General features: G+C 42.6%; 1 protein-coding gene across 2 annotated transcripts; it reads right to left on the bottom strand.

Annotated features, from left to right (window-relative positions):
• Positions 1 to 11,977: 11,977 nt before the first annotated feature.
• LOC120395732 (ADP-ribosylation factor-like protein 8B) lies at positions 11,978 to 57,352 on the bottom strand. 2 transcript variants are annotated; one of them, XM_039520406.1, is made up of 7 exons: positions 56,919 to 57,352; positions 47,387 to 47,467; positions 23,661 to 23,734; positions 19,837 to 19,930; positions 17,313 to 17,380; positions 15,081 to 15,151; positions 11,978 to 13,926 (listed from the first exon to the last, which is right to left on the bottom strand). In XM_039520406.1, the coding sequence occupies exons 1-7, from the start codon at positions 57,039 to 57,041 to the stop codon at positions 13,877 to 13,879; spliced, it is 561 nt and encodes a 186-aa protein (XP_039376340.1). In that variant the 5' UTR covers positions 57,042 to 57,352; the 3' UTR covers positions 11,978 to 13,876. The 2 variants fall into 2 exon arrangements, with proteins under 2 accessions (XP_039376340.1, XP_039376341.1); XM_039520407.1 differs by lacking the exon at positions 15,081 to 15,151 and having other exon boundaries at positions 56,919 to 57,248.
• Positions 57,353 to 72,089: the final 14,737 nt, after the last annotated feature.

Here is a 72,089-nt window from a genome sequence, read left to right as displayed (position 1 = left end):
TAATTAGAGCAAGAGAATTTCCTTTGATGCTCTTTGGCTGGCTGTAAATGACCCGAAAGCTAGAGCAAAACTATTTATAAGGTTCTGACTCAGCAATATCCAGTTCCCCAGTTTAATAAACATTGCCCGGTCCAAACCTCTCCAATTGCCAGCAAAACCCAGTGTATTCAATTGAGTCAAGCAGAGCTCTCTTGTCTATCAATTGCAATGTTTACATACAGCAAAAGGAGCATTGGTTGTTGACAAGTCAAGTGGATAATATCAAGTATATGAAATTGCCTGATGGGAACCAAACATTTATAAAAATGGTTTGATATTGTTTGATGAAACCTATAAAAATATCCTTTCAGTAACAGATAACATGGTTACACTACATGGCGAAAAAGGCATGTGCAATACAAACTCATGTTTTGGTTTTCTATTTTAGAGCTATAACTTGGAAACTTTAATGGGACTACTTACGAGTAAGATCTACAGGATCAAGCCCTTTTAAAAAAATCATCTGGCCCCATGCAAATAATAATTAATAATACATAGCACTTGTATAGCACTTTTTATCTGTAGATCTCAAAGCACTTTACAAAAGAGATCAATATCATGTACCCCTATTTTACAGATGGAGAAACTGAGGCACAGAGAAGTACAGTGATGTGCCCTGGGTCTTTCAGCAGCAGTGAATTGAACCCAGGTATCCTGAGTCCCACTCTAATGCCCTACGCATTAGTGCTTCCCTAATGGATATTATTTCCATTCTTAGGGAAAATCATACGGCAGGTTTGGATAGTCAGATGCTTAAGGCCTCTTGGCTGTGGATCACTAGGCATTTTCAGGACTGCTCAGCTTTTATCAAAGCAATGTGTGTACTGAGCTGTGGCATGGCTTGTAGGTTCTTATCCTAGACTGAACAAAACATTCATATTGAACCTACTCAAACTGAACTTCAATGCCCACTTGAGCAGTGGGATGAAAGTTTGCACAGTGGAGGATCTCACAAACCCTGTTGAACATTCTCCCTTCATCTGATTAGATAGCCTCTTGCATTTTCCTCAGTTAGGGTCCCTCTTCCCCCCACCATCACCCTTTGTGCCCAAACAAACCCTTACTATTGCTTTCTTCAGAGATGCCTGGTTTCCCCCTCTCACTTTCCTATGGGTCTTTGGAGTGGGGTGCCAGTTGCTGATGGCCCATTATGCTCAGGAAGCACCAGACACTGTTCAATTGTTGCCAAATCTTGTAGTATTATTTCAAGTCTTGTGATATTGGTGGGGGGGGAGGGGTTTAAGCCTCAGCTTCCATAGTCAAAGGATTGTGTGATAACCTCAGTTTTCTTTCTTTTCTTTTTTAATGTAAGCTTCTAGCTCTCTTGGTTGAGGAGAGAGGCTTAAAAATGTGGCTCCCAAAGGCTCAAATGAAAAGAACCCCAAAGGTACTATTTTTAAAGTTCCCCTGATTTTTAAGCCAATCTCCGGATCTTTGGTGGTAGTGGGAGATAACTCATGATGTTTGAATACTTGGGTTGGCAATACTATGGTTCCCTCAATACCAATGGTCTTGGGGGGAACTGTGAGAAAGAAGGGATCTGATCCGAGCTCTCTCAGGGCAGCAGGACGGAGAAGCACTGCACTGCACTGTGTGTTGCTTCTGGTCCCTGACTGGATGACTCTAAAAGCCACGTAGTTTTCAGAAACAAGTATGCGTGACATGTCCTGTAAGAGTATAGGACCACATTAGACCTGGGTGAACTATAGTTTTAAACTGAGTTTGGATCTTAGCATGAGTGATAGGCCCAAAGCATTTGATCAAAAAGAATGAACTCACAAGAAAGGATTGTTTGTGCTAAAACTTGTGGTGAGCCTGGAAACACCAGCGTTATCTTATTTAAGGTTTGAATTGAGCAATAGAAATAAAGAAAACATAGCTAACTGGGCAGCAGGTGCAGTAAATAATTTGGTTAGAAATACTTAGTCCAGTAGTGAGGCAAAAATACGACAAAGTGAAATAAGGAGAAAAAACTTGGAGAGCAAAGTGCAACCCTAAACTTCTTCAGCTGACTTTACCTAAGGTCCAATAACCTGCAATGACATTGTTTGTATGTTATTGTGTATAAAAAACAAAAGGCTTTCTAGGGATTCTTTGTCAGAGCTTTTCCTTGCCCCTCTGGACTCATGCCATGATGGGAAGGTGTCTTCCAGGCCTGAGCCAGCTGTGAGTGTTTGGCCAATGCTTCTAGCCATAGTGTTGCTAGGATATAGAATATTGGGGTGTATATGCGTATGTTGCAATTTTGGATGTAATAATACCAAATGGCCTTTGAACTAATAAAGGAATGCTTGTTTAGAAACTAAGTCATAGTAAGCCTTAATAAACTCATTAAGAAAATTGTTTCCAATATGTCCTCTTTCCTGTGTACTTGCTGTCACAAATGTTAGTAAAAGCCAATAAAAGGGGTCACAAAAACCTGCTGAAACAAAGTCTCAGCATCTGTTTCAATAACATTTTGCAAATCCTTTCCCAGTATTTCCCCAAGTCTCCTCTGCATAGTTTTCTATAGGATGCACACTGATGCCACAAAACCTTCCTTGAATATGTGTCAATAGAGGCAAAAAGATTTTTATCAGGAATAATTCTTCTAAAATTAAAAGCAGAAACCCATATGTGCTGGATGCTATTTATTACTTCTCAGCATCCAAACAAATGCTAAAGCTTTATGCTACAAATAAGAAGACAGGGGCCCTTGTTCGAAAGAACTTGCAATCTTATTTCAGCTATGATGGAATGAAGAAAGTATCAAGATAGCAGGAAGGGATTGTGGGAGGATGGACAGAAGAGACTGCAAAGAGATTGCATGGTTACTCAACAAAGCGTGGAGTGTAATATGGTTGAACAGACATTTTTGTTTTCCTTTGCTTTTGTTTAAATAAATGCCTTTACTGAGTTATTTCTTAAAGCATCGATGTAGAAGTGGATCTTTAAAGAGGGTTTCAAGGCCTGCTCCAATTTTCATTACAGTTAATGTGAATCTTGCCACTGACTTCAATGGGCTTTGGATCGAGTCCTAACTGAGAGATTAGGGCCACTGTGGACTAGCTCAGGTAGAGCGTTCCATGGGTAGTGAACGCCATGGAAGGAAATGCAGACCACTGCAGGAGAAGCAGACAAATGTGGCATTGAGGCTGGCATCATTGGTAGAACAGCTAGTGTAGAGGTCAGATAGGAAAGGAGCAGTCACATAAATCTTCATTTCACTCATTTCTGTTTGTTTTTTTTTAATTTGCATGGTTATTTTTACACAAAGACTTTCCAAGGAGTGTTTGGTCACTCTTCATTAGCCATTTGAGTGGTAAATCTGAGCCATTATAGCTGACCTTTAACTCACCTCCCTCCAAGACTGCCATTCAGATGTTTTAGGATTTGTGTAGTTCTATATACTCCTATTTTTACATTATCAAAAAGATAATACTGGACACTCTTGATGCAAAACGTAGGGCCTGATCTAGCCCAAAATCTTTTCTGCATTATGTATGGCAATTCTTTAAATCTCCTCAAGAAAAGTCTTCCGCTGTAATACTCTAAGTACAACTCCTAAATATAATTAAAACTAAGCAAAATAAATATCAATACACTGCTTTGTGCAGTGAGAAAATTACTCCTGCTGAGCACTAATCTTTAATCCATTGTATAAAGAAATTGATTTGTTAATTTACTGTTTCAGTGAAACTGATGTTCCAGGGAAAGCCCTGAGCTCAGTCTTTCATTAGATCTGGTTTCTGACTCTTTGTTTCTTAACAAAATGTACTTTGAGTCTTTCTTTTACAGTAGCATTAATTGGAAATCCTTTTCTAAAAGTTCCAGTATTATTTTATTAGTGCTTCCCTCTTTTATATTAAATTTAAGATGAACTGAACTGCACTTTTAAACTTTATTTTTGATCCAGTTAGGCCAGTGTAACAATTTCGGATTTGGCCATCTATGAAAACCTAATAATATATATCAGTAAGAAAAGCCTTAGGCAAACAAAGCTCTTTTGAATTATAATTCCCCAGGAAGAAAGGACTCCTAATTCTCAGAATTATTCATCTTTTCTCTGAATTTTCAGAGATGTGTGACCCCACTTGGCATACATTTTCTGATGATTATACACACACACACATATATTTTTTTTGCTGGAAAAAGTTATTACAAGGAGCAGTGTAACAGCAAATAAAAGGTAAATGGGGATTAGATTAACTCTTGGATTTCTTTAGAGATGTCTCGATAGTGCAGTAAAAGGCACAAGCATGTTGCAACTTATTTTGCCATTAGTGTGCCAACAGGTCCTCAAAAGAATGGATTTGGTTCCAATACCAGATACTCTGCTGTCTACTGTTGGTTAAGCGCTGCTTTCTTGCAACATTAAGAATACTATTCTGCCTGCATTTATGAGCCACTCATCTCTAATTTTTGCATAATTGATACAAATGAGGCATGCACTGTGGCTTTATCAAGTGTGTGAAAAATGGCTGTATATTACGTGTGACTTGGAGACCTTTCCAGTTGCATGGAACTGGAACAGGTCACATAATTTCATTCTTCCATAATGTGAACACACTGAAGACGAGCATATTAACTTTCATCTATTTGATCATAGGGTCATTTTATAAACAGTAGATAGACATCAACTACTAGCAACTGCACAGGTGTTATAGAAGGTGACATTTATACACTGGTATTTGCTTGTAGGGAACACAATGAAGACTCCTGAATTGTAGCTTAAAAATTCCACCTGCTCCATATTAACTGAAAAGTATCATTCCGTGCCCAAATATGGATGTTTGCGTAAACGGTGGCTCCATTTATTCTTTCCTGCATTCAGAGTACACCTCAGAACTAAACCCCACAGTCAAAGCTTGTGATTTCTGAGGCTTCAGAAATCCAAACGCTCTGGGCCATAAACACTAAGGAAGCCTTGGCATATAGGGAAAATCAAATGTTTTCTTATTATTTGTATTCTCATAGAGCCCTGTATATGGGCAAGGACCCCGTTGTGCTAGACACAATACAAACACAGACACTACCTGCCCCCAAACAGCTTACAAGCTACCACAGATGGATACATAAAGACAGAAGAGTACAAAGAAACAGTGAGATAATACTGGTCAGCATGATAGGCTATGGTCTTAGCGTACATTGTCAAGTGTGCTAACATTGTCTAGCCACTGTCGAGTTTTCTGTAGGCGTCATAGCAAAGGAAAATTTTAAGGATGGATTTGAAGTAGGATAATGAGTTAGTTTTGCATGTGTTTACAGGGAACTTTTCCCCAAGTGTGAGGGGCGCCGGAGGAGAAAGCTTGAAAATTTTAACAAGAGGACACTGGAGGCTGACATCCTGGGCAGATCACATAGGCGGCTCAACCCACAGGAGGGAGGGATAGCTCAGTGGTTTGAGCATTGGCCACCTAAACCTGGGATTGTGAGTTCAATCCTTGAGGGGGCCACCCAGAGATCTAAAGCAAAACCAGTATTTAATACTGCCTAGTGAAGGCTGGACTCAGTGACCTTCTCAAGGTCCCTTCCAGTTCTATGATATTTTTTTCTATATTGAATGAGAGATGAAAAGTAGGGTGGGGATAGGTTGTGAAAGGCTTTGAAAGTGATGCTAGAGAAGAGCGAGCCAGTGGAGGGACTCAACGAGATAGGCAAAATAGTCAAAGAAACAGGTACGGGTATGAGCAGGGCAAGATTGCATTTGTGAAGACCAGAAAAAAAAAAAGATGCTGCAGTAATTGGGATGCAAGGTGATGAGATCTTGGACAAGAGCTTCAGCTGTATAAATGGATAGGAAAGATTGTATCTTAGAGAGGTATGCTTGGATGTGAAGACCTAGAGGAAAGTCCAAGTCAAAGATGACCCCCAGTTTACAGGCCTGAGTGACAGATAGAAGGGTGAGAAAGAAGTACAATAAAGATTATTAGTAATAAAATAAAACACTAAAAGGGTTGTAAAAAAAAAAGGGGGGGGGGAAGCTACAGGGGCCCATTGCCTACATATTACTGTTGATGTCTGACCTCTGCTGCAAAAAAAATCTTACGAGGATGTTAGTATCTGCTAGTAATTATTAACCCTTTTAGTCCTTCGCTTTCTGTATATTTGATTCATTTATATATTAACTATTCTTAGAATCTTTAGGCAATTAACAAAGAATATGTTGAATTCTAAGGCCTATAAGTTACCCTATTCAGGAATTCTATGTTAGACTGTATTTAATAATCCTGGATGCCTCTATGTTCATAGAACTACAGATAGTCTGGGAAACCAGTTATCTTCTGTTGGGGAATCAAGAGGCAAGAATAAATATGGGGTAAGAAAGACCCACTGAAATACATTACCTTGTTAGTCCTCTCAGCTGTAAATAATCATGCCTTCACACAAATCAGGTAAATTGAGAATCAGAACATATGTTTCTTTTGGCAAAAAGGTTTTATTTGAAAACCCTATATAATGACACTGGAACTTAGTTGGAGAATGAATCTGCTGTGTCACTCCAGTTACAGTGAAGAAGAGACAGAGCCAGCTCTTTATCATATTGTCATATAAAGGGGGTAACGTGTCTATTCTTTCTGTATTCTGCATAGTGCTGCATTAATCTCTGATCATCTTTGATTAAATAATTGCAATTTAGTCTGTTATTTGACCATCTTGAGTTGTCATTAACTCAGACACAGAACAAGGGAGACAGGACATTTATCCCCCAAACCAAGAAAGGAAGCAGGTCTCCCATTCATTCATTCTTCGTCACCAAGGCAACCCTGCACTGGGGTGTCTATGTACAGTGTAACGCACTATTACCAATCCTTAAAGGTAGTTTGGTGGGGATGGGCAAAGCCATTTCCTGTTTTGGCCAAGCCATTTCCCCATTCCTTAAGCAGAACTGCAGGATCTTGGGGCTTGTCTGTAAATGCTGTGTGAGACATGCTATACTCCCACTTTTCTGCTGTGACATGGCTCCCAGTCTGTCTCTTGGTTGTAATAGCTTGTTGTATAGCACAGACTAGGAAACACTTCACAGCTGAAGAGCAGGTGTAGGCTAGTCCTCTCTTTTCCCTGACATACTGCTGGATCTGAGATCATGTCAAGAACCACCAGCATAGTATTGTTCGAGGTGGCAGAGTCTGGATTGATTAGCCACCTTTGCCACCACCTTTGTTCACAAGCATTTGGGAGGGGACAGAGGAGTGGTTTTTGTGGTGGCGTTTGAAGGTTAAAGAAGAGAGATTTTGTACAGAGATGGAGTACGGTGAAGGCAATAAAATGTCAGTCGTGTAGGGGCAATTTAGTTGATCTATTGGATTTTGTGGCCTTGTGCATACTATGGTAAATGCACCCAGAGAATCTGGATGGTGCTTATTTTCATGGATTGATTATAAATTAAAATAAATACTTGTAGTAGCAAATAGTTTACCTAGCATTGTAAATCTGCATTAATTTTTACAGAGAAGACATGCTGGGTTCTTCTGCACATGGGACCGTATTTCCAAAAAGGTGGCCTCAGGCCTACCTTTAAATAGCTTAAATAGCTATTTAATGCCCATCCTATTTAAATAGCTAGTCAGGTGCCCAACTATCTATTCACATTTGTTATTACTGTATTTGTACCCTTAGTCACAGTAACCACACATGCAATTAAGGATGCACTTTTGTATGTGGACCCAAGCCTCTAACTTGGGTCCATAGTATTGAAAATAAATGTAAAGGATAAATTATCAAAACCCCGCTTCCTTGTCCCAGATGGCTGAAATTGCCAGCTGAACATTAATCTGTATCTCTGTTTATTCGTGACCTTAAGAACAAATTAACAAACCCATCTCTCATATCTTATTCATGCTAAGAGGTGTTTAGTTTATCAGTTTGTCCTTAAGAGTTAAGTCTTAGTGTAACCCACACACCTCCTGAGTGGTGTTCTGTCCCATCTAGTGGCACCAAGACCACTTAGAGAGAGATTAATGAGTCTGCTACAGCCTTAGCTAAAGGCTATGTGGCATTTAGTTCATGCAGTAGAGGCTCGTACACTACGCTTCAAAGATTCCAGGTTTGATACCACCTGTTGATGACCAGAGTCTGTCAGTGTTATAAGTATCATTAATCTCTCTCTAAGTGGTCTTTGTGCCACTAGATGGGATAGAGCACCACACCCAAGAGGTGTATGGGTTACATTAGTATTGCAAGCCAATACGTTAACAGGTATACATTTGACATATACCCCTTCATTTCCCTAGTTGCTCCATGTCTGAGGAGGCAATTGAGCATCAAAGGGGCAAATTATTTCCCTTTTATCCTTCCACAAGGAAGTCCTCCATACACCAAAGAGGAATTCCATCACAATCACAGCACCATGTCCCCCCACAATTTCTTTGTGCCGAGGGTACATGTGGAGTGGAAGGAGAGTAGGTGCATCAAGGGAATGTATGTCACTCCCCATCCAAGTCCAACCCTAGAGATGTTACCCAGAATGAAAGTACAGGCCCAGAGTGCTGCTGCTATCAGAATGAGTCCCTTTTAGAATGACTACATTGGAGTGGCACTATCAGGAAGCTAGGGGAGGAGGAAAGGCGGGGGCAGAGGAACAGGACCACTGCATCCCTGGTCCTACTTCCTTGGGATTGGTACTAGCCCTTTTTTCAGAGGGGGACAAACCTCTCTCAACTGTACAAGGAGGAAGACGCTCAATTAGGGATTGAGGCTCCTGACTTTTAACCTGGGAGGGAGCAACCTGACCCAATGGATGGAATATCGTTTGTGCTTGGACTTCCGTGCATAGCCAGTCCCTTGGCCCAACACAGCTCTGATATTCAGTCAGCACAAAGCCAATGAAGTGCTGCCAATATTGGCAAAAGGAGGTTCCCACAATTCCCATCCTTTAACCAATGGCTGAACCCTGCATACCAGAATTGCATGTCTGCACACAGAATGGATGAGGAATTGATGAAATTTATTAACATGTTTTCCACTTAAACAAAAACACTCTCCACTTCATCTGCATGTAACAATAACCAAGGAGTGAGACGACAACAGCTTGGCCAACACACTTATAAGTGCACTTCACTGTAAATGTTTATATTTTGCTCCTGAAAAGTATACTGAGTGTATTGCTAGCATCGCATCGTGCTCAGCGTGTACAACTGAAAGGGAAATGAGTTATGTTCTTCTGGGGCCATATTTGGAAGTTACTAACATTTGGTACAATCTGGTCCATTCCAGTGGCCAACAAACGTGTTCCAAATGTGTTTGTACGAGCCCCAGGGATCAACTGTCTCTGCAAGGGCTGATTAAGCAGTATTGAGAGAAATGGGTGAATTCCCCTCAGAGACAGGGAAATCACTTCACTCTCGTCAGTTCACTGGTGGAATTTCATTTTCACTGGTGGACTCTCACCAGCTCACTCCAGCACATCATGGCAAAAGCCTCATTTGGAACATGGAATCGTCTAGAGCAGAAGTTCTCAAACAGTGGTCTGAGAACCTCTGGTGTCCACAGAAATATGGCTGGTCACACAGACTTGGCTCTCTTTCTCATGAATGCATGTATGCATCTCATCAACACAATTCTCACTGCATTAAAAGACATACCTGTATGCTGAAAACTCTCTAATATTACTGTACAATATAAGAAATTGTTGTAATTATCACAGGCATACTATGTGATCGCAAAGGAGAGAAGAGGTGAAAAAGTTTGAAAAGCTCTGAACCAGGGGAACAGTATTTCCACATTGCAGCTAAAATAAGCCTTATTTGCTGCTGTTTATTGGATAGCTACCCCCGGGCATCACTGGAAAGACTTACTCCTTACTATATTGTTTTAGGAGTTAGTTAATTTATTTGGCCACTTACACATGAACCCAGTACTTGTCCTACAGACTTGCTGTGAAGACCAGTAGGACACACTGTACTAGAGTATATAACAAAGCTATTCAGTTTATTATTCTGCCTAGGTGACTGAAGTACCAGCATTTTACAAAATGACTTGTTCAGAAACAAATTATTTATGCGTCACTGCTCTCTGCCACAATTGTTCAGGGTTGTTTTGTGTGCCTGGTAACTTGAGTTTCCTTTGATTCTGCCCCCCCCACCATTTAACTACAATTTTATGTTCTAAGTTTACAGAGCTGTTTTATACAATATATACAAACAATATGGAAAAGAAATATAGAGGATACTTTTCAATAAGCAAAAACTAGGTACTAAATGAAAAACAGATGTTGACAACTAGCAGCTCTGCTTGGGCCCTAGCTCTCACTCACTCAGTTTCAAAACTTGGAGCAGAAATGGAGGTGCGGCAAATGTGTCCAAGTCATTTTTGTGTGCCCTGCATGCTGGGCTGTTTAGGGCCCTGCCCAGCCCCTGGTATAAGTTAGAGCAGCTCAGGGGTTACTCTAAGTCAGTAAGCTTCCCACTGTGAGCTCAAGGAAGCAGTGAGTAGCCATAGAGCTCTGCATTGCAGCCTGTCCCGGAAACACTAATACGGCTCTCACACCAAGGGCTGGGGCTGCAGGCCTGTACAGCACTAACACAAGCTCGGTGCTAGTTGGGGTGGCCCCCTGCACAAAGGGTACTCTCAGGAAGCTGTTTGAAACCCCTTTTAAATTTTATTCTGCACCCTTATGTCTTATTATCTAGTCTCTGTGATCCTGGGTTTGTGTATGGCCTCAAAAACAGAATGATGCCAATCTCTACAGTCAGATGCACTCTATCTCCCTAGCCCTGCTATTGTGTAACATCAAAAGCCCATCTACAGTTAAAGGTAACTTTTCAAAGTGGGCTTAAGGAAGCAAAAAGGACAGGATATTTTGAACGAGGACAGCAAGGCCAGTGTCTGCACTGTGCTGGCTGGGGCTCAGAAATTGGTTCACGCAGTAGGGGGGGGAAGGGAAGGAATTCAGTATATGCTGTATAATGAGACATTCTTAATAATCAAATCCCTCATTCACAGCGCCTGCTCTCTGGGATTCATTCAGCTGGCTCCAAACACGAGCCTGTTCCCTCTAAAGGGCCTTGACTCCAGCTTGTGAAGGGGGATGTGTGCGCCACATAATAAGCATGATACTTAGTTTCTCTGAGTAAAGAAATGAGAACCAACCACAAGGGGAAGGTGGAAAGAAGGTGGAAGCGGCGCAGGCCGAGGGACGTACTGGCCGCCGCTTCCAGCAACTCCCATTGGCCCGGAGCAGCGATCCGCGGCCAGTGGGAGCCGCGATCGGCCGGACCTGCGGACAGGGCAGGTAAATACACTGCCTCTCCTTACCCGTTACCTAAATTAGGCTGCAGCTGCTGCTGCCATCAAGTGTCAAGCAAGCAAGGAATCCAGTGGGGGAACCACACCCAAGCCTCCTGCACTGAAGTGGTTGAAATGTCCCAAAGCTATGAGTGGAACAATGGGGATTGATAGACACCCCTGGAACTCCCCATGCAGAAGCAGTAGCATAGTGCGTTCTCAGGCAGCTATCCCCTAGTGCAAGGTTTCTGAAACAGGGGTAGCCGCTTCTGTAGGGAAAGCCCCTGGTGGGCCGGGCCGGTGTGTTTACCTTCCCGTCCGCAGGTCCGGCCAATCGCGGCTCCCACTGGTCACGGATCGCTGCTCTGGGCCAATGGGAGTTGCTGGAAGCGGTGGCCAGTACGTCCCTCGGCCTGCGCCGCTTCCAGCAGCTCCCATTGGCCCGGAGCTGCGATCCGCGACCACTGGGAGCCGCGATCGGCTGGACCTGCAGACGGGGCAGGTAAACACACCAGCCCGCCAGGGGCTTTCCCTACAGAAGCAGCTACCCCTGTTTCAGAAACCTCGTCCTAGTGACAAGCAGCATAGTCTTGGTAGTGATGGAGATCTTTGGCGTGGATGCGGCTCGCTTTGTGGTATGCACAACCTGGCTCTGGGATGTGCTGAGGTTCTGCCTCCAGGGCTGGCAGCAGCCCCACCCCTTAAAAAGACAAAAACTGAGCATGGCTGGTAATCACTGTTCAAGATTTATTAGTTTGGTCATTACTGCTCGTTTTCAAAATACCACAGGCAATTAGACTACTAAACTATGGTTACTTGTCCAAGTTTGGAATCATGGTTGTTTATAAGAAAACAAAAATACCCCCAGACCAAGACACTTGCATTTATTTTTTGTTTTTCCTGTTCAAAGTTGTAGGGTGGCCACATTGTTTTCTTTTAACTGCTAGACAAAATGGTTTCCAGGCTGTGACTGTGCATGCAAATACCAGCATGCTGCAAACATTTACAAACAAGCTATATGCCCCTGAAAATAGGGGGTTTGATAGAAGTGCCAATCTTGATTGCAGTGGCACTGGTCTGACACTAAAATAAGATTCCATCAGCTTTGTTTAGCATGGCACTAGGAGTGACTCACTAAAGCTACATCCAAAAAGCATCTTCAAACTGAAGCTGCATTAAAATTATTACCATTTGTATCGTTTATACATATGTTTAAGTAGTGCTTAAATATATAACAACTTTATGTTGACTGCTGTAGCCATCTGTCCACATGCCATCTTTAGACCAGTAAACCCCAATAGCTTTTCTCCCTGCTGCACCTGCAAACATCTAAAGGACAGATTTAGCCCTTGGTCAGCTTTCTTGGTTACCTCTGACGGTCTACTCACTATTTGCGCCTTAAAGTTCCATTAATAGAATCATATTGATGTGTGTATATATAGGGAACAGGTCCCATAAGAATGCATTTCAGGGCAGGGGGATGTCACTAATGTATGGGATTAAAGAATAATAAGGAACATACAGTAATATAAAAAGAATTAACTGCTTCTTTACCTTGTTGGCAATGGAGCAAATCCTAATCCCAGGTCAAAGCCCAAGTAATGAGGCTGTGTGCTGGGGAGTTCTGCAAGGGCCAGGGAGGGAAAGAATATTCCACTTATAGGCCACACAGCAGCACTGGAACCACTTGGAGTGCTACTTCAGCCTCAGGAAGGAAATGGCCAATAGATCCCAGGGTGTTGAGGGTAGAATGGCTAGTCAATCTGTGCAGTCATAGATTCATGCACTCTAGCCTACTCCTCTACATGCTGGTGCTGAGGGGCCGCTGTTATGGGGATCTAATATATCTACCTCCCTGCATGAAGCCCTGGCATTCTGTTCCACCCATGAGGTGGGACGGCATCACTTTCACTGCAGTCACACTCTCAATGTCTGCTACTAGAGTGTGGAGTGGGATTTGCCACAACGTGGAGAAAGTGGTGTTTTGGGGGGGGTTGGGTTGTTTTTTTAATAAAACAGACAAATGAATGAGTCATGTATACTTGTGATGAGACTATGGTACCAGATTATAAATGTTCAAATTCTTAAACCACTCTTTTCCACATCTGGCCATTTAAACAACATTTTGACTGATGCTTTTTTTTTTTTTTTTTTTTTTAAAAGATTTGAAAATTCAAGAATAAGTAACTCAGTGTTGGCAACTGAAAATAGAAATTAATAGCAACATAACCATAAATACTGTGTGCATATGTTTATACATCATCTCTGCAATACGCCTTACAATAAGACACACCAGTTTCTATTGTGCAGTTTATTCAGCTTCATATTTAAAAAAATTACTAAACAGTTGACAATTCACATGCATAAACTCAAAACATTCCAGCTCAGAAAAAGTACTGATTTTTTTTCCAGTTTTATATTAAGGCTTTTAGGACAGACAGACAGACATTCTGGATGTATGTATGTTTGTTTTCTAAAGGCCGTAATGGACTGAAATTTTCTATTTGTTAACAAATCTACTGAAAGTGAGTCCTGGTAGTATTTAGTTTCATTCCTTTTCTTTTCAGTAGTGTATAGTAGATGGGGGCCCATGTGATTTGGAAGGAAAAGTTATCTTCAGCAAAAGTTTTCTTCAACAATGCCTTGATTTGGAGTGCTGAATAAGCCACTGTAATGTTATGTCTGCAGGGACAGATACAAAAACAAATACTCTATGAAGGGACATGAGAATGCTAGCAGATCATTACAATAAAAAAACAGAAGTCTCACATTTGACTTTATATCTATTTCAAAAGTGGCAGGAGTGGGGAGAGAAGAAAATTGCTGCAGTCTGCCTCAATCTGAGAAGAGATATGCATGGCTGATTTCACTGTCATGCCCCCATTGTCATCAAGCTTTTGGGGTGGTGTTCAGGTATGTTTCGAGGCCAAGACCTTCACAGGTAGCTTACACTCTTGGGCACTTTACATGTGCCCCATCCCCAGCTGTGATATGCTCAAGATGGGAGTTCCAACAGTTTCCCCTACTTGTTTATCAGGCTCCAGGGGATTGGGGGGGGGGGGGAAGGAGGAGAGGGGGTACTGGGTTAGTGCATGGTAATGATTGCTATTGCTCTGCCGAGGACAAGGGATTACTTCTCCTTGCCCTGCTCTTCTCCAGCTTTGTATAGGATAGAAGAGTCAAGCAGATCCTTAGCTGGTGTAAATTGATATAATTCCATTGGAGTCAATGGGGCTCCACTGATTTACACCAGCTGAGGATCTGGAACTATTTTGCTAAAGGATGGAAAAACATCCAATATTGAAATAACTAATCTGGAGAAGTAGGCTGGGAAATAGCGAACTACTTAGGGCTTAGTTGGGATGTATTTGAATTCAAGGACATTCCAGTACAGAGGACTTAAAGCTTAAAAGTCTGCAACAGCCCCTAGGGGTAACATCTACTTGACAGCTGCCTACAAGACCAGTAACCGTCAGAAGTTTATTAAAATAGATAACATACTGGTATCTTTCTATCCAGGAAATAATATTCTGAAAGTATCACAAGTTGTATAATATAGTTAATGTTTAAAATGCATCTTAAAGGGTTCAGTTAAACTAATATAATGATTTTCTGCAGAACTAAATGTCTTTCTAACTGACTAGTCTATTTGCTTCCTAAAATGTCCAGACTTTTGAAGGGTTGCTTTAATAGCAAGCTTGGGTCAAAATGTCTCCAACTATAAAGGTAAACAGATTTTCAAAGCTGCCTAAGGGAGTTGTATGCTCACCCCCCATTAAAATCTCAATCATAATGTAAGTAGTGTACAGAAAGCATTGTCAAAATAACATGCTTACCTATGTTATCCTTTTCTTTACAGGAAATAGAGTAGCAGCAGATTTCTCGGTCTTGAATAGCTGAAAGGTTTCTATAGAAAGTAAATTCCATTAAGTAGTTTTATTACTCCACAAAACCAGACCCAAGCATTTTCCACACAATCCACTAAATTACATGTTTGCAAATTTGTATTCAAAGGGCCAAACTCTAACCTCTGACATGCAACTTTAAAACTCCACTATTGCTTACAATAAATGCATTTTTTAAAGTGATAAATGTTTTAAGGGCTTCAAATCCTTTCTGATTAAGCCAGGTTTAATAGAGAAAGATAGAAAAGAGTAGGCATCCATATGTCTGAGATAATATTTCTTAGTAGTAACTAGGAAACAGTGCCTTGTCTTAAAAGCTTAACTTTCACCCTTTTGTATCAGAAACCAAAGATTTTATGAGTTTCCTACATTTTGCAACAATAGTATTCAGAGGAGCTCAACAATAATCTTTGGGAGGTTCACAACACCATACAAAGTTTACTAGGTTAAGAACTAAGGCAGGGATCGGCAACCTTTGGCACGCAGCCCTCCAGGGACATCCCTCGGCCCCGCGCTGCTTCCCGCAGCCCCCATTGGCCTGGGACGGCGAACCGTGGCCAGTGGGATCTGCGATCGGCTAAACCTGAGGACACGGCAGGTAAACAAACCAGCCTGGTCCGCTAGGGTGCTTACCCTGGTAGGCTGTGTGCCAAAGATGGCCGATCCCTGAACTAAGGTATCTAAGATTCCTGTATAAATGTGGATGCTGCCTGTGGGGAAAAAAAATCTGTATTTTAAATAATATTTTTAGTTTTTTTTAGGTACTTATATGGTCCCCACTATTTAGTGTCTGAGTGTCTCACAGTCTATAATATATTTATCCTCACAACACCCCTGTGAAGTGAGGAACTGCCATTATCCCCATTTTACAGATGTGGAACTAAGGCACAGAGAGGTTAAGTGACTTGCTCAAGTTCACACAGGAAATCTTTGATAGAGCAGTGAATTGAACTCTGGGCTCCCGAGTCCCATCTTAGTGCCCTAACCACTGGACCATCCTTCCTCTCTGAATTCTTTTTCAACAGGATTGCATCCCACAAATGAAAAATGTGGTTTGATTCACAGCAACTTATTTAAGCAAAATTACTGCTGTATTGGCAGGGCCCTACCAAATTCAGGGTCCATTTTGGTAAATTTCATAGTCATTGGATTTTAAAATTTGTCAGTTTCACAGTTTCAGATGTTTACATCTGAAATTTCATAGTGTTGTAACCACGGCGATCCTGACCCAAAAGGGGCTTACAGGATTGCCACCCTCGCTTCTCTGCTGTCAGTTGGGCTCAGAAGGTAGGTTTCTGGAGGTGGGTCTGATCTCCCCCATGTTGCTGTGAGCGTCCCAGGCAGGGGCTCCTAGCTGCTAGTCCTGGTGGGGCTGGGGAGGGATGGGATTTCCTCTTCCCTTGCATGGCTGCTCTCAGGGGGAGATCAGACCCACCTTGCTGTGGAGTTTCCTGCAACAGGGGGAGGTACCTAGAGATGGGTCTGATCTCCCCCTGGAAGCGGCCCCTGCAGGGGAAGAGGAAGTCCTGTCCCTCCCCAGCCCCGTTGGGATTAGCAGCTGGAGCCCGATGCATGCTACGTGCCCCGAGCCCTGCCCCCTCCTCCTTCCTTCCAATAGCTAGATTTTACTGGGGAGATCTGATTTCATGGTCCGTGACACATTTTTCATGGCCATGAATTTGTTTAGATCCCTATGTATTGGACGTCTTTGTATAAAAGTAGATTTCCCTTACCCACTGTATTAATTTAAGCAAGTTTCAGTAATCAAAATCTTTGTGCTTTGGTTGCATGCCAAAAATACTGAGTTGCTTAAATTTACGGACAATAGTTTCAAATGACTCTCTTCTAATGACAGTCAAGCATAAAACTGCCATTACAATGCACCCTGGATAGCGTAAGAAGGAACATTATTCTTTACATTAGTTGCATCTTCAGTGATGAGAAAAAAGGATATCTGAAACTATCAGAAGGAAAGATTCAATATTGGTTTCCTCAGTCATCAACCATTGCTATTTTAGATGCCAGTGCAGCTAAAAGTAGAACATCTGAGAATGTAAAATAGAATCTGTAACTGCTGGTCACTGCAGCACACTTCCAATGATTTTGCCTTTACACAACAGCTTTTCAGAATGCCACAACTATTTAGATAGGCCAGCTACTTACAATTTCTCAATTAGCTGTTTTTCATCCAGTGCACCAGGAAGGTCTCTTTTATTTCCAAGGACTAACACCTGTCAAATAATTAACATTCAAAATTAATGTAAATAATTTCATGTAAACTTAATAAATAGTAAATAAAATAAAACTATCACAATTTAATTCTATTAGTTTTAACACCTAAATATTTAAGACAGGATGGGCTACATTCTCAAAAGTGACTAGTGATTTTTGGGTGCCAGACTGGAACACCCCTTAAAATGGCCTGATTTTCACAAAGGGTTGAGCACTCACATGCTGAAAATTACACCCCTTTAAGGTGCTTCAAGCTAGGCACACAAAAAGCAGCCAGTGCCACATTCTCTCCCCCCAACCCCCACCCCAATCCCTTCCATGCAGAAGCAATCATAGGAGCCTCCATTTAGAACTAGGTATGAGAAGTAAGAAAAAAAAATAGATGCTTGTGCTCATAGAACTACATAAAGAATACAAAGTGCGCCACGTATAAAACTTAACACTGGATAAACATCCTGCATATTTTATGGAAGACAAAATAAGAGATTGAGGGGTTTTAAAATCATGGTCATATTACTGTTTTAATGTATGTCACAACTACAAGTAAAAATCCAGATTAAAATTAAACACATTAAAATTCACTCATTGTCATCTTTGGGTTAATAACACCATCTTACTATTATGCCAAGGAATAACTACAGTAAATAAAGAATAGTTCAATAGTAGTTACTTACAACAAACTAATAAGTAAAAACAACATACTACTGCAACCTGAAAATTTAGGTGGACCCACAGACTGTGATATAACAGCACACAAAAGGAAAAGAACTTCATTATGCACGGCTAAAAATCTCAGATCTATTTCAACCTACCTCATGCTCAGTAGACAAGGGGCAACAGAATGGGGAAATTTGATGAAAAACTGAAATAGGAGCTCCCTACTTTTTTGTCCCTGTCCTCTTATAAATCCTGGCTGCAGTTCTACTTTCTCTTCCCTATTTGACTGCTCCAATAATATGCAGGGAGGTTACAGAGGGGGTCTCAAATCTTTCTGCTGCAATAGTGGGTGGGATCAGAAATTCTGCCTGAATTCATTCTGCAAATCTCAGTTTACTGCAATGATTTGGATGTCAGTCACCTGTCTACTCCTTCTCACCCAGCTCTCTTTTAGCTAGCATTTTCCTAGGTCAATGACTGGACAGAACTGAAAGTTGCTGCCCAAAGAAAATATGCAGGGGCCAAGCAATAGCCCTATATTCCTAATACTCTTTGCCCTGGGTCAGAGAACAATCTATTTTCCTTCCCAAAACAGCATCTCTGTGGATGGGCCCCATGTCCTCTTTTGCTGATATCTGTATCCAGACAGAAAAATGATATAAGGCTGAGGATAACCTATTCTAAAATTGCAAATTATATTTAACAACACATTCAGTTCCACCTCCTCAATTACTTAATGGTGCTTCAAGCTCACATTATTCATTGCCAAAAGTCAAGATCTTGCTTGAGGACAGATTAATTTTTGCATTCCTTTTTCTATTTACATTTTTACTTTGCAGCCAAGGTCTTCCTTGACTTGTAGAAGCAGAGGACTATTTCATGCTTGAGTTCTGCTAACCAACCTCTACAAAGACAAGTCTCATACATCTTAAGATATTGCTACTAATACCTCTGGGTTACCAGTTCAAATCTGACCCATACTGGTACTGACTGAAAAGTATTACCAACTGATAATGCCCTATGTGCAATTAATTTGATAGGCTCAATCCACCTCCAAATTTGTATTGACCTTTACACTGGAAGATGTACAAACACACACTGTAGCAGTGATACCAGGTGATAATAACCAGGGCTCTGTGAAAAACTGTCACAAATTCTCACAAAAGCAAAACTGGGTGAGAACTGGATTTTATGTTTTGTGGGAAATTCTGTGATTTTGAATTTTTTTCCATTCAGAAAAGGAATAAAGCCAAAACATTTCTAAATGTATTAGAAAACAAAAAATAGTTCAGGTCAATCAAAGAATTTCATTCAGATTTTGACCTTTTAAAAAAAATTAATATAAAAAAACTATTTTGTTTCAAAAAGTAATTTTGAAACAAAAAAAATCAAAATAGTTCATTCTGAAAATATCAAAACACTACTTTTCAACTTTACTGAAAAGCTTCATTTCTGTTTTTTCTAAACAATTCTATTGAAATGGATGTATTTTATTTAATGTTTCAATTTTAACAAAAATGAAAAAACCACTTCCATGAAAAAAATGTCCAACCAGTTCTAGTGTTGTGTAGCCAACTTGCATCACATTTGGGCTGGGATTTTCAATGGCTTCAGAGAATGGGAGTTCAATGGGAGTTGGGCGCCCTTAGGTTTCTTTGAAAGTAGCAGCCTCAGGCTATAAAGTCTAAATTCACACGTGAACAATTAAGTAAGTAAATAAATCAATTTATTCATGTCTGAATATCAGTGACACCATAGCAGAACAATTACATAAATACAAAAACTCACAAACACTTACTGGAATTCCATGCAACTGTGGCTTGTCTATTAAGCTGTGTAGTTCATTTTTGGAAGCTTCTACTTTTTCTAAATCTGCTGCATCCACCATGTAACTAAAATGGGGAAATTGTCACTTGTATACTTTTATCCAATACAGATAGAAAACATTATTAAAAATATCTGAAATCTGTCAAACGTACCCACTACTCCCCCACTGAGCAGATGATTTTAAAAATATCAATTTTCCCTATTTCATTGGGAACAAAGAAAAAAAGAAGAATTAAATACAGGTTGTGGGAAGACAGAAATTTCTGGAAAATGTAATTGATTGCATAGAAAGGATGCTGGATGTGCAAAATATACTATATACATGTGCCAGGTCTTTTTACTGAATGACTTGTCAGATCCAAACATAGTTTTAAAAAAAGATTTTTTGGAGTAACCTTCTCAGTTGGCAGGAGATGGGCAGTATTACACTCCAAGCATAAGGAAACACCACCTATTAAACAATATTAGGCAAACGGGTGTGAAGCATATGCAACAGGCAAATACGTATGTGAGAGTCAAAATCTCCAGGAATAATCTTGCACAAGCTAGGGAACTGACTGGATAATTTAATAGATCTTCTTCATCTAGGGTCTGATTTTTGGGCCTGGCCTTTTCACTAACATCAGTGGGATTTGGATCAGGCTCTTAAATTCTACAAGTGTATTTCCTTCTAGTGCTTCAATGTTATTTCCAATAGACCCTTTGAGAGAAATTTCCTCCCAACCTCCAAAATCTGGCCATCAGTTTAACTTACTGCATATGACCAAGAATAACTGGGTTAAGAAAATGATCCCACTTTTACACAAAAGGTACTGTTAGTGACCAAGTAATTTTTTCTTGTTGAAATTTAGTATGATTACGGATACGATTATGTCGCAGTAAAATTAGGCAAAATTCACAGAACAATTATGGTAAAAATGTATAAAATCAGGGTATGGTTACGGCAACAAAAATTGCGTAAGAATTTAAAGTATTACACTGTAACATTTACACAAAACAAACAACGTTAATGCAATAGTTTTCATTTCCTTCTCAAAGTAAACTACTTGGAAATTATATATGCATATTGTGCAACCATTTTTCAAACAAAAATAATGAAAAGCTATATAACAAAAATAACTGATTCTTTTTAGTAAAGTCCCTTGTACAAACTGTTGCAATTTTGGTATAAGAAGTTATTTTTTATGTGGTATCTATTGACGCCAAGCACATTTTTAATAAGATAATGTTGATGCCAAATGCTCCTTGTTGACTGGTACTGCTAAGTATCACAGGGCAGCTACTGACTGAGCTGGGAATCTGGCCATCATGCTTCTTTAGAACTGGAAAACATCCTCTTTCCTCAATTCTCAAAGTGCTCCACAGTAAGCCCAATAATCTAAGTGCTGCAATTTTGTCTTCAAACAATGGTATATTTTCAAATACTGTGCTTTCACAAATATCAAGGTGTTTTGCTTGACTTGGCTCAAATATACGGCATGCACAAAGGAAGTGGCAGCAGACTGGTGAAGGTGAGAGGTTGAGTCAGTGTCCAAGTCTGACTTTATTTTTTGAGCTTTCTAAGAGTGCTGTTTTTGCTGCTGGGTGTTGGCAAGATTCAGAGCTGCTCTCTGCCCACAATGCGGGGTCACACAATTTTTGACTTCATGAGCATGAACTGTGAGTTCTGCATAAGCTGTAAGCATGTTCATGATTTGGGGTGCAAACTCTTTTAGAGCCTGGAGTTCTTCAATAAATGCTGTGGATTGGCAAAGATAATCTCTTGAAAACTTGAACTACTGCTACAACCATTCTCTTCTGTAAAAAAGATGAAACATAATTCTCAGTGTGCTCAATGTGATAAAGAGATGCACTGAACCAGCTGTTCCATGTGGTTATTATGGGGATTGGTAAGATGGAAGGACTTTTCGCTATTTCCATTAGAAACATGTTGAACCGGGCTTTTCTGGCAGGGCAGGCAGTGAAAGCATGTTTCAAAGCCACAATTAATTCATTTACTTTCAAAAGTATCTTCCTCCTCAGATTGCCCATAAGGTTAAGTAAAGGTGCCATGCATGTAAGATATACAGCCTTTAAAAACAAAGGTTTCAAACTCAATCCCAAGCTTTCCCCATGTAGGTGGCATTATCAGTCACAAACTCAGTGATGGAATCAAATGGTATTGTGGATTTTTCAACAATTTCCTGTATTGCTTTGCTGACTGTTTTTAAATCAACTGCTTCCAAAACTTCACACTGTAACAAAAGAACATCCAGCTTGTGTTCACCTGCTTGTGAAGTGCCTGCATTATCACTGCTTGTGGGAAAGGGATGGCAAGAATGTTAAGTACATACCTGTCTTCAGCATTGGAAGTTTCATCTGCCACAATGCTAATTCCTTCACAGGACTGCAACTTTTCCTTTAAATTCTTCAATGTCAGTCAAACATTTTGAGGAGGTAAAATTTTCTAAGTTGATCTGCACTTGGTATAACACCTACCTTGCTCTCTAAAAACCTTCTCAAAGTTTTGGATTGTCAAGGGTATTCAGGGGTATACTTGCTGCAGAGAAGGCTTCTGTTAATTTGAACACTACATTTTTCCTGTAAAGCTGCTTTTTGGTCTTAGTATTAAACAGCTTTCTGCTTTTTTAAAATTTCTATCTTCATCCATTTTTAATGCCTCTCATTTGCACTTATGAGTTGCACTTTCAATATACTTATAATAGGCAGCCTTTCTCGTAAAATCAACGGGTACATTGCATGACGTACAAAACAACTTTCCTCCACTTTCACAGAATGTTTTAGAGTACTGCTCTGGTTGCTGCTTAGCGCTTAATTTTGCAACGTTGCTAATTTTTTTTGTTTGCTGCTGTTCTGCTAGTCTAATTTCAGATTAATTGCTTTAACCCAGGGGTAGGCAACCTATGGCACGCGTGCCGAAGGCGGCACACAAGCTGATTTTCAGTGGCACTCACATTGCCCGGGTCCTGGTCACCGGTCCTGGGGGGCTCTGCATTTTAAATTAATTTTAAATGAAGCTTCTTAAACATTTTAAAAACTTTATTTTCTTTACATACAATAGTTTAGATATATATTATAGACTTATAGAAAGAGACCTTCTAAAAATGTTAAAATGTATTACTGGCATGCAAAACCTTAAATTAGAGTGAATAAATGAAGACTCAGTACACCACTTCTGAAAGGTTGCCGACCCCTGCTGTAACCCCTTCTTTTACAAGATGCATGACTCTTACTTGTGAAATAAGTGAAGGCCACATGATGTTACATTCTTAGTTACTGTTGCAGGAAGATTGCATTCACCAGTGCTCACTTTGTTTACAGTAAAACAAATGTTAGTGAGTTTATTTAGTTTGTTTTTCTTTTTCTTTTTTTTTCTAACATATCCTTCTAGTTCTTACAAATAAAAAAATTAAAAAATGGTTTTACAGGGATGGAATGGTGCATTTTAAGGCATTCTCACAATGTCAAACTGAAACAAATGGCAAAATTCACAGATTCTATTTACTGTAACATAATTGTATCCACAAGTATGGTTAATTCTTCTATTTTTGGGGGCAGAGACTAAATGTTGAAAAAAAGCTACTCCTTGTTTTAAAGCTTTTTTTGTTTTAAGGTTTAAAACACTGTCTACCAAGTTAAATTAAACATATAACCATGATGGAAAGTAGGCAGTCGTACAAAAGAGGTAAATGATTGAGCAATATCTGTAGGTGGAGGGGACTGAAAGTAGAAGTTGGCAATATTACAAAAGATATTTAAATAATTGATTGTAAAGATATACATAAAGATGCTTACACAACTGCATTGACTCCTCTGCAATAGCGCTCCCACATGCTTCGAAACCTTGGCTGTCCCCCAATGTCCCATACCTGGAGAAAAAAAAAAAGGCTTCCTATGTTATTCTGAATATACCGTTAGTATGAACAGAGATTTAGAAATTAAAACAGAAATCTTAAGTTAAATTGTAATGCCTATAAAGATGAAGTCATTTAATCACATTAACAATGTTAAGTTGTGTGTGGGGGGTAAGGAGACCAGAAGAAAGAATGCATTAGTCCTCCAATGACATGAAGGACAGACAGTAAAATGTTGGGTGGGGAAGAGAATGAGCGAGTGTAATGATAGACTAATCTGGCTAACTCTATTATCTCAATAGCTTTCACATTTGATCATTGAAGATGCTTTTAAAGATATGAGGTCAAGATAATCAGAACAAGAAAGAAAACGGTAGTCAATTGCAAAGTTGGAAAACCACTCAGTGATGAGACATATGACTAATTAGTTCACTGCATGAAAAGAAAAGATGAAATATACATACATTCTACTTAAAGAGTTTAATAGGTTGAAAATAATAATCCGGGGCCCAATCCTGCAAACACTTATGCACACGCTTAACCGTAAGAATGTGAGTAGCCCCACTGACTTCAATGGAAGCAGAGGCTACTGGAATTCTTTGAGATGTTCTTTCAGATGGTGTCACCTCTTCCTCAACTGTCAGTACTTGCTCCTCAAAGGAGTACCCTTGGGGAGGGGATAATAGGGCATGGTCTTGGGATACCAGTGGCTATCCCTCACTGATGGATCCTCTTGTATGTGTGGGCCCTGTAGTACTGATCTCCATACAAGGCAAGGATTCTAAAAGGCCCATTGAGGTGAGGCATAGGTAAAAGGTGGAGGAACATAAGGGTGTTCCTGCCAAGGAGGTTGTTGAGTGATTCGTTGATTAGTTTCTGGGAGCTCTTCCTCAAGATACATCCCAAGTGAGGGGGTCTCAACGAGAATCTAGTGGTACTTCTGAGTCCAAAGAAGTAACCTTCTCTGTTTCTAGTTGGGGGAGGGAGGCCAATCATGTTGGTACTAGCACACATGCCGGCATCAGAATGTGCAACAGCACTAGTATTAGATTCCTTTTGGTATCTGTCAGGAGAGGGGAGTCAGAGGTCCATAGCTGTGGAGAAAAGACCTATTACAGGTCTGCTAAAGTTTGAAACCTGGAGTTTGGGGCACATGCTGTTAAAAAAAAAAAAGAGAGAGAGAGAGAGAGAGAAGAGAAGGCCTCAGACAAAGGGAGAGAGGTTGAGGGTGGGGCAGATAAGACGTGTGTGTGGGGGGGGGGGGGGGGAACGTCCTGACTGCAGGAAGAAATAAGAGGGAGGGGGCAAAATGCACACCAGGTGTGATGGGGAAATAAAATAAACACAATAAGAAATAATGAATAAAAGACAAAGCAGATTAGCTAAACTTGAAAGGCTAACTAATGGACACCACAGAGCTCCATCTCAGGCCACAGGCAGCTGAGAAGGAACTGGAGAGTTGGTGGGTCTGCTCTCCCCTATATGCCCTCAGATAAGAGCACGTGGGTATGCAAGGTGCAAGTGTGGACCATGTGGACACTGCTACAAAAAAAAATTGTCTGATCAGACACACAGGCCTGCACCTGAAGTGCAGAACCCACAGGGACAACTACTCAAAAAAAACAATGAATTATTCATGAATTTGTAGAACTGAGATTTTAATTTCTTGCCTAAAACCCATTTATTCTGGTTTTGTTTATATAGTGACGAATTTCACCCATGAGAATAGACCCAAATGTTCATAATCGTTAGCTAAAATTGCATCTAAGATAAAGTATCACTGTACAGATCTAAAATGCATGGTCACATGTAGGGAAGTTGTACCTATGTTGAAGTAGATGTTATGTTACAAGACACCCATCTATTAAAATACTGATGACTACTGAAAAATAAAACCAAAGGAATGTATTTTTTCTCAAGCCAGGCACAGAGAGGGGTGATTATTTCTTAAACATATTTAGTTATCAAAATAAGATCTGAATCAGACCTAGGAGGAATGTGTGTTACAGCTCAGTTTGGATTTATAAACAACATATAGAGCAGAAAAGGTTTACGCCTTTTAAATTTTCTCAATTTTTTTCAAGTTTATTCTCTTTCCCAAATCTACCTATGTTGGAGGCTGCTAAGGCACTGCAGACTCACATGGAAGAGTTAGACTTAAATAGATCCAAGGAACTAAGACTTTTCCAACTGGCACGAACCTTACTTTTTATTCCATAGTCCATAAATCATATTCATGTATTGATCTCTGTATCGTTTCCAACACTTTAGGCTCATATTTTAGATAAAATATTCCCAATTTCCAATTAAATAATTCCTGGATTGAGATCTTACTACTCCCTCCGGCAACACATTAATATATCACACGAATGTAGACTGTTTTTGATCCCCAACCAAGAATGTACACTTTAAGGATAGCAAAACGACCATTTGTATGCCACCTGGGTATCAATTATGACTCTCCCTGACCTTTTGGGGGATGTTTCAGAAAGACTTAATAAAAATCAATCATTTATTTATAAAGCATAAAAAGGGATGAATACATAGTGCAATATTGCAACCCTCACACCAACGCCAGTATCACACTAGGTGACGAGGACCTTGAAAAATCAGTTATCATATGGTGCACATCTGTCTGAGTGGGGAGAAAAAACAAGTTATTTTCCCGATAGATCAGAAGAAAAAGGAGGAAGGAGGAGACAGAGTGTTAAGAAAAGACTTCAGAAAACTACAATGATTCATTACTCTTGGAAACAGAAAGGTCTACAGGATGGTGTAGCTTGGAGTTAAATTGAGAATCTGAGATACAAAGATACTATATCTGTCCAGTGATATAGTATACCTGATCTATGCGATATTTCTTCAGATATATGAACATTAGTCTAATCAGCAGAATCATCCTGAAACACTGGACAGACAAGTTATCTCCAACTGATTATGAATCAGTTCTCTCAATAAACCTGTTGGCAATCCATTGGAGAATGGCATACTGGATGCAAAATAGTATGACTGTATTTGATAGGATTTGGAAACCACTTACTCTATAACTGGAGACACTGAAGTTATCTTTAACAGGGAAAGAAAACAGACAAAACTGATTAACTAGAAAAATGGGTAGTGTATGAACGGCCATCTGTACCTCTTTACCCATCCAAATAAAAATGATTAGGTAACTACTGTTCATACTAGTACCATCCTTCTTATGCTTATTCATCCTTTTACAGAGCCCACAACTGTGGTAGGTACTCAGTAGAAAACACAGGCCTCTGCCCCAAACAGCTCACAACCCAAATGACAGAAGTGACAGACAAATGAGGATATAACATACACCAGGAAGAGGAAAGGAGAGAAAAGACATGGGTTAAAGATACATGCTTAGATGGTGACTCATTTAAGACATACATTTGACTTGGTCATAGAAATGTATTCTTGTGCATGCCCTGTATGCGGAGTACATAACTCATTTTTGCATCACAGTATTCCGTATATAGGGGAGTGGTCCCCAATTTTTTTCTGTCACGCCTCTCCTTACCTATAATGGACTCTGTCCCTGTCTCTCCCTCCCCACCACCATAGCTGCAGTTGGGAGTGGGGCTGGAGTTGTGGTCAGGAGCTGGGGCCACATTTGGGAGCGTGGCCACCGTTGGAGGCTAGGGCCCAGGAGCCAAGGCTGGGACTGGGGCCTGAGCTGCGGCTGGAGCAGACCTGGTGACAATGAAGGGCTGAGTGGTGCTCCTGCAAGGCCCTTTCCCTGAATGTTCCTCCGTGCCCCCCTAGGGAGACGTACCCCACAGTTTGGGGACCACTGATATAGGGAAACATATATATTGGGGGGAAGCTATGACTGAATAGCACAAGATACAACTCTGTATAAAAATCAAGATGTCTAGATCAGGGATTCTCAAACTTTTTTTTTTCCTGAGTCTCCCCTCCCCCCCGCCAACATGCTATAAAAACTGTGCCACAATAACTGGTTTTCTGCATATAAAATCCAGGGCCGGTGTTAGGGGTAGCAAGCAGGGCAACAGCCTGGGGCCCCGTGCTATAAGGGCCCCCCATGAAGCTACATTGCTCAGGTTTCAGCCCTAGGCGGTGGGGCTTCAGCTTTCTGCCCTGGGCCCCAGTGAGTCTAATGGTGGTCCTGCTCGGATGCTCCACCATTAACCTGCTCGAGGCCCCCTAGGGGGCCCCAGACCCCTGGTTGAGAACCACTGGTCTAGGTGATATTAAATGTAGACTAGACTTTAAATGGTTACTGCAGTCTTCTTTGGTCCCTCATGATTAGAATGGCTACATTTTATAGGCAATTTTATCCCAAGTTGACCAGCACATCTGAAGAACTGGAAAATGCCCTGGATATGCCCAAAATGAATAATACTCCTGGGGGAATTCTGCACCAAAAAATTAAAAATTCTGTGCACAATATTTTCAAATTCTGCATATTTTATTTGTCAAAATAACACAATATAATCACACTACTTTCAATTATTTTTAGTCATTTGTTTCAAAATACCTGTCCGCAAGTATGTCTGTAACAATGCAGATATCAAGAGATTCAGAAAATGATTTTTGAAAAATAGATTCCTTACTAGGCATATTAATACAAAACTCTGAGTAATGATTCGTTTAAACTACAATAGAGAACCATATTTCCCACATCCCCCAGAAGCAGTGCAAAGGTTGGGGAGAGTCAGGGTAACAGAAGAGCTGAGGAAGAGGGAAATAATTGCTGGGAAGGAGCCTAGGTGTTAACTTGGAGGGTTGTTGGGTATGGGTGGGAAAAGTATGGAACAAGTTTTTTTGTGGGGTGGAGAGGGACTGTTAGGGAGCTTCCCCCATGCAGACTCTGGCCGACCCCTAGCCTCTCCCATTCAGTCAGGGACATGTGTCTCTCCACCCTCATTCAGACACCCATTCCCCCATCCCCATGTGGCCCTACACCCCCTCCCAATGTGGCCCTGTGCCTCCACTCCCATTCAGCCCCTGCCGCAGTCTATCCTCCCCACTAGCCCTTATGAGCCCGTCTGATTTCCCAGCAGCCCGACGCTGTCTAGAGGCGCTGTGAAGAAGGTTCTGCAGTCTCTCTCCTCCCTAGCAGGCTGGGAACACCTGCTGTTGTCTATTGCCACAGTGTCCTCTCATGGACAAAATGTGGAACTGCAGCTATTTTTCAGCAGATGCTTTTTTCTGCGCAAAACTTAAAAATATGCGTGGCTCATTAATTATGCACAGATGCAGGGCACAGAATCCCCCCAGGAGTACAATAAGGAAGAAGATTCTTTGCTAGGTGGATGAATTGCTGAAGAGGATATTTAAATCTCATTAAGCAGATGTTATTCAGACTAAATCACAGCGGCAGATCATATTCCCACAGAATTTTATAAATAAAATGATTTATTCATTCCTGTTTGTTTCTGTGGAGTAATAATTCTTAGCATATAAGAAGTGTTTCATATTCTCAGAGGGCTGTCCTGTACAAACACTAGTTAATGTTTTAATTAGCAAGTTAGGGTAATCAATATGCTTTAGATTCACCATTCCTTTTAGTGTTCTTACACTGATCTGTTAAATCAAATTCTTCAAAAACAGGAATCCCTCTTGTCCAATTTCCATACTTTATCTGGGCATAAAACTCTTTCTTAAAATTGCAGCCATCAGATTGTGTAACAGGTTTAAGGGGCAAATCTGTCCCTTTTGTGCACAGGAAAGTTTTAGCAAGGGAGCAGGGCTGCAGTTGGAGGCATGCTTAAGAGTTTGGAAAGCTGTAGGTGGATTAGGGACTCAATGGTTGGTTTCGATAAGTGTTTATTGTGGAAAGATTTGACAGGTAATGGAAAGTTGCAGGAGGGGAAAGGATAGTTTTGTCTTATGCTGTTCTTTCAATGTCTGCCTCCATGCAAACACCACATTTATTTCTACTCAGAAGGTTATCTTTGCAACCAGACAGGATTTAAAAAAAAAAAATGTTTTCAGAAGAAAAAACTTTAAATCTTGTAGAAATAGAGATGGGAACCAAACTCACAGGAAGAGACTAAATCCTTGCACAATGCAGAGATTACACAGAGATTTCTATGGTGCTGCTCACAGGGCAACATACATCAGCAATTTCTGACAACATTATACTATACACTGACAAGTAGGGAGGAATAAAGTGCTTCTACAGAGGTCCTAGGCATACCGATAATATTTAATGCCAATTCTCAAAGTCACAATATAAAGGCAGTAATTATCAGTAACTGTTCATCTAGCATAGTGAGGAAATAGCACATCAGGAAATACTCAATTTCACTGACAAGGAAATGGGAGCAATGGAAATTTCCTTCAAATCATCTCTATGGATAGATATATAGGGTATCTAACAAAAGATGCCTTCTTTTAGTACTAGCTAAATTAGCTGCTGTGGAAGATACACTCCCCTGCTCGATGCAAATGATGAGCTAGATGTACGTCTTAATGGTCTATCATCTCACCTTTTGTAGTGTAGACTCTTGTTATGACTAGCTCTGTATACACTGAAAAAATATTTCACATGACTATATTTCCACCAGGCAATACATCAGAGAACACTATGTTCTTTGAAATAATTCCTGGCCCTTTGAAGAACCCTGCTGTCAGTTTCTGTAGGTGGATGAAGCCCTACTTGTATGACATTTTTCCAGTAACAAGATAAGCAATATTGCGTTACCTCTGAGAGGAACAAGAGTAATTTTCCCAGACACACACTTTATGCAGTATATTTTTAAATTTAATCATGATACTCTTCTCTAATGATCAAATGGAAACATATTTAGGGCCTGAGCCTCAAAATGGCTGAGCACACAAAGCTCCTGAAAGAAAGGCCAGGAGTAACCTAACAGAAAGGGGTATTACTCAGTGGCAATGCGGCTATAGGTGCATTATCACTGACATGTTTGGTGGCCAGAAAAAGGGCATGATGCCAGAATTTTCAAAAACTGGACTTCTCAGAAGGGACAAAAGGAAACTATTCCCATTGAACAAAATTGACATTAATGGTTCCTCAACCCACACTGATTTGGGGTGACAACGCATACCCACTTTTGCCATGGCTCATGAAACTGATCCTAGATCATACAAACCCAGTGAGAGGCTGATTCAGTTAATAAAATAAAAATTTCAGAAGTGCCAAAAGTTCATTTAAAAAAAAAATCTAAACCATTTCAAAATGTAATTTTGAATTAACATTTTATTTAGAAGTGTTGATTTGGACATTTAAAACATTTCATTTCAACCCGAACAAAAATTTGCGGCATTTTCATTTCGGGAAAGAAAAAAAAAATCAGTTTCAGCTTAAAAGGAATCTATCCATCCACGCCTCTAAGTTTGGCCACCAAACCAAAAAATCTGTTATTCGCTCAGCTTTATTTGGGAGGCTGAAAGCAGGAAAGGAAGGGCTGTTGGCCTAGAGAGATGGGTCAGTAATCAATGTAGTAATTATTAATTTGTCTGATGATCTTTGAATAATGTATATTAAAGCAAAGATGAGGTTTTTATTATTAAACAACAGTGAAAAGGCAGCAGGACTCACAGTACTATATACTCCATGGGAACAAGAAATTGTTGCAGCAGCAGTAAAGAGTTAGAGAAGGAGAGCTGGCAATGCCAGCTTGAGCTCTCCTGGGCAGTTCACAACTAGAGCCCTGCACGGATACAAATTTATATCCATGGATGTGGATATAAATTGGTTTCCACGGATATATATAAAGCCCTGCGTGGATAGAAATTTATACCCATGGATGCGGATATCCTTGGATATAAATCGGTATCCACGGAACTGCAGGGCTCTCCCAGGAACCACAGCGGCGAAAGGAGCAGAACATGAGGCTGCTGCTCCCAGGAGCGAGCGCCCCATGCCAGCAGCTCCTCTGACGCGGCTGTACTGCCTCTAGCCCCATCCCTGCCCCTTCCATGCAGCTGATGAGGGCATGGGATCCGCTTGAACACAAGAACATGACCGGGGACATCTGCCAGTGAGCCTGATGCCTGCCCCATAGAGCAGGGCTGGAGGCGGTACAGCCGTGCTGGTGGAGCTGCCAACACTGGCTGCTGGCTCCTGGGAGCAGCAGCCCCCCACGTTCTGCTCCTTTCACCGCTGCAGTTCCCGGGAAAGCCCTGCGGTTCCGTGGTTACCGATTTATATCCAAGGATATCCGCATCCATGGGTATAAATTTCTATCCATGCAGGGCTTTATTCACAACTTTTTCAACATGCCCATAGTTGCTCTCCCCATTCAGGGCTGGGGTCTACAGAGTAGTTCTCCTGCTCTTGCCTCTGGGGCTGAAGCCAGGATTCACTCACGCTCTGTCACCTCCATCCATACCCTAGTTCAGCAGGGCAAAGAGGCTTGAGACAGTTGAAACTGAACCTTCACCCAATTAGTCTCTGAAATTCATCCGTTGTGTGCCTCCCTCTCTAATAGTTCAATTCTCAGTCCAGTGGTTCTCAACCAGGGATACATGTATGTCTGAGGGTACAGAGAAGTCTTTTAGAGGTACATCAACTCATCCAGATATTTGCCTAGTTTTACAACAAGCTATATAAAAAGCACTAGCAAAGTTAGTACAAACTAAAATTTCATGCAATGACTTGTTTATACTGCTCTATATACTATACGCTCAAATGTAAGTACAATATTTATAGTCTAATTGATTTATTTTATAATTATATGGTAAAACTGAGAAAGTCAGCAATTTTTCAGTAATAGTGTGCTGTGGCACTTTTGTATTTTTATGTCTGATTTTGTACGCAAGTAGTTTTTAAGTGAGGTGACACTTGGAGGTACACAAGACAAATCAGACTCCTGCCGGGGGTACAGTAGTCTAGAAAGGTTGAGAGCCACTGCTTTAGTCTATTTTGTGCCCCCAGCTTCATCAATTACATTTTCTCCCTAAATCCCATATTTCTTTGTCCCATCCCCCCAAGACCAAACACTACATTCTGATGGCCCAAGTCCTAGCTGTTCATCCACAAAATTCCTCATTACCTAGGACAGGAATCAGGAAGAGGCAGGGGGCTTCTGGTCATCCTGTCTCTCCTTCTCAAATTCCTCCTTTTCTTTGTCCCCCTTTAGTCCATCCACCCACCTCTATCTAGGTCACTGACTACCCTGAGCTGAAAAATCATGAGATTACAAAACAAATAATTTTTGAGCTACACTCCCACTGCCTTTTGGTCAGTTTTCTGAACTCTTGGAGGAGGGGAGGAGATGTGTGCGCACATTTCACATTTGGGAGGACCTACTCTCTTTTACTCCTAGCTGATAGGTGGGACACTTCAACACCTTCCCCTGATTCCCTCCGAATGCACTGTTCTGTGGTTCTTCACCCATGCCCTGCTCCCTGCAGGCCCCTCCATCCAGTGGGCATTATTCTGTCTCATGCTCTCCACTTCTGCTGGGCACAGCCGCAGCCTTGCACCTCCCCCATTGCCAGATGTTGGCCTTGTCACAGCACCTTCTCTCCCCTCAACCCCTGGCACACACTGCTCAGTTCCCCCTCCCAAAACATTTTCCATGCCCAGCTCCCTCCCCACTCCCCATTACTGCTGCTGCCCGGCCCATACTGAAGCTCAGCTGCAACAAAAGAACTGGCTCCCCATGGGATGTAAAGGTGGGAAGCACACACACCTGGGATCACTTACTTCTCCCACCATTCTGTTCCAGCCAGGGCCGGATTATGACATGCTGAGGCCCTAAAGTAGGTCAATTGTAAGAGGCCCCACCCCATAAAAAAAATGGAATTTATTATTTTCACAGAAAGGACATTGAATATATAAACATGAAAGCTTTATATTTGCATATATACAAAGGCTGATTTGTAAAAATAGAATAATAATTTTCATTTTCAGCAGCCCTCTCTGTAACGATGACATCATGACAAATACATTTTAGACAAATTCTTTGAACCAAAAGCATATGTAAGTAAAGTTAGAAGTAAATACTACAATATACAAAAATACAAAATAATACTGTAAATAATACAATTTACTAGATGAGTTCTCAAGAAATTTTTCTTCTCTATTGGAAGAAGAATTGTGGAATTCCTTGTCTGAATATGCAATGAGACTCAGAGGATATAAGATGGCAATAGAGGATACAAGAGGCAATAAAGGATATAGGATGCGGATAACCCACTATCTTAAAGCTCAACTATTTGTTATATTGATATGAATTACACCCAAGTAATAAGCAAACCATCAGAAAATTGTATGTGGGTTGTATTTTTCCAATACATTGATTTGTTTTGTTTTTATAGAAGGTTATGCTGAATTACCTAAGATTGCTACTAATTTTAGTAGCAGTAAGTTTTTACTGAAACAAGTAAAAACTTTAATTTTATATTATAAATATTGAGATTTATATATCTATACCAACAACAAATAATATGTTGTTAATATATATTATATATGCCAAAAACCTGTGTTAGTTTACCAGGATATTTCTGTGAAAGTTACTGCTATTTTGTCTATGTTCTCACAGGAAAACAAGAGAGGATTTTTTTTTAACACCATGAATAAGGAAAATTATCCTTCTTTTCATATGAATAAATGAAAAAATTATTAATTCTGTTAGGGAAATACAAAGTTTATCCAGACTATACATAAAACACAGTTACAAATGTTTATTCCGATTTAATTTTCGCTACGAAACAATGAATTGTTGGGATTTTTTTTTTTGCCATACTATAAAGATACAATTAATTATGCATATGATATATGATTTATAGAATCATAGGACTGGAAGGGACATTGAGAGGTCATCTAGTCCAGTCCCTTGCCTCATGGCAGGACTAAGTAAAAATATCCAATGATGGAGATTCCACAACTTCCCTAGGCAATTTATTCCAGTGCTTAACCATCCTGAAAGTTAGGAAGTTTTTCCTAACGTCCAACCTAAACCTCCCTTGCTGAAATTTCAGCCCATTGCTTCTTGTCCTATCCTTAGAGGTTAAGGATAACAATTCTTCTCCTTCCTCCTTGTAACAACTTTTTACATATTGAAAACTGTTATCATGTCCCCCTTCAGTCTTCTCTTTTCCAGACTAAACAAACCCAATGTTTTCAATCTTCTCTCATAAGTCATGTTCTCTAGAACTTTAATCATTTTTGTTGCTCTTCTCTGGACTTTCTCCAATTTGTCCACATCCTTCCTGAAATGTGGCGCCCAGAACTGGACACAATACTCCAGTCTATACAAGTATCTTATATAAGTCTATATAAGAATTTTTTTACATAATATTTTATTATAGGTAGTATGCTATCTTGTGCCCTCCAAACCCGGCGAGCAGAAAATCCCAGCCTTTTTTTGAGGCAGACATCTCTCTTTGCGTTTGCTTCTCCGTCCTCTGTCTCCCCAGGACCACTAATTAATCTCGAGTAAACACCTCGGACACACAGAGTGACAACAAGCTATATGTGCGAAAGAGAAAAAGAATTTACCAGAAAAAGACTGATAATGTCTAGACAGGCATTGAGAAAATGAGAAAAAACTAGCCTATATTCAAGCAAATATAACGACTATTATAGGTTTTAATAGCCTATAAATCATATATGCACATAGTGAGCATATTATTTCACACTAAGTATTCAGAATATTTTGATATATATGTCTATCTTCCTTCACTTCTCTCAAATCCCTCTATTTATCCTTTCATCAGCACTCTCCAAAATTTATTGTGAAGTTCCCGAAACTGACGGAGGGAAGCCAACACAAATCTATCCTCCTCAAGATCCACTCGATCCAAGTCCATAAGACAATCATCTGCAAACTCAATCATGTGAAGCTCAGATAGAGCATGAAGCAGAAAGTGGCTGGTGCATTAAAATACACAATTGTACAAATGTACAGATCAAAATAAGAAAGAACACGGTAACATACGAGCATGAGCTTGGCAGGATTGCTTCACGATACTGCTATCTCTGACCTCACATTTTTCCCCGATTTTATCGGCAGTGAGATTTACTTAAGTTATGAAGGCACGGTCAGAATTTTACCAATAGCAACTCGCCAACAAAATACTGCCTTAGACCGATGGCAGACTCACTCATAGAAACACTCATTTTACAAGGGCAATTATTGTTTTTTTCTCAGCCCCGGCCTCCCGCCTGTCAGTAACGAACAATTAGTGAAGGGTACGAGTAGAGTAAGGGTATTTGTGTAGCCAGATGTGTATATTTGTCATATTTGAACAAAAATGTCTATATTTAGAGAGAATCTCTTTTGTCCCTTATCTCATTTATCAACCAATTTTGATAAAATTTGAAATGGAGTCAGTTTTTTCTTTTTTTTCCTTTCTTTTTTTTTTTTTTTAGAGGCCCCTCATATTCCGAGGCCTTAAACTGTAGCTTAGTTATCTTATACCTTAATCTGGCACTGGTTCCAGCACAGCACTAAATGGGAGTGAGAAGGGCTGCTATCCCTGAGCTGCCTTCCCATGGGCTTCCACGCACTGCATAGGCAGCAGCTCAACTGAGGGAGCAGATTCCACAGCAAGTGGAGGGGCGGCCTCTGCTGGCAACAGCTAGAACTGCAGCTCAACCTGCCAGTGCCTGCCTCTGGTGGTTCCAGCCAGAACTGCAGCATCAGTTACAGCTCAGACAAAAATGCTGAGTTGCCAGGATCTTCCCATGAGATTGCAATAGACCAGTATTCATGCTGCAAAGTTGCTGGACTCACCATGGCAACACAGATGCCACTCCACCATCCTAGCTACACATCTCCTCTCCAGTTCCCTCTAATCCACTTCTGTGGGTCTCCCTCAATTTCCCGCTACCCCCCCCATAAACATTTCCCCACTCTGGGCCCCCTCACCCCAATACCTCTGCCTGCCACTCCCAGGCTCCTCTATTCCTCCACATTTTTCCATGTTCCCACCAACCTCAGGGTTCACTCACTCGCTACAGTACCCTTCCCTGTGATTACTTTCCGCTTAAGCACTCAAGTAATAATTTGATTTCACTATCAAAATATTTAGCCATCTTCAAGTTATAGATACAACCAATTTTGGTAAACTTCTTATAACTGGGGTATATAGCCAAATGAATTGCCACCTCCTTGGATTCCTTCTTAGAATTTAGATTGTTTGTTGTATTAATCTTACAACTAATTAATTTGATTATTTAATTTCAATCCAGTATTGAAGCTAACTTGTTGAGTAAACCGTTATTTGTTTTTTATTTGAAAGTTGTATTGTTTTAGTCTTAGTATTATTGAGTATTATTAACAGTATCTTAGCCTTGGGGATGTATTTGTGATTTTATTAAAACAATTAATCAAAAATAAAATGTATAAATATAACACAGTCACATTACTTTCAATGAGCAAACAAGGGTCTAGAAACTTTGAGGACCTGGGTGGACATCAGCTGGTCAACCTAAAATCCTGACCAGTTCCCCCTAATTAGCCTTTGTTTCTCACAATGCCTGAGAATACTTCATGTATTTAAATAGAAAAAGTGAACTGTGATTGCTAATAAGGTGCAATGGCCTGACACATGCAATGCAAATATTTTAGCTATAGTGACTGATATGAAGAATTAAAAAAAAAAAAACCTCCTATCTGTACATTTTTTATAATGCAGTTTCTATTCAAAAATAAAATATTTTCCCCCTGTTCTTGTCCTCCATTTTGAGTCTTGACACATGACATGGCACAGCAACCACTGGGCATGTTCATCTGGGCACTTCCAAGCTAACTGGGGATGGCAAGCTCATGGAGCCAAAGGCTGGGTTTTACCAAAGGGGATGCTGATTGTGGGGCAGTAGAACCAGGTGGGACAAACAGGGACTTGGCAGGTGCTGCTTGTGCTGTAGACATGAGGAAGGGGTGGGCAAGGTAAGGAGGAACGGTTTAAGCTGAGGGGAGTAATGACTGGAAGTGCTGCATGAGAGGTAGTGACACTGATGTGAAGTTATGGCTAGCCTTTAATTTATACTAATGGTAGCATCCATAACCCCCCTGAAAACAACAAAAATACACAAGTTGGGGGGGAGGGCGGAGGAGATGGGACACAAACTCAGCCTCCATGGTACATACTTAGAATAAAAAGCAGCATACCTGTTGTATACAGATGAGAGTCCCTCAGCCACTATTTCCTCTTCCCAGTTCAGTTGCCATGTCCTCTGCTATGTCTGGATCCTGGGTCCCCCCCAAATAGTTTCTGGTAGTGTTTTATGCACCCCTCAGTTGGATTTAGTGTTTTCTTTCTGATCCTCTTTGTCCCTTACCATTGCCATGAAAGGAACCTTGGTACTACCATATAGCACTTTGGGCTGGTTGGAGGGATGAGTTCTGAGGATTTGGTCCAATTCACCGTAGACCAGATATATTTTCCAGGCTTATTACTATTGTCACAGGCCTTGTCATATAGGAGCTTAAGCTCCTCTATCTTTTCTGAGCACTGCTTGCTGCTCTAGGTAATGCTAGTCTTGACTAGCTGCTCAGACAGCCCCACACCAAACCTACTAAGTTTACCTGACAATCAATCACATCTGCACAAATTGCCACCAGTTCTCAAATGTTTGCCTCAGAGCAGTTGGCAGCACACTGATAGGAAGGCCTGCTCTGAGTCATGCTATTGATAGAAGCAGAATGAAGTCCAGTACAATGTTGCTGAAAAAGTTGGCACCTGAGAAAATAGCGTATAAGAGAACACCATGACATGTGCCTGTGTGTAAAAGTAAATGGCTCATCCAGTCGCTAGCCCAACTCCGGGGAAGCTATGAAATTTAGGAGAACTGGACAGCAGAAATATTCTTCATGGGCTTCTCCCAATATCTATGGGAGCATTCCCACACCATTCCCCAATATAGAGTAGGATCATCCCCTGCTTTACAACTTGGGGAAGTTTGTTCTATAGCTCACCCAACATTTACCCTTCTTTCTAGAATATGGAAAAAAAAGAGGCATTTTATTTCAAAATACAGTATTTTGTATTTCTGAAACATTTTGAAATAGCACACGCGCCCTTGTGATTATGGCAGAATGTGGTTGTTGCTCAAGACATTAAACAAGGAAGGGGAGTAAATCAATTAAGATTTGTCATATCTTCAGAGGGAACTTTTTTGTTTCAAAGAGATTTGGCTAGTTTGGATTATATTCTGCAATTGTGTTCATGTAAAATACGTGGTATTATATACCCAAAAAAACCCACCCCTATGTTGAAATAATGTTATTTAGGTTGCAAACTCAAACACTTGCTATTTAGAAAATACCAGATTCCCCTTGCCCCTTGTTCATCCATCCTCTGCACTAAGAAAGACATGGATCCTACAGAAAAAATAGTTTGTGGTCATGTACTTAAAGGCTGTAGTATAAAGTTTATGCACAAGATAGCAGATTTAAGGTTTCACAGGAAACTGCAAAGCTCACATTTCCTAACTTTGAGTGCTGCTGTGCTTTGGTGTGGGCCCTGCCTTAGAACGTTCATGTTTATTCATACCTCTACCCTGATATAACATTGCCCGATATAACACGAATTCAGATATAACGCGGTAAAGCAGCACTCCAGGGGTGCCAGACTGCACATGCCAGCGGATCAAAGCATGTTCGATATAACGTGGTTTCACCTATAACGTAGTAAGATTTTTTGGCTCCCAAGGACAGCGTCCTATCAGGGTAGAGGTGTATTTGACATGCTGTCAAAATTTTCCCCACAAATGCAAACCACAGCAGGAAGATTGTGATATTTAAGTTCATATCTGAACCAAAATTTAACAGAATTTCATGGACCATTTCGGGGAGAGGGAAGCACATTTCTATAGTTTGAGGGCTTTCATTCTGCCTAATTTCAAAGGCCTTCTGCAAACAATTGAGATGTTAGATCTTCTAAAAAAAAAAAAAATGTTGGCAAGACTCTTTTATAATGCAATTGTTTAGGTAACCTAAATATATTGGTACCCAACAGCTCACCCTATGATTATTCTACAAGCTAGTAACATTAAAAATGAATGCAAAAGATTAAAACATTGAAATGAATGGTTTACGGTCTTATTTCCTATTTGTATAGCTTTAATACTTAAGAGTCCTAGTCGTGGACCAGGAACCCATTGTACTAGGTGCTGTACAAACACAGAGCTTGTCTATATGGGAAAGTTTTGACAGTTATACTGATAAAGCTATTCCAGTATAGCCCACTAGTGTGGACACTCCTATTCCAGTAGAAAAGTGGCTTTTTTGGTTTAGATTAAACCCACCAAGAGAGAGAAAACTAAACCAAAAAAAAAAAAAAAAAAAAGAAGAGGTTCTCATCCCGGAATAAGAGTGTCCAGACAGGTCTGGGCAGTTTAACAACAGTTTAAACTAATATCTTAGACTATATAAAAAAAAAAAAACCCTCACAAACTTTCTTGAGTAGGCAAGGCCTTCAACCAGGTGCAGGAAGCCCACAATTCCAGAGGGAAGAGAGACAATTTCCAAGAAATGGAGGAGAAAGAAGCAACGGGAACAGAAGAGACAGATCCAGGAAAAAAGGAGAAGTAGTAGATAACTCTTTATATATGAGACAGCACAGTAATTTGAATATATGCAATACTGCTCTAATTTAGATCAGTTAGAGCCAAAAGAAATTCCCTCAGCCCATCCTATAATTTTTGAACTTCTTCCATTTGAAGAAGTGTGGAGGGAAAGCTTTGGCCTTGCAGGGACTTTCCAGTGACAAATTAAATGAATGCAATAATAACACAAATAAAATAAGAATGTATTTACTGGAAAAAAAGATGACATATTTTGACCTGAAACATCTAAAAAATAACATCGTCAGCTTAGACACTTACTCATAGACTTAAGGTCAGAAGGGACCACTATGATCATCTAGGCTGACCTCCTGCACAATGCAGGCCACAGAATCTCACCCACCCACTCCTGGAACAAACCCCTAACCTATGTCTGAGTTACTGAAGTCCTCAAATCGTGGTTTAAAGACCTCAAGGTGCAGAGAATCCTCCAGCAAGTGACCCATGCCTCACACTGCAGAGGAAGGCGAAAAACTTCCAGGGCCTCTGACAATCTTCCCTGGAGGAAAATTCCTTCCCGACCCCAAATATGGCAATCAGTTAAACCCTGAGCATGTGGGCAAGACTCACCAGCAAGCACCCAGGAAAGAATTCTCTGTAGTAACTCAGATCCATTAATATTAGGGATCTATTATTGACCACCTGACCAGGACAGTAATAGTGATGATGAAATGCTAAGGGAAATTAGAGAGGCTATCAAAATTAAGAACCCAATAATAGTGGGGGATTTCAATTATCCCCATATTGACTGGGAACATTTCACTTCAGGACGAAATGCAGAGATAAAATTTCTCGATACTTTAAATGACTGCTTCATGGAGCAGCTGGTATGGGAACCCACAAGGGGAGAGGCAACTCTAGATTTAATCCTGAGTGGAGCACAGGAGCTGGTCCAAGAGGTAACTATAGCAGGACCGCTTGGAAATAGTGACCATAATACAATAGCATTCAACATCCTTGTGGTGGGAAGAACATCTCAACAGCCCAACACTGTGGCATTTAATTTCAAAAGGGGGAACTATGCAAAAATGAGGGGGTTAGTTAAACAAAAGTTAAAAGGTACAGTGACTAAAGTGAAATCCCTGCAAGCTGCATGGGTGCTTTTTAAAAACACCATTATAGAGGCCCAACTTCAATGTATACCCCAAATTAAGAAACACAGTAAAAGAACTAAAAAAGACCCACCGTGGCTTAACAACCATGTAAAGGAAGCAGTGAGAGATAAAAAGACTTTCTTTAAAAAGTGGAAGTCAAATCCTAGTGAGGCAAATAGAAAGGAGCACAAACACTGCCAAATTAAGTGCAAGAGTATAATAAGAAAAGCCAAAGAGGAGTTTGAAGAACTGCTAGCCAAAAACTCCAAAGGTAATAACAAAATGTTTTTTTAAGTACATCAGAAGCAGGAAGCCTGCTAAACAACCAGTGGGGCCCCTCGATGATAGAGATAGGAAAGGAGCGCTTAAAGATGATATAGTAATTGCAGAGAAACTAAATGGATTCTTTGCTTCAGTCTTCACGGCTAAGGATGTTAGGGAGATTCCCAAACCTGAGCTGGCTTTTGTAGGTGACAAATCTTAAGAACTGTCACAGATTAAAGTGTCACTAGAGGAGGTCTTGGAATTAACTGATAAACTCAACATTAACAAGTCACCAGGACCAGATGGCATTCACCTAAGAGTTCTGAAAGAACTCAAATGTGAAGTTGCGGAATTATTAACTAAGATTTGTAACCTGTCCTTTAAATCGGCTTTGGTACCCAATGACTGGAAGTTAGCTAATGTAACGCCATATTTAAAAAGGGCTCTAGAGGTGATCCCGGCAATTACAGACCGGTAAGTCTAACGTCGGTACTAGGCAAATTAGTCGAAACAATAGTTAAGAATAGAATTGTCAGACACATAGAAAAACAAACTGTTGAGTAATAGTCAACATGGTTTCTGTAAAGGGAAATCGTGTCTTACTAATCTATTAGAGTTCTTTGAAGGGGTCAACAAACATGTGGACAAGGGGGATCCAGTGGACATAGTATACTTAGATTTCCAGAAAGCCTTTGACAAGGTCCCTCACCAAAGGCTGTTACGTAAATTAAGCTGTCATGGGATAAAAGGGAAGGTCCTTTCATGGATTGAGAACTGGTTAAAAGACAGGGAACAAAGGGTAGAAATTAATGGTAAATTCTCAGAATGGAGAGGAGTAACTAGTGGTGTTCCCCAAGGGTCAGTCCTAGGACCCTATTCGATTTATTCATAAATGATCTGGAGAAACGGGTAAAAAGTGAGGTGGCAAAGTTTGAAGATGGTACTAAACTGCTCAAGATAGTTAAGACCAAAGCAGACTGTGAAGAACTTCAAAAAGGTCTCAGAAAACTAAGTGATTGGGCAACAAAAGGGCAAATGAAATTTAATGTGGATAAATGTAAAGTAATGCACATTGGAAAATAACCCCAACTATACATACAACATGATGAGGGCTAATTTAGCTACAACGAGTCAGGAGTCATCATGGACAGTTCTCTGAAGATGTCCACGCAGTGTGCAGAGGCGGTCAAAAAAGCAAACAGGATGTTAGGAATCATTAAAAAGGGGATAGAGAATAAGACTGAGAATATATTATTGCCCTTATATAAATCCATGGTACGCCCACATCTCGAATACTGTGTACAGATGTGGTCTCCTCACCTCAAAAAAGATATACTGGCACTAGAAAAGGTTCAGAAAAGGGCAACAAAAATGATTAGGGGTTTGGAACGGGTTCCATATGAGGAGAGATTAAAGAGGCTAGGACTCTTCAGCTTGGAAAAGAGGAGACTAAGGGGGGATATGACAGAGGTATATAAAATCATGAGTGGTGTGGAGAAAGTGGATAAGGAAAAGTTATTCACTTAATCCCATAATACAAGAACTAGGGGTCATCAAATGAAATTAATAGGCAGCAGGTTTAAAACAAATAAAAGGAAGTGCTTCTTCACGCAGCGCACAGTCAACTTGCGGAACTCCTTACCTGAGGAGGTTGTGAAGGCTAGGACTATAACAGCATTTAAAAGAGAACTGGATAAATTCATGATGGTTAAGTCCATAAATGGCTATTAGCCAGGATGGGTAAGGAATGGTGTCCCTAGCCTCTGTTTGTCAGGCCTGGTCTACACTACGCATTTAAACCGAATTTAGCAGCGTTAAACCGATTTAACCCTGCACCCGTCCACACAATGAGGCCCTTTAGATCGATATAAAGGGCTCTTTAAACTGATTTCTGTACTCCTCCCCGACGAGAGGAGTAGTGCTGAAATTGGTATTGCCATGTCGGATTAGGGTTAGTGTGGCTGCAAATCGACGGTATTGGCCTCTGGGCAGTATCCCACAGTGCACCATTGTGACCGCTCTGGAAAGCGATCTGAAGTCAGATGCACTGGCCAGGTCGACAGGAAAAGCCCCGCGAACTTTTGAATTTCATTTCCTGTTTGCCCAGCGTGGAGCTCTGATCAGCACGGGTGGTGATGCAGTCCCAAATCCAAAAAGAGCTCCAGCATGGACCGTAAGGAAGATATTGGACCTGATCGCTGTATGGGGAGACAAATCTGTTCTATCAGAGCTCCGTTACAGAAGACAAAATGACAAAGCATTTGAAAAAATCTCCAGGCTATGATAGACAGAGGCCACAGCAGGGACTCAGCACAGTGCTGCGTGACAAGCGTAATGGAAAGCCAAAGAATCAAATGGACGCTCATGGAGGGAGGGAGGGGGTACTGAGGACTCCAGCTATCCCACAGTCCCCGCAGTCTCCAAAAAGCATTTGCATTCTTGGCTGAGCTCCAAATGCCGGAAGGGTCAAAAACATTTTCCCGGGTGTTTCAGGGTATATGTCGTCAATTTACACCCTCCCTCCACCCCCAAAGAAAAGGGAAAAAAATCATTTCTCGCCTTTTTTCAATGTCACCCTATGTCTACTGCATGCTGCTGGTAGACGGGGTGCTGCAGCGCTGAACACCAGCATCCCCTTCCCGGTGGCAGACGGTACAATATGACTGCTATCCATCATTGTCATCAGCCCATGAGTGCTCCTGGCTGGCCTTGGTGAGGTCGGCCGGGGGCGCCTGGGTAAAAATAGGAATGACTCCCGGTCATTCCCGGCAGATGGTACAAAAGGATTGGTAACCGTCCTCCATCAGCCCCACCCCCGTCATGTCTAAAGAAAAGATTCTGTACTGCCTGGACTATCATAGCAGCGGGAGGCTGGGCTCCTCTCCCCCCCCTACCCTTTAATGTCCTGCCTGGACTATCATAGCAACTGGAGGCTGCCTCCTCCTCATTTTATCTCACTAAAAAGTCAGTGTTTCTTATTCCTGCATTCTTTATTACTTCATCACACAAATGGGGGGACACTGCCACGGTAGCCCAGGAGGGTTGTGGGAGAAGGGAAGCAACAGGTGGGGTTGTTGCAGGGGCACCCCCTAGAATGGCATGCAGCTCATCATTTCTGCGGGATCTCTGGGGCTCTGACATGGAGCGGCTGTGCTCTCTTGTTCTCTAGTACACTTGTCCCATATTCTAGGCAGGACTGACTCTATTTTTAGACAAAACATAAAGAAGGGAATGACCCAGGGAGTCATTCCCATTTTTGTCCATGCGCCCCCGGCCGACCACAGCGAGGCCAGCCAGGAGCACTCATGACAGCAGCAGACAGTACAAAAGGATTGATAACCGTCATTGCCAATTTCCAAATACAAACGGTGCAAAATGACTGATAACCATCATCTCATCGCCAATTTACAATGGCAGATGGTGTAATAGGGATGGTAATCGTCTCTGCTACCTTGCAAAGGCAAATGAATGCTGCTGTGTAGCACTGCAGTACCACCTCTGTCAGCAGCATTCAGAACACATACGGTGACAGGGACAAAAGGCAAAACAGGCTCCATGGTTGCCATGCTATGGCATCTGCCAGGGAAATCCAGGTGAAAAAGGGAGCGATATGATTGTCTGCCGTTGCTTTCACGGAGGAAGGATTGAGTGACGACATTTACCCAGAATCACCCGCGACACTGTTTTTGCCCCATCATGCATTGGGATCTCAACCCAGAATTCCAATGGGCGGGGGAGACTGCGGGAACTATGGAATAGCTACGGGATAGCTACCCACAGTGCAATGCTCCGGAAATCGACGCTAGCCTCGGTACATGGACTCACACCGCCGAATTAATGTGCTTAGTGTGGCCGCGTGCACTCGACTTTATACAATCAGTTTTAAAAAGCCGGTTTCTGTAAAATCGGAATAATCCCGTAGCGTAGACATACCCTCAGAGGATGGAGATGGATGGCAGGAGAGTGATCACTTGATCATTGCCTGTTAGGTTCACTCCCTCTGGGGCACCTGGCATTGGCCACTGTCGGTAGACAGATACTGGGCTAGATAGACCTTTGGTCTGACCCGGTACGGCCGTTCTTATGTTCTTATCCCATCTAACATCCCATCACAGACCATTGGGCATATTTACCTGCTAATAATCAAAGATCAATTAATTGCCAAAATTAGGCTATTCCATCATACCATCCCCTCCATAAACTTATCAAGCTTAGTCTTGAAGCCAGATATGTCTTTTGCCCCCACTACTCCCCTTGGAAGGTTGTTCCAGAACTTCCCTCCTGTAATGGTTAGAACCCTTCATAGAATCATAGAATATCAGGGTTGGAAGGGACCTCAGGAGGTCATCTAGTCCAACCCTCTGCTCAGAGCAGGACCAATCCCCAGACAAGTCTAAACTTCCTAGTGTCCAGTTTATATCCATTTGTTCTTGTATCCACATTGGTACTAAAAGCTTAAATAATTCCTCTCCCTCCCTGATATTTATCCCTCTGATATATTTATAAAGAGCAATCATATCTCCCCTCAGCCTTCTTTTGGTTAGGCTAAACAAGCCAAGCTCCTTCAGTCTCCTTTCATACAACAGGTCTTCCATTCCTCGGATCATCTTAGTAGCCCTTCTCTGTACCTGTTTCAGTTTGAATTCATCCTTCTTAAACATGGGAGACCAGAACTGCACACAATATTCCAGATGAGGTCTCACCAGTGCCTTGTATAACGGTACTAACACCTCCTTATCTTTGCTGGAAATACCTCGCCTGATGCATCCTAAAACCGCATTAGCTTTTTTAATGGCCATATCACATAGACGGCTCATAGTCATCCTGTGATCAACTAATACTCCAAGGTCCTTCTCCTCCTCTGTTACTTCCAACTGATGTGTCCCCAATTTATAACCAAAATTCTTGTTATTAATCCCTAAATGCACGACCTTGCATTTTTCACTATTAAATTTCATCCTATTACTATTACTCCAGTTTACAAGGTCATCCAGATCTTCCTGTATGACGTCCGGGTCCTTCTCTGTGTTAGCAATACCTCCCAGCTTTGTGTCATCTGCAAACTTTATTAGCACATTCCCACTTTTTGTGCCAAGGTCAGTAATAAAAAGATTAAATAAGATTGGTCCTAAAACCAATCCGTGAGAAACTCCACTAGTAACCTCCTTCCAGCCTGACAGTTCACTTGTCTGCTTTTCCCCTGTACTGATGTTTTAACTGTAAGATTACTATATTTGAAAAAGATTAGAGGGGAATAAAATCATCATCAGTTTAATTTGTGCATTGGACAGCACTTCATATAGTCAGATTCACTACTTCCTTGAATTGTCAAGTAAATTTTTTTCTGTTTTTCACACAGCAGGAGAGCACAGAGAAGATGATTAGTTCAAACATACAAGAGTTATTGAAAAGTCACAAGAACTGGCAAAGAGATGCAGTGGCAGGTGTAGAAAATAGTTTTACCTTTCTTTTTTAAATAGACTAAGTTTCACATTTGCTGGATTACTTTAATAATGTGTTGTTCACTATGTAGGTCTGTTTTCATAAAAGTGAACATACTTCTGTAGGTTTCTTGAAATAACTGACCACAGTGCATATTCAAAAGAAGTCTCAATACAGATTATTAAAAAGAATAATCCATCCTATTATTTCATGAGAAAAATGACAGCTGTCATCAATTATGCTAAGTGCAGCCATTTTCACCGCACTCACATTCCATGCTAAAAATTTTGGTTTTAATAGTTATTGCCTCTTTTGTATAATTCAGACAAGAACACTTACCTTTATGGTAACATTTCCTTTTGTTATTTTTCTCATATTGAAGCCTACTGTAGGAATCATATCTTCTGTGAACTGCCCTGACTGGAAAAGAAAAAAAGAGGGTTATAATTAATATAACTAATTAAGAACTAATACATTCAGCATTTGTAATCTAAATAATCTTTCATTTTCACAACACAAATTGAAAATTATGTAAATTATTTAAAATAACATGAACCAATGCTTTGATTAACACACTGTCCTGCCACTGTGAGAAAACTGACTCATGTCCGGCCTCTTGTTCCTAGACTGATTATCCTGAATAGTCAAAGAAACTCTCAACACGCTTCATCTGGTTCCTTTAGCTAATCTGGGGGCAGCATTGTTGGATTATTATGAGGCCTTGACAACACTAGGATGTTTCTCCTAAAGTTCCTCACCATTGTTACCATGGGTTCAGCTCCACCAAAGGTAACAACGGTGAAAGGGGTGATGCTGCAGGGAGTAACTGGTATTTTGAGTAGCTTGGTGTTGGAAGCACCACCTACCCTCGAGTTCTTACTATTACTGCAATAAGTGGAGCTGAATGAGTGATAATTTGGGAAATTTTAGGAAAATACTCTCTCATACAAAAGGTTAAGGGAAGTCCTGTCCAGTGCCTCACAGTTGAAATGAGCATAGCTACAATAAAGGAACTTCGTGTTTGTTAAAGCGCACTTTACCATAGTACCATGAAAGAGGAGGAAGTGAAAAATGAGAACATAAGTAGAGGACTCACTATGCCCTCTCCACCCATCACCTCCAAAAATGTACCTTTAATAAATATAGTAGGCATTTTGTCCCACGAACAACATTATATTGGAGCTATTTTCTACGCTGCTTGACAACTGACTGATTCCTAATGTTATCGCTGGTCACACCAGACATGCTGCATCTTTCTCCTTCATTAACTGGGGTTAAGAGGCTAGATTCCATCACTCTATCCTTTATCTACCAACTATGGTAAACCAGTTTTAGTCTGAGGCAGGGTTTCTCAAACGGAGTCGCCGCTTTTGTAGAGAAAGCCCCTTGCGGGCCGGGATGGTGTGTCTACCTGTCCCGTCCGCAGGTCCGTCCGATCGCAGTTCCCACTGGCCGCGGATCACTGCTCTGGGCCAATGGAAGCTGCTGGAAGCGGCTCGGGCCAAGGGACGTACTGGCCACCGCTTCCAGCAACTCCCATTAGCCCGGAGCAGCAATCCAGTGGGAGCTGCAATCGGCCGGACCTGCGGACGGGGCAGGTAAACACACCGGCCCGACCCATCAGGGGCTTTCCCTACAGAAGCGGCGACCCCTGTTTGAGAAACCCTGGTCTAGGGCTTAAAAAGTCACATAACTTTCAATAGAGATCTGTTACTCTCACTTGATTTTTTTTTAAATGTTCTCTATCTTTCAGATTAAAACAACTTCTATTAGTTAGTTCCTTGGTTTGTTCAGGGTATATTGTTCAGAGGATACCAAACTTCTCTATAGGCAATCTTATGGATACATTTTCTCCCATGCTTTGCCCCCATCTTTTGTTTCTGTGTGTCTCTCGCTCGTTCTTTGTTTCAGTCACTGTCATAAACATACAGCTAAGGGTAGCATTTAATTCCTCTTTTACCTGTAAAGGGTTAAGAAGCTCAGATAACCTGGGTGGCACCTGACCAAAAGGACCAATAAGGGGAGAAGATACTTTCAAATGTGTGGGGGAAGGTTTTGTGTCTGTGTCTCCAGGAGTCAACAAGGAAACAGGGCAAGGAAAATACATCTCCCTAAGCCATACCTGAACTAAGCATCTAGTCTTGCAAAAATAGTAAGTAATAGCAAAGAAATCAGTTAGATTACACTTTGTTTTAGCTTGTGAATTTTCCCTGTGCTAAGAGGGAGGTTTATCCCTGTTTTTGTAACTTTAAAGTTTTGCCTAGAGAGGAAATGCTCTGTATTTTTGAGTCTTCTGTTATTCTGTAAAGTACTTATCATTCTGATTTTACAGAGGTGATTCTTTTACCTTTTCTTTAATTAAAACTCTTCTTTTAAGAACCCAATTGATTTTTCATTGTTCTTAAGATCCAAGGGTTTGGGTCGTGTTCACTGTACCAATTGGTGAGGCTATTATTCTCAAGCCTTCCCCAGGAAAGGGGGGTGCAGAGCTTGGAGAAATATTTGGGGGGGGAAATAGGACTCCAGGTGGTCCTTTCCCTGATTCTTTGTCTAAATCACTTGATGGTAGCAGCATACTGTTCAAGGCAGGGTGGAATTTGTGCCTTGGCAAAGTTTTTAACCTAAGCTGGTAAAAATAAGCTTAGGGGGTCTTTCATGCAGGTCCCCATATCTGTACCCCAGAGTTCAGAGTAGGGAAGGAACCCTTAACAGTCACTTTCTATAAATGCCTCTATGTGCAAAAATCATCACTAAACGCAACTGTACCTGTGCTCCTATATAAAACCACATGCCTAGCAGGAACAGAAGCAGAAATTTGGAATTGAATAAAATCAGACAAAGCCTAGTTAGTTTAAATCTTCTTTTAAATACATTGGTCTAATTTGTTCAATATTTTGTGATGAACTGACTTTCAAAGCGAGAAACCAGAAGAAATGTGATTATTCTTTAAATACTGAATCTTGGGGGGAGGGGGAGGGGAGTAAATAATTACACCAGGAATCCATTAAAAGTCATGATTTTGGTAAATCCTAAGAAAGTAAGTCTTCCATTTTTATTAGTAAAGTATACATCAGACATTTTAAATAGGAAGACATACGTAATAAAATAAAAGGTAAAACTGCCCTGGTATTGGAGATACAATGTATATATTGAGGTCCTCAAACAGTTAATGTCTCCTGTTTAGATATTTGGTCTTATCTTTCTGAGATGTTTCTATTATGGTAGAAAGGAAACAGTTACAAGCTGGACAACATTATTTTTATAGTTCTCTTCTCCATATACAACCTTGGACTTTCTAGCTGAAAGACAAGGGGTGGGGGTAGAGGTGTGGTGGGGGGAGAGATTACTAATCATTGCCCAATTAACATATAGTTTCTTATCAAGGAATCTGTTGTGATAAGATTATTTGTTTCAAGCGCTATAAGGAGCCTTGAAGTGAGAAGAATAAGTCCAATAAAACAGACTATTTCCTGGGAAGGTCCCACAAGATACATATCTTGTTTTTGTAATATTCAGGGGTGTGAAGTCAGACATCCTTATTCTATCATATTTCAATAAAAAGAAACAAACGACAATCTGAAGGAAACAATAGATTTGATGCTTGAGGGGTTTGAAATGAATTTTTCATAGCTTCCAAAGCCAGAAGTGACCATTGTAATCATCTAGTCTGAATGCCTGTGTTACACATGCTTACAAATATGGATTTATAAATGCTTTGGGATACTGAATTAAATGTCTCCAAATACTGAGTTACCATAACTATATGGACTATTTTCATTAACAGTCACTCTTACCATTAACAATGGCCCAGATTCTGCTCTGTTATACAGGCTCAAATCCAAAATAAGTCCTTTACAGACAGTGGAATTTGTCTGGATTTACACTGGTAGAACAGGGCAAAACCTTGCCCAAGCTCTTCAGGGCAGGGACTGTCTCACAATGTGTTTGTACATGGCTTAGCACAGTGGAACCCTGACAAGGATCTCTGAAGTTACTGCAATACAAACAATATCCTACCACTGTGTTTTATGGTCCACCACAGTTTGGGTTTAATACATTCAGTCCCTTGTCATGATGGTTTCTCTTTTCCCATTCAACCTTCCTCCCTTCCCCCTCCCCACTTCCAATCCCCTCCCCTCAGGTCCATTGTACACCTCTACCCCAATAGAATGCAACTTGATATAACATGAATTCGGATATAACGCGGTAAAGCAGCAGGGAGCCCCGGGCCCTTTAAAACGCCACCCAAGCCCCGCTGCTTTACCAAGTTGTATCCAAATTTGTGTGGAGCCCCGGGCCCTTTAAATCCCTGCCCAAGTCCTGCTACCAGAGCTCCAGCAGTAATTTAAAGGGTCCAGGGCTCCCCACAGCAGCTGGAGCACTGGGCCCTTTAAATCCCCGCTGGGGCTCTGGCAGCCAGGCTTGGGCTGTGATTTAAAGGGTCAGAGGCTCCAGCCGCTCCGGGAAGCCCCGGGCCCTTTAAATCCCGGACCAAGCCCCGCTGCCAGAGCTCCGGCGGTGATTTAAAGGGACCGGGGCTCCCTGCAGCGGCTGGAGTACTGAGGCCTTTAAATCACCGCCGGGGAAGCTGGTCCAGTCCAGCATGGCATACCGGCCCGAACCGATATAACGTGGTCTCACCTATAAGGTGGTGAGATTTTTTGGCTCCCAAGGATCACGTCATATCGGGGTAGAGGTGTATTCAAGAATAATCCACTGTGAACCACTTATCCTGGACTGTTTACTTCAGAACTGGTTCCCAACCAATCCTTCTCTATCATGACACCTTATCTCTAACATGAAGGACACAATACACGTGCTTTTCCATAGCTGCAATCTGTGCCCTTCCCCAAATCAGAAACCATGGTGAAAAGTGATTCATTTCATAACATTCTTCTTAGACTGCATCTGTGCTGGCAGAAATTAAGACGTAATTTTTCACTAGTGCATCTCCACTGTTTATAGCAATGACAGAAACTGTAGTGTGCACAGTGCAGATTTTTTTTTTCCTACCACCACATTGTCTTGCCCATTCGGAGTAGAATTACATAACATGACAAGAAGAAGTTGAGAGTCCTGTCCAACACTGCTACCACTGGTTGAGCTGTAATGTGATGGCTTATAGCCACAGAGTTTGCTAATGTAAATGCAGCCCAAAACCAAAAGGTGTTATTTCTTAGCTAACTTGTTCTCCTCTAACCTACAGCAAAAGATTTAGAGCAGGGGTCGGCAACCTCTGGCACGCGGCTTGCCAGGGTAAGTACCCTGGCGGGCCAGGCCAGTTTGTTTACCTGCCACATCGGCAGGTTTGGCCGATCACGGCTCCCACTGGTCGCGGTTTGCTGTCTCAGGCCAATGGGGACAGCGGGAAGACGCGGCCAGCACATCCCTCGCCCGCACCGCTTCCTGACGCCCCCATTGGCCTGGGATGGCGAACTGCGGCCAGTGGGAGCCGCGATCGGCCGAACCTGCCAATGCAGAAGGTAAACAAACTGGCCCAGCCCGCCAGGGTACTTACCCTGGCGGGCCGTGTGCCAGAGGTTGCCATCCCCTGGTTTGGAGTTTGTGCCAGTCCTAGTATACCTGCAGAGAGCACCATAAACACACTGTTAGTGGGAAGTCAACTCCTTGCAATGTAAATCATTAAGCACTAACACCCGCACTTTTTATTACACTGGTGCTGTCGTCTTATTGTAAGACTATTTCCATTTTTGCAATGGTTGCAAGTGGCAAGTTGATTTATTGTTTGCCAAGCAAGAACTCCCAAGGGCAGAGCAAGCCCTTGCGAGCTGAATGCTCCTCGGCTGGAGACTAGATTAACAGCAGCACCGCTGAGGCCCATACAATCAGATCACCCGAATGCCAGATATGTCAGCAAACTGTCTTTTACAATCTGACTGCAGACATCCTTTTCTGTTTGCTGATTGATGGTCTTCCCCACAACATACCCTCCCATTGGCCCGCTGCTAGCCTCATTCTCCAATACCTGCACGCTTCTCTTTATTCTTCCATCTTTTTTCCCTTCTATCCTGCTTCCTTCCTCCTCTGATCTCACCCCCCACATACCCCGCCGCCATTTCCCTTCATTGCACCTTGGTCCCCATATTATAAAGTAAAACAAAAAACAAATGTGGGACTAAAGTTGTGTGATTGCCACCACCCCCAATCACTTGCTTATATGTTGTATCCCTTCCTCCCATGCTTCCTCTGTTTTTTGTCGTCTTAAACTGCCATCTTTTCAGGGTAGGGACTGACTCTTGAAGTGTCTATATGGGTGTTACCGCAACATAAGTTAGTAGTAACTGTCAAGGCTGATTCCCCACTCTGGCACTTTGAGTGCAGAAGGTGGGGGGCCCGCAAGGATTCTAAAAAGTAATATTGGCCACTCCAGGCTGGTATTAAACTCCCAAGGTTACAGATTTTCTTTGACCTTGGATGGGTAGATGCTGCCACCACACAAGTGCAGAACCCCTTTAAGAGCCCAGGAAGGCGCACTTGGGAATTCTTTCCATGGGGGTACTCTCAACCCTTTCACTCCCCCTCCGGGGAAGAGCTGAGAAAGAAAACAAAGGAAATCAGCTGTTGCCAACAGCTAATTAAACAACTTATGCACAAACCTCTTAGGACACCAAAAACAAAAAAACAATCCTGTTCTTAAAAAAAAAAGGTAAATTTTATTAAAAACAAAAAGAAAGAAAATACATCTGGAACTTGGGCTATTGCTAGAATTTAAAAGAGCCAATATAATAATTAAGCATCAAGAATGGTTTTCTTGAGGTCCAGCTTAAAGGTTACAAGCAAAACAAAAGCATTTGCGGGTTAGCACAGAGTCGTCCACAAGCCGTAAAGAAATAAAAGAAATAACCCTAATCACATCTTCCTAGACAGTCCCTGATTTACTTACGTATCTGGGGTTCAAATAAGTAGTTCTAGGTATGATCTGATGATTTTCCATACCTGGCTTAAAGCTTCTTATAGCATTGCTGCTATGTCTCTCCTCTCTACAGAGAACAACAGACAGGAAAAGTTTTTTTCCCCAATTTAAAAAAGTTCTAGCCCTCCCATTGGCTCTTTTGGTCAGGTGCCCACTCACTTACCTTTACCTATGCATGCAGTCAGACTTTTTAACCCTTTACAGATAAAGCAAGTGGAGAACAGCTACCAAGAGAGATTCTACGCTAACTGGCTGGCTGGGTGTCCACAAAACAAGCTAGCCCCCTTCATTTATCAGAGTAACAATGACAGGCAAAATGGAGACAATGGGACGCACTGGGAAGCCAAAGGAAAGATTAACTTTGAGTAACAATAGATAAACAGATAGATAAGACAGATAGCTTAGCTGATCAGTACATACTGACAAGTAGGGCTGGTCAAAAGTTTTCTGATAGAACAATTTTCCATCAGAAAACGCTGATCTGATGGAATCAAAATGTTCCATGGGAATGTGTCAATTCCACTGAAACTTTCAAAAGAAGTCACACAGAATGGCAGACCGGCTAGTCAGCTCCTAAGTTCCCTCAAAGCTGTGCGGCAGCCTAGCCTCTCCCTGCTGGCCTCAACTCAGCCCAGCCCCAGCCCTGCCATGGCCTGGGGGAGAGGCGCCCCTCCCCTAGCCCCGGCCTGGACTTACCATGGCCACGGGAGAGGTGCCTGTCCTGCAGCCCCAGCCCAGGTGCTGCTGCAGGGAGAGAGAACTGGGGAGAGTCCTCTCTCCCCACTGTAGCCTCGAGGCAGCCTGTACCCCAAACTTCTCATTCCTGGTCCCACCCCAGAGCTTACACCCCCAGCTGGAGCCCTCACCCCTGCACCCTAGCCTTCTGCCCCAGCCCTGAACTCCTCATCCTCGGCTCCACCCCAGAGTCCTCACCCCCTCCGCACCTCAACCCTCTGCCCCTGCCCTGAACCCCCTACCACACTCCAAACCCCTCGGCTCCACCCCCGCCACATGAATTTTGTTATGTGCACCAATATGGAGGTGATGTGTCACACATTGCCTTCGTATTGGTGCACATACCAAAATTTATTGCGCACTTGCGTGGGAAAAATTAGAGGGAACACTGGTCAGCTCCTCAGATCACTACATGCTGGCCAGCTTGCCTATTACCTAGCTCCTTGGCTGCCATGACATAATAGTTAAAATCTTTCAACCTTTATATTACATTATAAAAGTCTTGTTGATTGTAATGTTATAAAGTCAAAATTAAATGTTTCGACCTTATCAAACTAAAATGTTTTGATGCAGTCAAAATAAAATGTAATTTGGATTCTTCCAAAATGAACTTACAGAATTTTGCTCCAGTGGACATTTTGAAAAATTATTGTTACATTCCTATTCTAAATACATTTTGGAATTTCCTACAGAAAAGGTATTCCATTTTCCAAACAGCACTAATATTCAGTCAGCATGGCCCAGAGCAGCGATCTGCGGCCACTGGGAGCCAGGATCGGCCGCACCTGCAGACGGGACAGGTAAACAAACCGGCCCGGCCGGCCAGGGGCTCTCTACACATAAGCGGCAACCCCTGTTTGAGAAACCCTGGACTAGAACATTATTTTATCAGGTGCATTTTGGCTAGATAGGAGGTGTTGATGTGAGGATTTATATAAACAAAACACTATTTTATTGTAGAAAAAGTGACTTTGTATAATGTACAAATATCCTTTGTCTGGGGGATTCGCAGCGAGATGGATGAACCTGATAATCAAAAAGCTATTTTCTCATCCTTAACTTACTTTAAACTCACATCTGTTGTTGGTGTGATATTAAAGTGGTTGCGAAATGGTCACTGTCCCAGGGTTCTTCCCATCCCCCACTCCCTACAGAGATCTTATGACAGGATGAGGACTTCACCACAGGCAATAAACCTCTCTTGTGAGGGGATGGGGAGGTGAACAGGAGGGAAGGGAGGTGCCAGGCATTCAGCTACAAGGCACTAGAAATCCTAACAAAGTTTCTAGCAACCATCTGCTTCCCAGCTTCAAATACAAACCATGTTCCCCCCACATACTACTACAAGTGTTCTCAACCTTTTTCTTTTTGGGGCCCTCTTCCCCAACATGCTATAAAAACTCCATGGCCCAGCTGTGCCACAACTGTTTTTCTGCATATAAATGCCAGAGCCTGCAGTAGAGGGTAGAAGGGAGGGCAATTGCCTTAGGCCCCCCACTACAGGGGGCACCACAAAGCTAAATTGCTCTGCCTTCAGCTTCAGCCTGGAGTAGCGGGGGGGCGGGGCTGCAATCCCATGTGAAAAGGCTTCAGCTTTCTGTCCTGGGCCCTAGCGAGTCTAATGCCAGCCATGCTTGGCAGACCACCTGAAACCCACTCACAGCCCCCTAGGGTACCCCAGGCCCCAAACCACTGTAGTACTACACACTGCCCTAATGGCTTACTCCCAGGAGGGAAACCAACCACAGGCAAGGTTCATCCAGCAGGCAGGGCTGGGGGCCTGCTGCATCCAAACCCAGGGACAGACTGCCTCCATTTTCCCTAAAGAGAGACAGTCCCAGACATGGCCCTCTCGCAGCAGAGGGTCTCCCTGTCCCCTTAAAGAGACACAGCCCCCCCACCCCCCAGCCCAGTGACAGGGTCCCAGACACAGCCCCCCCACCCCAGAGACGTTGCCCCCCACCCATCCAGACAGAGCTCCCCCGCCTGCCAGAGACACCCTCCCATCTCGTTAAAGGCACAGCCCCAAGACAGAGCCCCCCGCCTCATTAGTGACAGCTCTCGCCCGCCCCAGAGACAGGGCCCCCCTGCCTCATTAGAGACACAGCCTCCTCCCCCCACCCCAGGAGGGCCCGGGCCATGGCCCCCTTCTCCCGGGGACCGACGAGCACGCCGCGGGGAGGCCGTGGCCGGGCGCCGTACCGCCAGCACGGTGAGCAGGGTGGTCTTGCCCGAGTACTGCAGCCCCACCAGGGTGAGCTCCATCTCCTCCTTCCAGAACAGCGAGCGCAGCCACTCCAGCAGCCGGGCCACCAGCGTCAGCATCCCGGCCAGCGCCCCCGACGCGCCTCCCAGCTCTGGCGGCACCGCGGGCTCAGCGGGGCAGCGGCGGGCTCCGGGTCCCGGCGGTGGCGGTGGCGGCTGCGCTGGGGTCGGAGCAGCTGAGCGGGGAGCCGCACGTGATCCCAGCCACCGCCCTTCTCCCCAGGCTGCCGCTGGCTGAGTCGCCGCAGACTGGGAGGGGCTCGGGACGGAGCGGCCGGGCGGGTCTCAGCGGCACGTGGGCTGCGGGAAAGGGGGATGAGCCTGGGGGCGATAGGCTGGGTCCCCGCGGGGGTGTCACTCCGGGCGGGGGGTCACGTGGGGGGTGACAGGCTGGGCCCCCGCGGGGGTGTCAGTGAGGGGCGGGGCCCCGGCGTCACGTGAGGGCTGACAGAGTGGGTCCTGGGGGGAGGAGGGTCGTTAAGGGTTGGGGATTAGGCGAGGGGGGGTCACAGGGTGAGTGTCACTGAGGGGCTGGGTGGAGGGGGGGTCACGTGAGGGGTGATAGGCTGGGTCCCTTCAAGGTAGGGTTGCCAAGTTTGGTGTGAGGTATTCCTGGAGGTTTCATCACATGACAAGCATTAATTAAACATAATTTTTTAATTCCTGGAGAAGCCAGGACAGTCTTGAAGGGTTGTTGTTACCCCTACTCCCTCCCTTTTGCTGTCTGGTGGTAGGGATAGCTCAGTGGTTTGAGCATTGGTCTGCTAAACCCAGGGTTGTGAGTTCAATCCTTAAAGGGGCCACTTAGGGATCAGGAGCAAAAATTGGTCCTGCTAGTGAAGGCAGGGGGTTGGACTTGATGACCTTTAAAGGCCCCTTCCAGTTCTAAGAGATTGGTGTATCTCCTATTATTATTATTGTTACTTCAAGGAGTTTATTACTGAAGGGTGGGAGGGTCACATAAGGAGCAAAAGAGTGGATCCTTACAGGATGGGCCCTGGCTGAGAGGTAGGGATCAAGTGACAGGGTGGGTCCTCACAGCAGGGACCGAGGGGTGGGGGAATCATGGGTTGACAAGTGGGTCTTCATGGAGGGTTACTGAGGGGCAAGGCACTGGCCCTGTATAGAGTGTTGTGCAGGGGATGCAAAGCTTAGTGCTTGGGGTCTTGTGGCACTATCCTAGTTCTTGGGAGACTCAAGGTTCAGGTCCCCACTCTGCCATTGATTTCCTGTCTGACCTTAGGCAAGTCACTTAGCCGTCTGTGCCTCAGTTTCCCCTCTGTACAATGGGGATTGCAGACCTACCCTGCCTCACAAAATAGTGGGAGAATCAATACATTAACATTATAAAGCACTCGGATATTATAGTGATAGGGGCCAGAGAAGTACCTAAGATAGACAAGGCTGGTGCAGTGCAGGGAAGGGAGGTGTGATGTGACTGGTGATGGCCTGGGGTCCATGCAGGGGGCATCATCTTTAGGTGTTGGGGCAGTTTACAGTTGGAATACCTCACCCCTCTGTCAATAATGCCAGCTTCCATGCCCCCTTGATCCACATCTCCTATAGCCAACTGAATGCGTTTTCCCATACTACCCCTCATGTAGATAACAGCTGTTAAATTCTGGTCACTAGGTCCTATCCTCTCATTCAAAATCTTTGTTGAGACTCCTGTTTTCATGATACCCATTTGAAGTGACATGCTAGCCTGTAGTTAACCAGATGTTAATGCCCATAAAGTGGATTTTCACTATCACAAGGAACTTCCTTTTGTTTGCAACTGATAAGGAAGCACACTAATACTCACCATGTTATTTTGACTCATAATATTGCACAAAACCTTATGTTTCCCCTATATATACAAGACCTATCACACACTGAATCTGGGTGCATATGTCAACCTGAAATTATTTGTTAACGTTGCTGACATTATAATTAAAGTTCTGCATTATACAGAGGGACATTACTGGGTTGGGTGTCATTTCCTCGCTTGTTAGAAGCAGAAGAAAATTCCTTTTGACAACGCATCTGTCACTGGCAGTAGAAACGTTGTGTGGCATTATGATATGGTTGAAATGTCCCATAATTTGGAATTTCCTTGCTTTTTAGGGTTTGGGGATATGTCACACATTCTTAATTATGTTTATTACCATAATGCATAGGGGATGACAATAAAAAAACAAGGTGGACAGTGCTTGGCACAATGGGAAACAGAGTAGTAGACAGTCTTTACCCTGCAGAGCTCAATATCTAAACACAAAATAGGGAAAGAGGATATAGCATGCAAGCAATGTGAACAGCATAATGGCCTGCAAATGTCGTGTTTTAATTGTTCTATGAGTTTTCTTTAAAAAACAATGTTAAAGATGGAATTTAGATAGGGGGTAACTAAGCTAAATGGAAAGAGGACATTGAAGGGAGGTGGCTGAGGGTATGAAGGGCAAGTATGATGTGAAGCTGTGGTGAAGAGATGGAGAGCAGTGGCACAAGGCAGGGGAAGGGAAACAAACAGCCAGTCACATATGGCAGAAAATGTCCTGTCAAAATTGGAGAAAAACTCTGATGGGATCAGTTTCAAATGATCGCTGCTAATCCCTTTTCAACAAAGTTTTGTTTATAGAATTTCTATTTATGAAATGTAATTGCCTCACCAAGATGTGCACATGATCAAATTGACTATCTGTGGGATCTTATTGCTGAATCTCTGACCCTCATCACCTCCCTACTCATTGAGACTATCACTCATCATGTTGTGTCTACATTTACATTGTACGCCCCCAAGGGCGGAGACCTTTTAGTATATATCACCTAGCAGGTTTTACATACTGCAATAATAATAAATACTACCACTACTACATATTTTCCTATTCACAGCAGAGGCAGGTCATATGATATACAGCCAATCCAGTTTACAGGAATGGTTTGTGTGGAATGTAGAGGTTATGATTCATGGATGTAGTGGACAACCTGCAAAGTGCAGTGGTTTCAGGTTGCAGGTGGGCTCTTTTGAAAAACTACCATTTTGGTTCAAAGAGGTCATGTAAAATGAAGCCCTTTGAATTCACATCAAGTAGGAAAGTGTTGTGAAAAAATTTTGTTTGTGCAAGGCTTTTTAAATACTTGAGTGACTAAGCCCTGGTCTACATTTGGGGGGCGGGGATCGATCTAAGTTACACAACTTCAGCTACGTGAATAACGTAGCTGAAGCTGATGTACTTAGATCAACTTACCGTGGTGTCTTCACCACAGTGAGTCGACTGCTGCTGCTCTCCTGTTGACTCTGCTTGCGCCTCTCATGACGCTGGAGTACAGGAGTCGACAGGAGAGGGCTCGGGTGTCGATTTATCGTGTCTAGACTAGATCCCGCTGGATCGATCGCTGCCCGACGATCCAGCAGGTAGTGTAGACCTATCCTGATATACTATGGTGATGGAGGCTTAAAACAATCTGTAGAGATACACATATACAGTATACCTTAGCAATGAGTACTGGAGGGACTATGTTTCTGTCATACAAATAATAAATATTAACATTGGAATATTAGACTTCCAGGAAGTGGCTGAAGTATATATGTCTTTTGTTATGGAGCCCAAGGGGATCATAGTGTAATGTGTGACTAATGTCTTATGAAAAACCTGTACATGATTTGTCCACATTCTTAAGTTTGTTATAAAGTCCTAATTTTGAGACAACCTTTCTTGCTATAAAATTCTTTAGCTTTTAGTTTGCAGGCAGTCTAACAAAGTATTGCATGTAATACTGGGAGAATATACCTCTTTATAGCTGCAGCTCAGAAGTACACTGTTCTCATGGTTTGAGGTACGGGACTGGGAATCAGAAGATCTGCATTCAGTATCTGGTGTGACTTTGGGAAGGTCAATCTCTCTGCGACTTAGTTGCCTATGAGTAAAATTATACTTCCTTTCTCCTACCCTTTGCTCATCTTGTCTATTTAGATTGTAAGCTGTCCTGGGCTGGGATTTATGTGTATGTACAGCACCTCGCACAGCTGGGTCCTCTAAGCACTCTTAGGATTTAGCTGGTTTATTATTTTTATTATGCTCTGTTATAGTAATTGGCCCTACAAATTTGACCTAATTGTGAGTTCAACTGTTAAGATCATGCTTGATAAACAAGAAGAGTATGGAACCAGAGATCGGTGAACCAAAATTGGTGTGTTGGAAACCAGGCGTAACTGGTGGACAAGATAATGAGAGAACAGGCTAGTCTACCCATCATTGCACTTTTGGGGTCCTCAAAAAGAGATTTGGGGAAGTGGGGAAGCTGGCTATTGTGACGCTGGCTGCAAGATGAGAGAAGGGGAAGGAGCAAGTTTCATCATTATGGCTGCCACCTTCACCATCTCCTGGGACCTAGGGCCTTCTTTATCCTAATGCTGATAGATGACCAGGCTAGAGAAAGAGGGACCTAGACACCACCAGCTCTGGCTAAATCCCAAACACCATCTGCACTTCATCTCCCTTCCCACCATGTGTTCTTTCCTTCCCCACCTTTGTTTCTTTTCTTTCCTACCTGTCTCCTTTTTCCACCCATTTAGTAAGTCTGGCTTAGCCAGGCAAGACTGAATATTTTTCAGTACTGCTGTGAGCTTATGACCAGAAAGAGGAAGCTAAAAGCAGTGCCCAAGCAGTCCAATCCTCATGTCAAGGTTGCCAAGTCTCAGAGTGGCTGATAAGACCCTGGGCTTGTCTTCACTACTGGGGAGATCGACGCTGCTGTAATCAATGCAGTGAGTGTCGATTTATTGGGTCTAGTGAAGACCCAATAAATCGACGGCAGAGTGCTCTCTGGTCGACTCCAGTACTCCAGCTCCGCAAGAAGAGTAAGGTAAGTCGACTGGAGATTGTCTCCCATTGACACAGCACAGTGAAGACACCGGGGTAAGTCGACCTAAGCTACATCGACTCCAGCTATGTTATTCATGTAGCTGGAGTAGTGTAATTTAGGGCATGTCTACACTACAAAGTTAAGTCGATTTTATGTAAGTCAACATTGAACCTCTGATTTAAGCAAGTCAATCTTGCATGTCTCCACTATGCTTATTGTGTCAGCGGAGTGCAACCTCACTAGTAGGGCTTGCATCGATGCACAAAGCACTGCACTGTGGGTAGCTATCCCACAGTGCTTGTAGCCAAGTGGAATTTTGGGTTGGGCTTGCAATGCCTCATGGGACCAAAACATTTGCCTGGGTGGTTATGGGAACATGGTGTTAGTCTCCCATGATGCACTTACCTCCCTCCCTCCATGAAATCAACAGCAAAGAAACCAAGCCTTTTTCGCACCTTTTTTCCTAAGCCTGGGTTACCCACACAGATGCCATAGCATGGCAAGCATGGACCCCGCTCAGCTGTACACTGTTATTGTGAGCATTACAAACACCTCACACTTATCCTGTAGTATTTACTCAGATGAAGCAGGAGCCGCCCTGCGGAACAATGTGATGCCACACAAACAGCCCTGCTGGAAACCATGGACCGGAGCAATTTGCAGATGCTGGCAACAGACATGCATCACCTTGACACGGTGGAGCGCTACTTTTGAGCAAGGGAAACAAGCAATGACTGGTGGGACCGCATAGTTCTGTAGCTATGAGATGACGAGCAGTGGCTGCAGAACTTTTGAATGCATAAGACCACTTTCATGGAACTGTGTGAAGAGCTTTCCCCAGTCCTGAAGTACAGCAATAGTCAAACGAGAGCTGCTCTGACAGTTGAGAAGTGAGTGGCGATAGCTCTTGACGATTGCAATGCCAGACTGCTACTGGTCAGTGGGGAATCTATTCAGAGTGGTAAATTTACCGTGAGATCTGTTGTGATCCAAGTTGCCAGGACAATCAATAGACTTCTGCTAAGAAGAGTATTGACTTTGGGGAACATGCAGGACATAGTGGATGGTTTTGCTGCAATGGGGTTCCCTAACTGCAGTGGGGCTATAGACGGATATTTTGGCACCAGACCACCAGGCCAAAGAATACATAAACTGAAAGGAGTACTTCTCCATCATGTTGCAAGTGCTGGTGAATCACAGGGGCCATTTCACGGACATCAATGTGGTATGGTCAGGAAAGGTGCATGACGCGTGCATGTTTAGGAACTCCAGTCTGTTCAGAAAGCTGCAAGCAGGTACTTTCTTTCCAGACTGCAAAAAAAAAAAAAACATTGGTGATGTTGAAATGCCAATCATGATCCTGGGAGACCCAGCCTACACCTTGCTCCCATGGCTCATGAAGCCGTACACAAGCAGCCTGGACAGCAGTAAGAAGCAGTTCAACCGTAGCCTGAGCAAGTACAGAATGGTGGTGGAACGTGCCTATGGATATTTAAAAGGGTGCTGGCATTGTTTGCTTACTAGGTTCGACCTCAGTGAATGCAATATCCCTATTGTTGTTGCTACCTACTGTAATAGCTACTGTAATACTGTAATAATATCTGTGAAACAAAGGGAAAAATGTTTTCTGCAGGGTTGGGGGTTGACGCAGACCTCCTGGGAGCCAATTTTGAGCAGCCAGCCACCAGAGCAATCAGAAAAGCACATTGAGGGGCTCTGTGTCTCCGTGAGGCTTTGAAAACTAGTTTCAGCAATGACCCACAGTAATGTTACACTTATGTGTGTTCATCAGACTTTAAAAACAACAGTTCTAGGTCATTTCAACTAATTTCCTCTCTCTCACCACCACCCCTTAAAAAAGGACAGCTATTACCATAGATAATATGATTTAAAAGACAGTCAGATGTGGCAAAGGGGGACCTCCTTTTTAAAAACTCTCCACAGCTAAAGGAAAAAAGAACAAGTGATGTTAAAATGAAAAGTTTACTTAATACCTTACATTTCAAATGCATTAACTGTTTTTCATTCTTTTTTGTATCTTTTATAAAGAGTTAAAAGAGATGTTTAACGGTGTGCTTGCCATGGTACTAAGCAGGCTGAGGTCTCTGTACACCAAACCCCAAACCTTGTTTAAATCTGTTTAATGTTGGACAGTTTCAGGGTCATGTTAACACCAACTCTTTGGGTTCTTTATTCCATCTAAAAAAATACAACATGCCATTCCAGAGACATAGTTGGAAATGTAGAAGTGTTTAAGAGGATGTATATGTACCCTTTGAATAACATAATTTTTGAACAATAATGATGATGACTTAAAATGTATATGTGGTAAGTGAGGACCTGTACCAAAACCCCATATCCAAGCACTCCTAAACTTCAAGGATGGCAGGGAATTCAGAATCCCCATCTTTGTAACACTGTCACTTCAGGGGGTAGGGGTGGGAGGTGTAATCTGAATCCAAATTTTGTGGCTCAGGCTCATTTCTAGTGGTAGCTGTAGAGCTGAATAAAAATAAACCTGCAACTTAATACAATCTTTAGGGAGGCCAACATGAACAGAAATGATTTATCTGGATCGTGTGTGTGTGTATGTGTGTGTGTATGGTGTTTTAAAGTTTATTCTGACATAGTAAGACCAGATGTTTGGGGGGGAAGGGGAAATCTGCAATGTAAGCCACATACTTTTCCATTAATGAGATAATGCACTAGCATGTGACTAGTTGCCACTTCTCTTTTTACAGCAGGGTCAAGCATTTGCTTATACTAAAGGAAATTCAGAGGCTTTAATGAATTTATCGTTGGAAGCATTCGTTATGCCGGCTATATATATTCACTTATGCTAAGTATCCCATAACATCTTGCATTAGCTGAAGTATGCTTTGGCTTAAGTAGATAACAAAGCTGTCAGGACCAGAACAACAAGGTATAAAACTAGTTGGTTAAATCTGGTTTCAGATTATGTACACAGTACCTTCTACTTGTAAACAGGCAGGGTATAAAAAGATGGTTTTAGGGGTGTAATTTTGGGAGCACATTTTCTGTGTTAGGTGAATGTAACAATGCTGCATGAGATGGCTTCCTAGAGACTGGTATTGCATAGAATTTTTTTCCTGTATTATATTATTATTGGCTCATAGCAATAAACCTGACTGACATTGGTTATTTGGTCTCTTGAGTATATTTCATAATGAACCAAAGTGTGGTCAAGCAGTTGACTATACAGTTTATCAACACTCTGTAACATACTATTAGTGTTTATGTGCATCATTGGTGCCCTCTACTGGATGGAGAGTCAGAAACTCTTTAGTGTTTTTCTTTTTTATAAATTTGTCCCCTGCTCTAGTGACTAGAGGACTGAAAAGGATTTAAGAGCAGATATGACATGCTAAAGCAGATTATCTTTTAGCTCAAGAAATCTGTTTTGGAAGCTGAAGTTTTATGGGTTCTGTGCATTATGAATGCAGCTTCACCCACTGAGACTATGCTTGGGATAGAGGGTGCTTCAAGCTAATTAGGCCTATGCCCCTTCTAACTGATCAAGCCTTGCAGTGAGGTACTGGGTCCTTTGTTGGTGATATTAACAACGTTCTCCTTATAAAACTACAGGATGCCACCAACTTTCCATTAAGTGAGAGATTATTAGTTCCCTGTTCAAGAAACCATCTCTTGACACTTAATAGCCTTCCCAACTAACTGTCCTTAGCCTGAGGGAACAGTGAATGTAGTGAGGCTATTAATACTGTTAATGACTTGTATTTTGTTTGTCATTGCTGCACTTAGGGCACCGTCAAACAAACATATTATCATAGCACTAGGATCCCTAGTCATGGACCAGGGCACCACTGTGCTAGGTAGTGTACAAACACAGAACAAAAAACCAGTTCTTGTCCCAAAGACCTTGCAATTTAAGACTAGTCAACAGATGGCTACAGATAGACATAGGATTACAAGAGAATGATGACATTCTTGGTCAGCATGATAGGCAGTAATCTCAGCACACCAGCAGCCTAACCGTTGTGAAGTTTTTTTGTAGGCATCTTGGCAAAGAAGAGTTTATGGAGAGATTTAAAGGTTGAATAATGCATTTGTTTTGAGAAGGCTTATGGGGAGTTTCTACCAGCTGTGAGGAGCACCATGGGAGAAAACACAAAGGTGCTTGTATGGAAAGTGAACAATGGAGGCTGGTATCAAGGGTCAGTTGAGGTAGTCACTGACCTCTCAATAGTGAGAGATAACATGTGGGGTGGGTTTAGGCAGTGAAAGACCTTGAAAGTGAAATATGTAGGTTATGTTTAATGTGACAGAGAAGGGGGAACTAGTGGAAGTATGCAAAGAGACCAGTGACAGGCTAGGGAAATGATCTTTGCATTCGGAATGGATATGAATGAGGCAAGATTGCATTTGCAAGGCTAGAGAAAAGAATATTGCAGTAATCAAGATGTGAGATGAGAACCTGGATAAGAGCTTTAGGTGTGTAGATGGATAGAGTAAAGCTGTATCTTAGAGATGTTATGCAGCAACAGTCTGCAAGACTTAGCTATAGCCTGGATGTGAGGATGTAGAGAGAGGTCTGAGTTGAAGTTGATGCCAGGTTATTGGCTTGAGTGACAAACAGGGTGGTGGTGTTATTCACAGTGATTGAGAAAGGAGGTGGCTGGGGAAGGCTAGAATGGAAAGATTAAGAACTCTGTTGAGCTTGAGCTGACAGACATCCACAAGGAGATGTCAGAGAGATCAACTGAGATTTTATAAATTGAAAATAAATGATAACAATATGTGATTATATACATACTAATTGGTGACTGTATGCATATAGCTACACACTTTGCTACAGCTTGGAAAAAATGAAATTAAAAATAGCACTAAATCACAAATGAAATATATGCTGTATATATAAATGAGTCATCCACACTGATTTGCATATAGCTTAGTATTTACTGATTGATAAATTGGACACATACATGTAAATATTTGTAAACTGAGCTGTATATGTAAATTGAAAATTGACATCCAATTATCACATAGAGAACTAGAAGCAATATGAAATGACAGATAATGAGTTAGTAAGCATGATGAAACCTGGTAAGATTATTCACAACTAGAATGCTAATATAGATGGGTACAATTTATAGAGGAGAATAAAAGGGGAGGAGGTGAGGGGTGGCACTCTTCATCAGAAGTATTTGCAATGTTAATGGCATATAATTTGACAAGAGAGAGATGGTGTCTGATCTTCAAGACACCTGCAATAGAGAACAACTGTTCTTTTACAAATCCTGAGAGCTTCTGGGATCTCACTCCAAGGGCCAGATCCTCAGCTGGTGTAAACAGGCATAGTTCTGTTGACTTCAGTGGAGTGTGGCAGGTTTGGGATTGCTCCGTGATAATTTATTAATACAGTTGAGGCAAGATTGACTTCTACAGTGCCCACCGGTGGCCCAACATGCCTCAGGGTCTCCTATGGTCAACCAACACCTAGCATGGGTGCTGGTACTTGGAGCCTTAATACCACAGCTAAGAGACTTTCCAGACCCACCCTTCTGGGATATCAAAGACCCAAAACAAGAGAAAAAGAGGAACTTAAAAGAATAACTTAAAACAATTCTTCAGCAAAACCCCACTCTTCTCTTTAGGACTGTGACAGGGTGCTGAGTAAAGAAGACTAATCAGTCCTCTGCCATTCCAGACCCAATCAAGGAGAATGGACTGGGGCTCGTTCAAGAGCTCTGTGCCTGTCTGTCAACAAGAAACAGCTGCCAGTCTAATTAGCCTGGGCAATAAAGGTTGGCAGGAAGGAATCAGGAAAGGAGGGGAAAAAGAAAGGCCAGGTACAGAGGGTGTGGGCGCTCTAGTCTGCCGCTGGCAAAGCTTGTCCGTGAAAAACCTGTACGTAGACTGTAAGGTGGTGGTGGGAAACAGTTGTAAATAAAGAGCACTGGTATTTGCATCAACCTGAGGTGTCCCTGACTGATTTGTGAGGAAAGCAGGGGCAGAAACCAGCTTACACTTTGCTACACATTGGGCCTTGTCCAGGACCTTAAGCCAGGACAAGAGTTTGGTGGCCTGGAGATGGAGGGGACCCTGCAATGGCTGACAAAGCAGCAGGATGAGATTCAAAAGGTGCCGCAAGCCTTCCAGCAATCCCACCAGCTAGAGAGGTAGGCCTTACTCTCCTGGCAGGCAGAACAGAAAACCTTGCAGGACTTTATAAGGGAGCAGGCCAATGTGCAGGAGCTCCTACAGAGAGTGGTGAGTCCCATGGTGCGTGAGGGTACCAGGGTGGAGGGTTTGGGCCTATGTAAGATAGGCCCTGCCGATGATCTGGACACCTTCCTCTGCCCTTTCGAGTGGGTAGCCCTGGGCACCAGATGGGATAGGGCAACCTGAGCCCTACCACTGGCTCCATATCTGGCTGGTGAGGCTCAAGCAGCCTATATGGCACTGAGCAATGACCAGACCAAAGACTGAGGCAGTGAAGGTGGCCGTCCTAGACCAGGTGGGACTGTCGGCAGAGAAATACCAGCAGATGTTTCGGTTGGCCTGGTGGATGGAGGGATTGTGGCCCCGGGCATTTGCCCAGAAGCTGATGGACTGGGCCACTTGTTGGTTGCAGCCGCATCCCCAAATGGTGGGAGAAACTGTTCAAGTGATCCTTGAACAGTTTTTACAGGGCCTCCCCGAGAGTGTGCGAGTCTGGGTCAGGCAACACCGGCCGAGCACTGTGGAGGCTGCCGTTAACTGAGGAGTATGTGGAGGCACAGCTCCCCTGGAAGGAGGGATGGATATGCTGGGACCTGGAGTGGTGGACAAGGCCCTGAAAAACGCCCCCAGGAAGGGCCCAGAGAGGAAGAAGGAGGAGACCAGGGGAGCCCCCAGTTGCCCCAGACAGCTCATGCGCTGGCAGTGCAGGTAGCCAGGACATAAAAGGTGGGGACTGCCCAAAGATGGAATGTGGCCTAGCCGAGTTTTGCGGCTGGATTAATGTTGGAGGAACGGGCGAGGAGTCACCATCATTCTGGTGCCAGTGGGAAGGAAGCCCCAGAGAGGCCTGGCGGACATGGCCTCGGCCTGCTTGTGTAACCCACACTGTGTGCGTGTGCTCTACATCCTTCACTAATAGCCGGCTGGCTTTTAGCTCATGCAGTAGAGGCTCATGCACTCAGATCCAGAGATCCCTGATTTGATCCTGCCCGCCGACAATCGTGGTCTGTCAGCGTTACTTGCTCATCCAGAGGGGGTAGGTAAAGCCACACTGGCTTATCCCCGGGGCGGGGATGAAACTTGAGTGTGTCCACGGGGATAGGAAGCACTGCCCAATGGCCCAGATGTCCTTGGAAGTCAAGAGCAGGTTTTGCTGGAAATGGGTCAGGGTAGTGGAGGGGTTACCATAGCCAGTGGTACTGGGGACAGAGTGGGACCCCTTCCCAAAAGGGAAAGGAGGCAGTGGGAGGAGACCCACAGGAAGGAAAAGGGGAGAGACCCAAAAGAGGGGAGGGAAGTCCCCTACTCTAGTGGACTCCAATGAGGGGGAAGACCAAGGTCCTCAGGAAAAAACAGAAGAAAACCCTGGACAACAGAGTCCGGAAAGGGAAGACAAAGGGGGGAGGGGCCTAAGGAGTGCCCCAAAATAGAGCCCCCAGGCAAGCAACCCTGGACCCCACTGGACAGGGTAGGAGAACCCAAGGCCCTAGGTGTCCTGGGGGAGGCAGGGAATGATCCCAATCCCCTGCCAGAGGGAAAGGAGGGGCAGCCAAGAGGACACACCCAGAGGTGAGACTGGTGTGAAGATCTGTGGATGGCAGTAGAGTTATGGGGCTGTCCACCCCCTACCCAGGGTGTATTCTTCTACAGGTGGGGGATGAACAAATCCTGCAAGGACAACCCTGGGGATCACCTACTGGGAGACGAGAGACTTGGCCTAGAGTAAGCCTCCTGGTAGAGAGAGAAAAGGATGGGTAAGGAAAACCCTAACGGTCATCTAAGTGGGGAGGTGTGTGGCAGGGTGCTGAGTAAGGAAGACTTAATCAGCCCCCTGCCACTCCAGCTCCAGTCAAGAGGAATGGATTGGTGCTGGTTGAAGAGCCCTGTGCCTGCCTGGCAATGAGGAACAGCTGCCAGCCTAATCAGATGGGGCTATAAAGGCTGGCAGGAAGGAAGCAGAAGGGGAGGGGAAAAGAAAGACCAGGCACAGAGAGTGATGGAGCACTCTAGTCTGCTGAGGGCAAAGTGTGGTTGTGAAAAACCTGTGCATAGACTGTGTGGTGGTGGTGGGAAACAGCTGTTGTCAAGGCTGATTCCCCACTCTGGTATTTCGAGTGCAGAAGGTTGGGACCTGCAAGGATTGAAAAATACTGGCCACTCTAGGCTTGTATTAATCTCTCAAGGTTACAGCTTTTCTCTGACCTTGGATGGGTAGATGCTGCCACCACCCAAGTGCAGAACCCCTTTGAGGACCCAGGAAGGTGCACTTGGGAATTCCTTCCTGTGGGATACCCTCAAGCCCTTTCACACACACCCTCCAGGGAAGAGCTGAGAAGAAAAACAAAGGAAATCAGCTGTTGCCATCAGCTAATTAAACAATATATGCACAAACCTTGTAGGACACAAAAATCGAATACTGTTCTTTAATTTTATTAAAAACAAAAAGAAAGGAAATACATCTGGAAACTCAGGCTATTGCTAGATTTAAAAAAATAACACTTCCAAAGATTAAGCATCAAGAAACACATTTTTTAGGTCCAGCTTAAAATTTACAAGCAAAACAAAAGCATTTTGGGTTAGCACAGAGGAGTCCACAAGCCATAAAGAAATAAAAGATAAACTAAATTGTGTCTTCCTAGAAATTCCCTGATCTAATTATATATCTAGGGTTTCTAATGAGTAGTTTCTAGGGGTGTTCTGATGACTTTTCATACCTGGCCCAAAGCTTCTTACAGCATTGCTGCTCTGTTCCCTCTCTCTGGGAGAGCAACAGACAGACAAAAGGGGAGTCTTGTTTCAATTTTAAAAAGCTCTAGCCTTCCCATTGGTGCTTTTGGCCAGGTGCCCACTCACTTTTACCTATGCATCACAGTGTGACTTTTAACCCTTTACAGGTAAAGCAAGTAGAGAACAGCTACTAAGCTACTAACTGACTGTCTGGGTCCCTAAAAGGGAGTGCTCCCCCCTTCATTTATCACAGCTGTAAATAAAGAGCACTGGTGTTTGCATCAACCTGAGGCATCCCTGATTGATTTGCAGGGGATGCAGGGGCAGAAACCAGAGGGGCCCAGCTTATGCCTTTCTACAAGAGCCTGTCTTCAAACAAATGGTCATCCTCCCTTCTCCGTCTGCCCATCTACAGGGGGAGTCTCCTAGGTGACAAGCTGTCTCCTATTCCTGACTAAAATCAGGCTTTTCTCACAGAAGTCAAAGCAGAGGTCTGCACTCCTTCCTGGTCAGCCCTCCACTGACCTAAGTCCTCTCTTTGCTGCACCTGACACCTACCACTGGTGTAGCGGAACGGGGTTGATTGGGCCCACAGGCCATCAGCAGCCCCGTCCTGCCCACTATGAGACTTTTATACCCCAACACAACTGTATGTTGGCCTGGTTATTGGGTATTTTCTGAACAGCTATATTGATTTAACTCAACAGGAGTGAATCTGGAAAAACAGGCAACACAGGCAAAGAATGACTCAAGATAAGCCATCTCTCAGTGAGCACTTAAAAGTTAAGGGACAGTGCCAGAGCTATTAGCTTTGATGTTTTTTTGCCTCTGTCTCCAGCCAGTCTAGACCAGGATAAGAAAAAGGCCTGTGAACACAGGAACAAAAGCACTATGGCAGGATTAAAAGGACCCTCGCTCAAGAGGGGAACCAGACAGACACCAGAACCCACTGCAGTGTTTGAAGAAGCTAGGCCTGCCTGGGGTCACCATCAAAGGATGGTAGGAGCTTTAGGTAAGGAAGATATAGGTATAGACTGTTTATTGTTTTAAAATCCTTTTTCTGTAAAAGTTTTTCATATTGCTAAAATAAATACTTTTGTTTTAAGAGGCTGTCTGATCATTAGTGCATACCACAAGTCACAGGTTCATGAAGGGAAGAACTGCAACTGCCTGAACTCAGTCAAGCCTGCAGGTTGAGAATAGTGGTTACACAGGGCATTATAGCCAGGTCACAAGCGTAAGAGGGAGAGACTTATGAAATTCTGCCCTGGAATACGTAAAGGCATGAGGGGTGCACCCTTAGGGGTGCACTTGGAGAGAGCAGAAAGGGGACAG

Source organism: Mauremys reevesii, linkage group 1 (genome assembly GCF_016161935.1).
Source record: "Mauremys reevesii isolate NIE-2019 linkage group 1, ASM1616193v1, whole genome shotgun sequence".
Lineage (NCBI taxonomy): Eukaryota > Metazoa > Chordata > Testudines > Geoemydidae > Mauremys > Mauremys reevesii.
Note: the sequence above shows the minus strand (reverse complement) of the source record. Positions and strands in the feature narration are given on the sequence as shown.

Bases quoted from the DNA above. Each gene is read 5' to 3' on its own strand.
- LOC120395732 (XM_039520407.1), bottom strand. From the start codon at position 57,041: ATGCTGACGCTGGTGGCCCGGCTGCTGGAGTGGCTGCGCTCGCTGTTC. The intron at 23,735-47,386 runs GTAAGTGTTCTT...TTTTTTCTCCAG, and splicing joins AAGGAAATGTTACCATAAAG to GTATGGGACATTGGGGGACA. The intron at 19,931-23,660 runs GTAAGCATCTTT...TCCCCATTTTAG, and splicing joins AGAGGAGTCAATGCAGTTGT to TTACATGGTGGATGCAGCAG.